Source organism: Adiantum capillus-veneris, chromosome 22 (genome assembly GCF_014529385.1).
Source record: "Adiantum capillus-veneris isolate H3 chromosome 22, ASM1452938v2, whole genome shotgun sequence".
In the NCBI taxonomy this organism is placed as follows: Eukaryota; Viridiplantae; Streptophyta; class Polypodiopsida; order Polypodiales; family Pteridaceae; genus Adiantum; species Adiantum capillus-veneris.
The window spans coordinates 16040132-16112220 of NC_140952.1; the positions used below are offsets into that span (position 1 = coordinate 16040132).

The following is a 72089-nucleotide window of genomic DNA, read 5'->3' on the forward strand; positions in this document are numbered from 1 at the left end:
CCCGTACAGTGGTGTTCTATCCCACGACTAGCCAAAAATGCATTAAATTCATGAGACATATACCCCCCCAAAGGGTACCATAGTACATTTAGAGACATTTTCAGCCATAACCAGAAATTGTTCAAAACACATGAACACTTTGGAATTAACTTTAAGCGGATACACCCATGGATGCCCGGAGTAATCATTAATGAAGTAATGAAGTACATGTAATTACCCAAGGATGGAGTTTGCATAAGTCCACAAACATCCCCATGCACAAGTTGCAACATGCATGTAGCCCTTATTGAACCATCTTAGGAAACTTTGAATGCTACATCTTACCCAAAATACAGCCTTCACAAACATTCTTAGAAGGTGCTTCAAGAGGCGTCAAAGAAGCAACTAGATTTCTACAAAGCAGCAAACTGGTAAAATTCAGATGTCCAAAACGTACATGCCAAAGTTTGGCATCTAAAATAGCCTTTGAATCCACAATTTCATTGGAAAATTTCTTTCCACACTTGTCACACAAAGTGAGCTTATATAGCCCACGACACAAAATGTCAGATGCAACAATTTCATCACCAAAATTCATGAGCTATAGATTTGTCATCTACAAGTTTGACAACAAGACTAAGTCTTACAAGTGAAAATATAGACAAAAGGTTCTTTTTTATCTTTGGTACATAAAGTGCATTAAAAAGTGTGAAAACACTGCCGTTCCCTTAATCGGATAAGAGGTATTGTTGGCACAAGTGATTGTATTCCCACGAGGGATAGCCTCGAGAGAGGCAAACAAATCACGATGTGAAAGTAATGTGCTCTATAACACCAATATCAAAGTACCAAACATGTGACTTTGCAGAAACTGACATACATGCATCACATGGACAAAAGGATTATAAGTATGTTGGAATTAGGGTTGCAGAGAAACTCACACAGCTTGCAGAAGTGAGAGGGTATTACTTAGTGTGAAATGGAAAGATAGATAGCCCTAGATTGATGGGGCGTGTATACAATGTAGGGGGGGGGGGGGGGGGGGGGGGGGGATTCTCCTAAAGAGGGGAAAAATGCCTCGGCGGTCCTAGTGTGTTCACACACATCACTACCACATGTATATGGTAACAAATCCCCCCTGGAGTGATGCGGTGAATGAGAGCTAGCACATGAGTGAAGGGAAGTGCCATGCGCTGAGGACATGATCAGTCCACAAAGGGGAGTAAGCCCAAATCTTTGTGGAAAGCTTCGAACTTCTCACGAGACAATGCCTTTGTCAAAAGATCTGCAAGGTTGTCCTGTGTTGGCACATAAGCCAAGTTGATCTCTCTTGCCGAGAGCCTCTCCCTGACATAGTGGTAATGCACCTCAATGTGCTTTGTGCAAGCATGAAAAACTGGGTTCCTCGCAACTGCCAATGTGCTCTGATTGTCAGTGTAGATAGTGTTGGCAGTGTCCTGTCCAACACCCAAATCAGCCATAAGGCGTCTGAGCCATATACACTCAACCGTAGCTGGAAGACTGCCTTGTACTCAGCCTCACAACTAGAAGTGGCCACAGTAGGTTGCTTCTTGCTCAACCATGATGTACATGAACTGCCAAGCATGAAACAAAAACCACTTGTGGACACTCGCGTGTCAAAACAACCAACCCAATTTGAGTCCGAAAAAGCATATAAGTTTGGCAGCAATGATTCCCCCTTGGGATAAAACAAGCCAAGATGTAAAGTGCCACTAAGGTAGCGGAAAATCCTCTTGACAACCTGCCAATGCTTAGACCCTGGACTATGCATAAATCTGCTAACATGTGGGACTGCAAACTGAATATCTGGCCTCGTATTGCATACATAAATGAGGCAGCCAACAACAGTTTGGTAAAGAGTGACATCAACAGGATTGCCAGCATGTAGACTCAACTTCAAACGTGTTTCCATGGAAGGCAATAGGTTTGCAATCCTCAAGTCCAAACTTACATAGCAATGTCTCTATGTAATTTTTCTGACACAAGGCAATACCACCATCATACTGCTTAAACTGTACGCCCAAATAATGATGCAACAGCCCCAAATCTTTCATCTTGAAAGTAACATTCAAATCAGCCTTAAATTCAGCAATATGTCTCTCATTTGGTCCAGTGATCAACAAAAACAACCACAATGAGAAGTACATTACCCTCGTGCTTTACATACAATGTGTTTTCTGTTGGACTGTTATGAAAGCCTCGTTTGACCAAATGAGTGTCAGCTTTCTCATACCAAGCGCGAGAAGATTGCTTCAACCCATACAAAGCCTTCTTACATCTGCACACTTCGTTCTCTTGTCCTTTCTTGACAAAACCGCGCAGCTGCCTTACATAAACTTTCTCAAATATGTTACCATTCAAGAAAGCAGTAACAAGGTCTGATTAATGTACATCCCAACCAAAATGAGCTGCCAATGCACATAGAAAACGAACAATAGTCATATGACAAGTGGGAGCAAAAGTTTCTTCATAATCTATGTCTTTTTGTTGCGCATAGCCTTTTGCAACAAGTCGAGCCTTATGGCGATCAACCTCACCATCCGGCTTGCATTTCAACTTGTAAACCCACTTTGTACCAATGGCCTTTTTGCCAGGAGGCAATCACATAAAGTTCATGTGTCATTTTCTATAAGTGCATCATATTTTGCAGCCATCCAATTTTTTGAATTCTGTGCTTCATCAAAAGAGAGAGGTTCCTCAACATCATGTAAGCTAGACACAGCCAAATCATAACAATCTGATGCATAAGATGCATGGCGAGAGCCTGAACGAGTACGACTAGACAAAAGTGCATCCAATTTACTGTCATGCAATGTATGCACCAGCCATTTTGGCATACCTCTAGCCTGCTCATTTTCAGCCCTTTCCTCATCAAGTACATCATGTACATTTGCATCAGTAATAGGCTGATCTATAACATTTTTGAAAACCCCCATAGGCTGTACACCCAGGGCGGTCACTTTTTAGAATGTGTATGATATCACGTGAGTTAACCGGAGAGGATTATTAAAATACCAAAATGTATAAAAATGTATACATACAGAGGGGGGTGGGGGTTTTTTAAATAGGCTCACAGTGTAAATATAATATGTATATTGGGGCATTATTAATTACCTCTTGAACGCACGTGATATAGGGGTCTTTTGATAAGTGACTTCCCCGGGGCTGTACATTTGCCTCATTGGAATTTACATTCGAACTTCCACCACTGAAAGGAGGCAACAAAGTATCATAAATGTCCTGTGAGCTTACATTACTGTCTCTAGTACATGACAGCAAGGGTTGAATAGAGTCTTCCACAAACACTACATCCCGTGAAACCAAAATACGCTTTGTTTGCGGATGATACAACTTGTAACCTTTGCTTTTTGCACTATAACCAACAAAAATACAATTGATAGCCTTATCATCCAATTCCTGCGCTGTGTTTGTGGCACCAAAGCATATGCCAAACAACCAAAAACATGCATGTGCTCAATAGAAGGCTTTCTATCATGCCATGGTTCATATGGAGGAATAGAATGCAAAGCTTTTGTAGGACACCTGTTAAGTACATAAATGGCACACATGATGGCCTCAAGCCAAAAAGAATGCGGCAAAGCTTGACTTTTGACCATTTGTCGTGCCATTTCCATAAGTGAACTGTTTTTTCTCTCAGCAACACCATTTTGCTGAGGTGTATAAGACACTGTATATTGGTGTTTTATCCCACGACTAGCCAGAAATGCATTAAATTCATGAGACATATACTCACCCCCTCGATAGGAACGGAGGATGCCCATAGTACATTTCGATACATTTTCAGCCATAGCCAGAAATTGTTTGAAGCACATAAAAACTTCGATCTTCGCTTTAAGCAGGAATACCCATGCATGCCTGGAATAATCATCAATGAAAGTCACGAAGTAAAGGTAATTGCCCAAGGATGGAGTTTGCATGGGCCCACAAACATCACTATGCACAAGCTGCAACCTGCATGTGGCCCTAACGGAACCATCCTTTGGAAATTTTGAACGCTGCATCTTACCCAAAATACAACCTTCACAAACATGTTTGACAAGTGCTTCAAGAGGCGGCAAAGAAGCAACCATATCAGATCTCTGCAAACACAACAAACTGGAAAAAATCAGATGCCCAAAACGTGCATGCCACAGTTTTGCATCTGAAATAGCCCTTGAATCTACAACTGCATTTGCAAAATTTTGTCCACACTTGTCATACAAAGTGAGCTTATAAAGCCCACGACACAAACGGCCAGATGCAACAATTTTATCACCAAAACTGAGATTATGAACTGTACATCTATCATCCACAAATTTGACTACAAGTCCAAGTCTACCAAGTGCAGATATAGACAAAAGATTCTTCTTGATCCCAGGTACATAAAGTGCATCAACAAGTGTGAAAGAACTGCCATTTCCAGCAGTAAGCACAATCTTTCCAATTCCCTGAACCGGATAAGAGGCATTGTTGGCACACCGGACTGAATTCCCATGAGGGACAAACTCAAGAGAGGTGAACAATTCATGTTGTGAGGTAATGTGCTTTGTAGCACCACTATTGAAATACCACACATGTGAATCTGCAGCAACTGGCATGCATGCATCATGAATAGCAGGATTGTAAGTGCACTCTGCACTAAAAGCCCATTCTGCATCAACATCAACATCATAGTCTCCTTTTACAGAAGACTCAACAATGGCTGCATTTGTAGTGGAACCAGCATTTGCAGTGGAACCACCCTCTTTCTTCTTAGCCTCTTTGGCCTTCAACTTAGGACACTACTTGATCAAGTGATCATTAGCTTTACAATAATGGCAACGCATCTTCTTTTTTCCCTTTTCACCAGAATTTCCAAACGAATTGCTGCCAGCAGAAGCATTAGGAACAGAAGTTTTGCCACTCACAGCAGAACCATAAGAAGTGGCTGCATTGCCGTTATCACCCTTTCTTTGAGAAGCAATAAAAGCCTATTCAAATGCACGCTGCCTAGTCCTGTTTTTCTGGAAAGTGACTCTTGCAACAACAATGTGCATAATGCATCAAACTTGACAACTTCATGATTTCCTTGGGTCATAAGTCTCCAAGTACTAGCAAAAGTCAGGTAAGAATCTGATAAGGCATCAAGGACAGTCTGCATAAGGGAACTATCTGAAATGACTTCACCTGCAAAAATAAGTTTCTCATTGATATCCTTGACACCAGCAAGGAAAGTGTCCATATCATCTTCCTCATTCGTAATCTTCGATTCGAGCTCTTTACGCAGCAAAGTAATTTTAGCCTCATTGCGGCTTGCATAAAGACCTGCTAGAATATCCCAAGCATGTTTTGCAGATTTTGCTGAACGAATGTGAGGAGTAATGGTGCGCTTCACAGACAACGCAATCAATGCATGATCCCGCGCATCCTTTACATCCCAGCAAGCTTGTTCTGCCATAGGCAAAACAACTCTAATAGCAACAAACCTTGCAGCAAGACCTGCAACATCCTCAACTTCGCCTACATCCTCAGAACCAAGACATACATCAATGCCCTGCACAATATTCCAGACTCCCTTTGACATAAGAACATGTTGCATCATGTAAGCCCACATAGGGTAATTGTCCCCATCCAATCTGTCCTCACCAGCAAACATCTTGAACACATCGTTGTTGTTGTCAACCATGGAAAATGTCTGCACCTGATGTGAAAACTGCCCGAAATGAGGAGAAACGACTAGCACGTGCTATATAGCACAACCCGCAGAAGACTGTATAGGACCTGTTATGCAAAAAACGGCACTGACAAAAATTCTGCACTAAATGACAAAATTGCTTGTGCAGACCTGCCTGTAGTGGAAACGAAGGCCGAAATGAGCCCGAATCAGAAATCTGTGTAGACTCAGTCGACTTGCGAACGCTCACCAAAGCTCACAAAAATCGGAGAAAGTGAGCAGGCGTGTGCTGGAGCTACTGGTGACTAAGCCCGGGAGGACGCAACCTACTCTGATATCAATTGTTTGAATTAGGGTTGCAGAGAAACACACACAGCTTGGAGAAGACAAAGGAAGCTCAAGGCACACAACTAAGAGTGTATTACTCAGTGTGCAGTGGAAAGATAGATAGCCCTATAGTGATGGGCGTATATACAATGCACGGGGGAAAAACCTCTTAAAGAGGGAAAAAATGCCTTGGCAGTCCTAGTGTGTTCACACACATCACTATCACATGTATATGGTAACAAAGTACACTTTGCACTAAATTCACACTCTGCATCTACATGAATATCATAATCTCCATTTACAAAAGATTTCACAATAGTTACACTGGTAGTATATCCAGCCTCTTTCTTCTTGGCTTCTTTTTGCCTTCAACTTAGGGCATTGCTTTATCAAGTGATCATTAGCCTTGCAATAATGGCAACATATCTTCTTCTTGCTTTTTTCACCAGAATTCCTAGACAAATTACTGCCAGTAATAGCACTAAACATAGGTGATCTGCTGCTCATAAGAGAACCATGAGAAGTGGTTGCATTGCTATTGCCACCTTTTCTTTGAGCAACAACAAAAGCCTGTTCAATTGCACGTTGTTTAGCCCCGTACTTGATAGCTTGAGGATTTACTACAATACATGGGGGTGAGGGGGACCTTCTAGTGAGGGAAAAAGTGTCTCGAGGGTCCTAAGTGTGTTCACAAACATCACTACCACATATATGGTAACATTGCATAGAAAGATGGAGCCATTGTTAGTAGTAAAGAAGTAGGGAATAATGATGTACAAGGAGTGAGGGGATTTGATGCTAACTTGGGAGTTGTGAGGAAGAGCTAATGTAGAGGAGGAGAACAACTTAGACAATTATTAAGGAGGAGAAATAAGTAGTACTTCCTAAGACATATTGAGCAATGAAGGCATCATTTGCACCTAGTGAAGAGCAATGACGATACAATAGACGCATTATCTAGAGCTAGTAGATGCATCATAAAAAGAATTAGCAAATTTGAAGGAGTAGCTGAATAGGAAGATTATGGAAGGCGAAAGGGCCTTCTGATATATTGAAGTCACATACAACTAGTCTACATTAGAGTTAATAACAAGATGATTATATGCTTGGTGAAAGCGGGAAGTGCAAGTGGAGTAGAATCGTAGAACAACAACAACAAAAAGGAATTAGTGAGTAAGGTTCATCAAGAAATGTGGGACTAGATCATAGGACACATGGATTTTTATTTCGTTTTAGTTTTGAAGGATAAGTTACCTATGACTATGAGCCTTGATTGAGCTTAGGACCCTTAATGTGCAAGTAATGTATCCTTTTTTTATGAATCTTTTTTTAGACAAGAAGAAAATTTTAAAGGAATGGATAGGTTTTGATCAAGGGATTGAACGAAGCAAGTTTGTAATTGCAATTCAACAACCGAGCGTATAAGAAGACAAGCAACATTGCAAAGGAAACAAAAAATGTAAGGAGTAAAGTTGAGCAAGAGAAGTAGAAACAACAAACCAAAGGACACCTAGATTGACTTTAGGACCTTCAATGTGCAACCAACCTATCCTTTTTTTAGTATGTTTGTTCTTAACACAAACAAAAGTTTTATAACAATGGAAATATTATATATCTTGGATCTGCAATCCAATTGCCATGTGTGCTAGGGGTTAGTCTTAGACTTTACATACATTGTAGTGGTGTATATATGAGAAATTACTTAGTTAGAGATGTATTCTACATGCTATGGAAGAGACAAATAGTTCTATTCATATGGTTAATTGTCGAGGGTCAACCTGCTAGAAGTCTATCAAGCTCTTGCTTAATGTGCACACAAATTCTTGTATCAAACTTAGGTAGAAATGAATTCATGTTTCTCCATATCTTGTTCATTATGTTTGCTATTCGTGTTGTGTACTTGTTAGTCTATGTGGCCAGGATGTTGATAGAGCATCTACACTTGTTGTGAAACAAATTGTCTTAGTTTTGTATGCAAATGCACATTCATATGCAAATGCATATGAATGTGGAGCCAAAGTAATGTCCAAACAAGTAATAAACAATAAAAGCAATCGTTACACACAACAGATTGGTAGAAGAGAATAGTGTACATATAGGAGGAGTCAAATAGGTTGCATACATTAGAGGTGGTAAGGATATTTGCAGGGTTATTATTGAGCTAGACATCTTTATGTGTAGGTTGTTTTAGAAACCACCTTTACCTTTGCATGCTTCACAAAAGGACCTACGAGAACCTTGAGCAAGGGGGGCAAAGTAAATGCGGTACATTATTATCGAGTTTACTTTGCTGAGATCTACTATGCTCAATTAGATCATCGTACATCCCATCTCCTCCCATGCCCGTGTGAGATATAGTTGTGTGAAGAATACCCACGATACTCCATGAGCGTGTATTAGTATTTATCTATAGGTGGTTTTGTATATGTGTGTGTGTGTGTGTGTGTGTGTGTGTGTGTGAGAGAGAGAGAGAGAGAGAGAGAGAGAGAGAGAGAGAGAGAGAGAGAGAGATGGATACCCACAATACTACCCACTACTGGGTCTACTTCAAATAAAATCATTACTTGACTAGATTCCACCCTTTATTCCCTCCACGCCCCACTCCCTCCCTTGAGCCTATCTTCTCACATACACCTCCTCGAGATGTGCAGCAGCCCCTCGCAATTCCCTCTCAGTGGGTGCATGAAAAGCAAAGGGTTGGTGCACTGGTTCAACACCAACGACATATAGCAAGAAGTGGAGAGAGAGAGAGAGAGAGAGAGAGAGAGAGAGAGAGAGAGAGAGAGAGAGAGAGAGAGAGAGAGAGAGAGAGAGAGAGAGAGAGAGAGAGAGAGAGAGAGAGAGAGAGAGAAGACTGGCATTCTCTCTCCTTGTGTTTTTCTATCAAAGAGCCTCATGGAGCTTGATTCAGACGCACTGCGGGAGCGCAGAGAGAGAGAGAGAGAGAGAGAGAGAGAGAGAGAGAGAGAGAGAGAGAGAGAGAGAGAGAGAGAGAGAGAGAGAGAGAGATAGATAGATTTTATTATCGTCCTCGGAGGTCAAATATGACCTATGGGACCAAAGTTACATGTGTATGGCTGATGAGTGACTCTCGATGCTCCAAAATTGTAGTGATGAGAGTCGCAATGGAGAGCCCACACTTTGGCTGGGAGAGGAAAGTGTGTAGGTTTAAGTTATGGCTGAAAATGTGAGAGAAGCAAGTTCGGATGTGATCAAAAGCTGAGCACTCTAGTAATGTGTGGTACTCAGACTCTCGAACTTGCAGTGAAAATAATGTGCACAATCGATTTGACTCTTCTCCATTGCCCCAACGCCCTATCTCGCATCGAAGGAAATGGGAGCTAAGCCGAATTGCTGCGATAGTGCGTATCGCGGACAAGGGAATAGGCTCAAGCATGTAAGTGTGAGTACGGTTTCCTCTCTCAACGAAGAACATGGTTTTGTAGTTGGGGGCAATATAGGTGGTGTAATGTATGAAGCGTGACCCACCGGATTTCTCCCAAGCCGTAATACATTGGCGTTGTAGAAAAGTTTCATTCACTTGAGAGTCAATTGAAGCATCATGTAGCAAGTGTAATGCATCCCATCTCCCAAACCACTTCTTTATGTCTTGCATCCATCCCGTGCTCAAGATCTTGCTTTTATGCGTCTTTTGAACTTTTTTGCTTGCTTCCCATGCAATTGTAGGAAGTCGATGTGAGGAGTTTTGACGCATCTTTATCATGTACTCCACAACCCTTTCCATGCCCATAACCTCAATTGGAAGAGATCCCGACTCAAGAAGTAGGAGCATATATGGTGTTTGTGTCTTAACTTGGAGAAAGTTTGTAAGAAAACGCTTTTGGACATTCTCAAACTCTTTCCAAGTAGACTTTGAGATGCTCCCGCCCCACACTTCAACTCCATAAAGAAGAACCGGTGTCACCAATGCATCAAAAAGATACTTCTTGAGAACCCAACACTTGATGTTTCCCGCATTACACATGTTCTCAAATGCATAATATACTCTCTTTCCCGCTTTCAAACGACGCATAGCACATTCATGCCACTTGTGATTGGATGGAACCTCAAGACCAAGGTACGTAAAGCTCTCAACAACTTCAAGTGTTTCGTTGTTGTACACAATGCATGGCTTCTCCTTATGGTTGGTTTTCACAAGCATAACCTTTGTTTTGGATTCATTTACAATCAGCCCACTATGCAAGCAAAAGTTCTCAAGGACAACCATAAGCTTTTGTGCATCTTCTAAAGTGTGTGCTAGAGAGAGAGAGAGAGAGAGAGACCCAAATTGGGAAAAGAGAAAAAAAAATGCATGGCAAAGGGAAAGAGAGGGGCATGCCCTGCACGTGGCCTGTCCCCTCTTCCCTCCCTCACCCTTCACTTTCCTATCTACCTCTCTCCCTTCCCTTTTCTAGCTCCACCCGATGAGCGAATTTTTTTATTTTCTAGGATTGGGTACCCCATATGTATGTTATGCGTATATGAGAGAGAGAGAGAGAGAGGGAGAGAGGGGAATACACACAATACTAGTATTATATGTTACGCATATGAGAGAGAGCGGGAGAGTGTGTGTGTGTGTCGTGACGTGCTAAAACCTTCAGCCAGGATTCTCGTCTCCAGAGGTAGAACGTCCCGCTAAGCGCGCTGTTTGCGATCTCCATTTTAGCGAGTGTCCACCTGCATGTTGCCATTGCTACAGGTAAGCACTCGATGCGAGTGAACTTTTCGCGATGATCAGCGAAAGCGGATCCTGATTGAACTAATGCTTTGACTTGGCCCCTGAGCACGTGTCAAGCAGGTCGAGCCAGGGCCGATCTAACGGGGGAATCAAAGGGGGTCGGAGCTGTTTGTGTTTTGGAGCTTGCATAATCAGGAACGAGGGCTACCCATTTGTCTTCTGACCGAGTGTATCAACTGCCATGGATGAAGAATATGATGTGATCGTGCTTGGAACTGGCCTAAAAGAGTGCATCCTCAGTGGTCTTCTGTCTGTCGATAGCCTTAAGGTAACGCAGGGATCATTCTCTTTATTTTTATTTTTTGTTTTGAGTACGCCTTGGAAGGCCCGGTCTCCACAGAAGGAAACAAGGACCATGAAGAAGGCTGCTGGGCACCAAAAACTTTTTTTTGAAAGGGGTATCTAGGCCACAATCTCTGCTAGTTGTATATTTGGAATAACTCCCTAGCATGCTGCCAAGGTTAGAATGAGCAGGACTCAAATATATTCTTTGCATTGTATGCATGGTGCTGCATAAAGTTAGGCATTAATCAAGCAGAGAAGCAGAGTTTGGATCTTTAGATTTGTTGAAAGGTGCCAATTACTTTTTTAGGTGCTACATATGGATAGAAATGACTATTATGGAGGAGAGTCAGCATCCTTAAGCCTTGTCCAGGTATGCTTCCTTAGGTTGAAGATTGCATGATTTTTTGAGATAGTTGTTTTATCGATGCTTGTTCAATGCATGCAGCTCTGGAAGAAGTTCAGGGGAAATGACACTCCCCCACCAAATTTGGGTTCAAGCAGGGATTACAACGTTGACATGGTTCCAAAGGTCAGGGTTTCATACTGTCAAAAGTCTTTGGTGAACTTTGGAAGCTTTGGTTCTGAAAGAATGTACGATTTAAGTTTAGAACTGAATGATTTAAGCGGCACACCTTCTTGCAACGCCAAAACAGTTCTGGCGAGTAATCCATTTAAAGAAATGTATTTATGCATTCATGTATATGCTCACATATACGTAATTGCAATTTTTCTATATGCAAATTTGCATTTGATGGTGGTTCTACTGCGATTCAGGGCAATGAAAATGAGATATGAACATCACTATCTTTTGAGTCTAGAGTTTCTAAAATATTATTAGTGAATTTAAGATTTTCAAACCATGAATATTCCCCACCAGCAGAAGAACCACATTAGTTTTCAAATTGCTTCAGCAGGTTATTATGCCTGCAAAACATACCAGAATTGGTTAGGGCCAAAACATGCAGGGTGAGTCACCAAAATAATGCAGCTAATCGTCAACGAGTGCTAGCTCAGTCGATAGAGCAAGAGCTTCTTGTGTCCAAGGTCTTGGGCTCAAACCCCCTTAACAATTCGTGTGACATGTGGCCTTTAGGGGCTGATCCTCAAGTCTATGATTGGTTGGCCAACCTTATCCGGCTTGTGAGGATTAGTGGTGCTAATCCTATTTTTAAGACTAAAACTTTATACTTAAGATCAAACTGAGACTCAAGAGACGAGAACACTGATGTTTGATTGATTGAATGCTTGATTGAAAACCGAGTACAATAGGCTTCTTATATAGGAAAACGAAGAGTCACAAATGACAAGACACGTCTCATTGTGAAGAGACATGACTGTAGACGTTAGACGTAAAGACACATTCTTTGGACGAAGAGCTGCAACCATTGGTCGAAGGGGTGTGACCAATTGTCGAAGGAGTGTGGCTTTCAGCGGAGAGGCATGTCTTTAGAGCGAAGAGTCGTGACCATCCAAGCGTAGGGGTCCTCCTTGGCATGTCACTTCTCGTATTTGCAACTAGGACAAGATGTAATTGTAACAGACTTGGGCACCCCAAGTCGGAAATCTGGCATGACACATGAGAGAATCACTTAAAATACTTCACAACTTTCTCACACTTTTAAAATTGAAGTTGGCACGGCCCGACGTACTTTCGTGCCCAGAGGTATTGGCCCCAAAATTGGTGTCCCTTTCGGTATTTATTTTAATTTTAATGCGTGATCAAAGTAACACCTCCCGTGGGACCTCTGTTCTCAGACTCTGTGTCCAGATGCTCTCTAGAGTGAGCTCCAAGGGTTTTATTTATTCTTACAAGGGATGCTTCAAAAGTAGAGCCCCCAAAGCAATTAGTTCAAAAGCAGTCAATCCCAAAAGCATCTGGTCCAAAAATTGCCCTAAAAAGCATTCATTGCAAATCATGGAAATCCATCCAGCCTGCCACGTGGCACATCCAACACAAAACGTGAAAATGCGCACTGCTGCCACGTAAGTATGTCAGGGCAATTTTCGGTCGTCCGTATAATTCTGCCACGTTGTCGGCTGGTCCGTCCGGGTAGTAATGCCACGTCATCATTTTGTGACATACCCCCCTCTTGAAAGAATTGTAATCGCTCTTGATTACGCTTGCAAAATTAGACATATGCCATAAACCAGTTCAGTAGACACTGACTCTTAAGTACCGACGCACTCGACGACACAAATGTAGCACTTTTACAAAGACGACATTCACATCACATTCAGATCATCACACAGAATCCATTCAGATCTAGGACCATGATTCTTGGTAACGTATTTAGCAATCGTATCTAGATCCATAGCGGACCTTGTCAGCACCATCAACGTAAAACGCGGAATTCTATACATCTGCCACGTCAGTAGTCCAACGCAAAATCCGAAAACTCCATACTACTGCCACGTCACTAGTTTGCTATGCAAGAATTCTTGGTGTGTGTGGGCTTGCTTTACTTTAGTATCTTTGGGTCACTTTGGCCCCATCGGACGGGGTTCCGTAAGTTGGTGAGAACTTTTGCTGCTTCTACTGCTTCTAGGGTTAAGGCCCCTCGACTCGGATATGCAGGTTGGCTCCGTTCTTCAATTGCTTGACACGTCAACAGTTTGTGACGGTTTCTATGTTGTGGGAGCGAGAACCAAGGAACATAAGAGAAGTGGTTTGTGTGATAATGATCTTGTGTCACATTTTATCATCTGTTGCACTTGATGTCTTTACCTACCCTCATTCTCTTTGCCCTTGCATTCTCTCATCTCCTCTCTTCGTTTGTGCTTGTATGCTTAGAGATCGTCATCTTTCCTCTTTTCCCACTCTCTTTTTTCTTTGCCATTGCATTCGCTTCTCTTTGCGTTCGTGCTTGTATGCTTAGGGATTATGGGCCATGGCTGAGTCTTCCTTGCATCTCTGGAGTTATGATAGAAACTCGGTGCGCAGATCTTTGTATTTATGTATGCTCGTGTGTGTATGAACGCGTGTTTGTGTGGGTGTGGGAGCATATATTAGTACCTAGTAGTTCTACACCTGCCGTTGGGCACTGATGATGCTAGTAGGGATGTCGTAATATTCAGTCAATACTATGCATGATGGAGCTGATGGTTATATTGTCATGTGGATGACTACCCTGAGTCTTTACCTTGCACTGTCCTTTAAAGGCGAGTCTAGGCTTATCCTGGATTCATCTAGGTATATCTTTCGGCTGTCTTCTTGTCACGTACACATCTAACCCTATGTGCATGTGGACAAGCTAACTCCTATTTATAGGGATTAGGACAACCTAGTAAGTGTTCTGGCACCCTTGTGAGCTTGTACGCAGGATGTGCATGTCCAGGCACTTCACAGATTAGTTGCATACTCTCTGATTGCACATGAGCATAGCGCAATGTCTGCTACATGTAGGTATTGGGGAGTGTTCCCATACAGGTGCATTAGTACTAAGCCTAGGTTTTTGTTTGAATGTGAATCACCTCTTATTAGTAGGTCTTCAACTTATTAATAAGTGACATTTTAGCTTCGTTTTACCAAGATCCTCGGGGATTAAGGGAGACTGCTCGACCCAGCCTTTTATGTCACAAGTTGATGACGTGGCAGAATTGTACGGACTAGATGACGAAGCATAGTAGTACGGATCTTCGCGTTTTAAGCGCTGACATGCCATGTGGTAGATACTTTACGCTATTACACATGTTTGGTTAAAAAAAATCAAAAGTTTGATGAAATTGTCAAAAAAACTTGAAATGAAAAACTCTCAAATGTTAAATCCCCATGCCATGTGTGCAAGAATAGTGGGGGTGTAAGAGATGTGTAAGAGTGGTCAAAGGATACACTGTTCCCCTCAAAAAGGAGGTGGAAAATTTTATGTTTTTTGGCCTTCCATAACTCCCACATATGATCTCCAATTTGAGTGGAGATCGTAGATCTGTAATCTACACGTCGAGCTCTTTCCATAGTTATGCTATATGATATGGTTTTACCGGCTAGATTTTAAATTCCATTTTGGGGGGAAACTTTGAATTCAAATAAACTAGACGTTTTGCCTGGCTGTACGGATTTTCGCAATTTCTGTTGGCTGCTTTGGGCCCATTGCTTTTGAGTTTGCAGCTTTTCATTTACTTGCTTTTGATTTTGAGGCCAAGGGCCTTGAAATAAGAACCCAAGGCCCCTCTTTCACTAAGTGTGTGTTGACGAGCATTTGAACAGAGAGGGCCCGTGGGAGTTGTACTTTGCTCACGCATTAATATAAAAATAATTACCGAAAGGGGCGCCAGATTTTGGGGCCAATACCTGTGGGCACGGAACTACGTCTGGGCGTTTCGACTCTAAATTTTAAAGTGTGATAAAGTTAAAAGTTGTGAAGTATTTAAGTGATTCTCTCGTGTATTGTGCCAGATTTCCGACTTGGGGTGCCCAAGTTTGTAACAGTGGTATTAGAGCTTCAGGTGTGTGCTTTTCTCAAAGCATATCGGTCCTCCAAAGTTTTTAGGAAGTTCAATCAAAGAATCTTCGTGTCCCAACCCCGGACTTATTAACCACTCCCACCCTTCATCGCGCATCGAGCGCGCTCCCGTCTTCATCCCTCTGTCTTATCTTACAGGGCATAAGCCATAAAGAAACCCAGATTACACATGGACTCAAGTGACGAATCTCGCAAGAATTAGACGAACCTACTCAACAATTTCAGATCGGGTGAAAGTCTAGGAAATTCAAATGGGCAATCGGAAGAAGAGTACGGGCCTCCATGGCCTACGGAGTATGAACGAATGGAGATGTAGCGTCAACAACAAGTTGATGCTTGTGCCAAGCAAATGCTCTACTATAGTATTTGAAGGATCCCAGTATGCGAAATTTTTGACCCGGCACTCGATTGATGAGATGCATTCCCGATGGTGTATGGCCATTGATTCACCATTAAAGTCCGCATTGAAGAAACCACATGTTACGTGGATGTGCTGTAAGGTGCAACGGAAGTGAATGTTGATAGTGCTCGGGATGAGTGCTCCGAACTGTGCTCAAGGGTTCCTTTTTACAACGGAAGGGAGAGCCTTCCGTTCTTAGAGAGAGAGTGCAAGTGCAATGATCACAAACAAAGTGAATGCTACTGTGAATGAAAGTGCCGAGAATGAGAGAGAGAGAAAGATACGACACTAGACGGTTCTCAAAGCCTCCTACAAGGGCCCCCCTCTCTATGACGAGAGAGGTCTATGCTATAGATTGCACAAATCTGGTACAATGGTCTAGATGCTGTGGACTTGATGATTACAATGTCAACGACGACGATGACGACGCCTTCGTCGTAGTCAAGTCCGGGATCTGCGACGATGGCGACGAAGGTGTCATTGTCAAGATAGGGATCTGCGATGACGATGACGAAGGTGTCGTCGTCAAGATAGAAATTGTGACGAAGATGACGACGATGGTGTTGATGACGACGACGTCAAGGTTGAAAACTAAAAACGGTAGATGATGGATCTCCTGTTGTGGCGGTAATGCGGGGCTGATCTACAACCACCATGTTGTGCAAGGGCTGAAAAGCAAAAACGCTAGGGCTGTTTTGGGCTGAAAACTGTCTACTGGCAGAACTGGCTGAATCTGCAAAAGTTAGGCTGTCTGCTGAATTCTGAAAACTCCAGGCTAATCCGGAGTCTTCTTCTTCTTGAGAAAACGCTAGGGCTCCTACTGAGGTGTTGCTTGACTGTTGGGTGCGTGCTTCCTTGTGTCTCTGCTTCTTCTGCTTCTACTGAGTGCCCACTGGATTTCTCTTGTAATTTCTTAGCGATTTGCCCTACTTACTTTTCCAACAAAAGTCACTTATTAATAAATAAGTGAAAAATGTGTACTTCTGCAAAAAGGGTTCAATGCTCTAAAAAATGCTCATGCTTGGGTATTGAATGTCGTGTTAATGATCCTACTATGTGCAATTAGAGGGTATGCAACTACTCTAGGTGCCTGGACATGCACGGCCTGCGCACAGGCTCACAAAGGTGCCAGAACACATCCTAGGCTAACCTGAACCCTAGATCTGAGATAGCTTGTCTTCATGCAGATAGGTAAGATGTGCACGTGACATCCCCTCCTTTTTAAAGTGAGGTACTGGTACCGAGCTGAATGGCGTCGGAGGAGTGCGTCGACAACTCTTGGAATCCTGCGAAGAACTCTTCGCAGGCTAGCTCTGATGCGCGGGTCGTGCGATACTTGAACTTCATGAAGGTTTGCAATGCTTGCTTCTTTGGGCCGCGCCGAAAGAGACACAAAATGACTTGTCGCGGCTCCAATGCTCCAACTACGTCTATGGTTGTGGGTCCACCTTCTTTAAGAATCTGCGTGTCACGTGACACATCCAACCCTATGTGTCCGTGGACAAGCTACAACATGACCAGGGTTCAGTTCAGTTCAGTCAGTCTAGATTAGGAAGTGATCTGGCACTTTTGTGAGTCTGTTCGCAGAACTGTGCATGTCCAGGCACTTAGATTAGATGCATATCCTCTGGTTGCACACAACATGACCATCAGATTCCAATCAAAACCCATCAGTAGCATTTTTACAGTGCATAGACCTATTTTCCCTATTTTTGACATTTTTCACTTATTATTTTTAAGTGACTTTAGTTGGGAACTAGGTAGGGCAAATTTACTAAGTTTGTATAAATAGGAACCTAGCGCTAGCACTTTCTAGCAGAAGAGGCAGCAGGAGCACTTGCTTAACAGGCACCTTCTCAGCAGGACCCCCCCCCCCCCCCCCCCCCCCAAGCATGGCCTAGCGTTTTTGCAACACAGCCTCAAAGCTAGCGTTTTTGCAAGGTAGATCAGCCTTGGCGTTTTTGCATTGCAAAGCAGCTTCGGCATTAGCAGACACAGCAGAACCACTTCACGACAGTAGATCAGCCCTAGTAGATTTCCCCCAGCAGGAGAATTCAGCCCTAGTGTTTTTGGAGCAGCAGGACATCCGACGTTTTGCAGTTCCATCGCGACAGAACCAGCCCATAGACCAGCGTTTTCAGTTTTCAGTAGTTAGTACCCGCAGAAGAAGTCCCGAACATCGCAGATCTCACCTTCCTGCAGCAGATCCTCGCCGCACGATCAGATCCCGCAAAGTTTGCAGATTCAGCCCGGAAAACACAGATTTCAGCATCTGCGTTTTCAGCGTGTCGTCGTCGTACCGTCGTCATCAACATCGTCACCGACATAGAGTCAGAATTCAGAAGATAAAGATTTGCAAATTTCAGCCATTAGCATTTTCAGATTCAGCCCGTCTCATCGTCGTCAACATCGTCGGCAAGTCCAAGCATTGTAGAGATTTGTGCAATCATAAGTAGACCGCTCTCGCCATAGAGAGTGGGGCCTTCGGACATCAAAACTTTACTATTCCCTGTTTTCTTAGTTGTTGCATGAAAAGTAAGCATTACATTGATGCAACCAAGAATGAAATAACATTAGCATCCATCTTACCGTCATACTTACTGAACGTCAACTACTCAGTGATTGGGTTGTTGGAATTTGCATCTCTACTTGTGCTACTCGATGAAGTGTCAATGTCCTTGATTGGCTCGGATTTCGATGTGAGTACTTATAGGACCAACTCTTGCATGCGTTGGTCTCTCTGCGTCTCACGTTGTAACTCCATAGCCGCTCGCCTTTCTTCAGCTGCCAAGCGCGCTTGCTCATGCTCACGCTCCATGGCTGCTCGTCTTTCTTCTAAGGCGGCACGTTGCACCTCCCGTTACAGCAGCATCTCTATTATCGACTTGACCAAAGCCTCCATAGGATTTGGTGCAATCCGTGGCATAGATGGCGATGGGGGAGGATGTGGGAACAATCCTTCTGGTGTAGAAACTTCTCCTTCTCCAACTCCACTCTCATCACCTTCACGCAAAGTATCCATTCCGCTTTGGGTGATGACCATACATTGAGATCTTGGGTAGTGGGGTTGTTGAGAAACTTGGGTTCTTGAGGTTCTTGGGGTCTTAGCTTGCAATCAGTGTTTGAGAAGGCTTTGCTCTTACTCGAGCTCGACTCTTCCCTGCGGGGGCACACCCCTTTGCGGCCTTGTGCTCACACCAAAGTTGCTTTTCCCCACCTCACGTCTATTGGTCGGCCGCTAAGTGCATGGTCCGCTCTCAATGAGTGAAAAGAGGAACAAGGGGAGGTTGGACAAGCCCTTCTTTCTTGGGTTACCTGCCACTCTTCAAAAACACGATTAGAAATTGACACGCCCAATTGGACTTGGGTTACGTGCGACCGCAACAAGCAAAAAATTCTGTGGTTCTTTCCTTGAGTGATACAGAACACTGGCAAAAAGCTCTGATACCAATGTAAGGTGCAGCAGAAGTGAATGTTGATAGTGCTCAAGATGAGTGCTCCTAACTGTGCTGAAGGGTTCCTTTTTACTTACGGAAGGAAGAGCCTTTTGTTTTTCTTAGAGAGAGAGTGCAAGTGCAATGATCACAAACAAAGTGAATGCTGTTGTGAATGAAAGTGCTGAGAATGAGAGAGAGAGAGAGAGAGAAAAAAAAAGATACGACACCAGACGGTTCTCAAACCCTCCTCCAAGGGCCCCTCTCTCTATGGCGAGTGTCACAAACTGCTGACGTGTCAAAGCCTTGAAGAATGGGGCCAACTTACAGATGCCGGCCGAGGGGCCTAAACCCTAAGAAGAACAAGTAACAGAAGAAGAAGTCCTACCAACTTATGGGGACCCCGTTCGATGGGGCCCCAAGTGACATAAAGGATTAAAATAAGCAGGACCCACACACACACACACAAATCCGGAAATTGTGTTGACATGATGACGTGGTAGAACTGTACGGATTTCTGCGTTTCACATTGACAATGCTGACGTGGCAGATTTTCGCAAAACGTGCTGACAGTGCTGACATGGGAGTTGTACGGAATTCCGTGATTTACGTTGGCAGCCTTTTGGCATTGCTTTTGGACCAGAAGCTTTTGAGTTTGAAGGCTTTTCATGTAAACTGCTTTTCATAGGCCAAGGGCCTTTAAATATGTGCTAAGGGCTCATTCTCTGGCATGCTTCCTGGAGAAGGTGCAGAGTCTCCAATATCGGCTTGTACTGTGTTGATGCAATATAAAGAAAAATCGAAAGAGGCGCCAAGGTTTGGGGCCAATACTCTTTGGGGTGGAATTTTGCCACTCCATGTCGCGTGTCTTCTCTCTCTCTCTCTCTCTCTCTCTCTCTCTCTCTCAGTTCAGTTGTTATTAAAGTGCTAAAAGTCTGTCTAGTCTATTCTTTTCTATTGGCATGTGGTGCCCGTCTTGTGACATCGAGAGAGGTCTATGCTATAGATTGCACAAATTTGGTACAATGGTCTAGATGCTGTGGACTTGATGATGACAATGTCGACGATGACGATGGAGACTATGATGATGACGATGAAGGTGTCGTCGTCAAGTCCAGGATCTTCGACGATGGCGACGAAGGTGTCGTCAAGATAGGGATCTGCGATGACGATGATGAAGGTGTCGTCGTCAAGATAGGGACTGTGATGACGATGACGATGTCGTCGACAACGATGGTGTTGATGACGATGGCGTCAAGGCTGAAAACTAAAAATGCTAGATGCTCTGCTATGGATCTACTACTGTGGCGGTAATGCGGGGCTGATCTGCAAACTGCCGTGTCGTGCAAGGGCTGAAAAGAAAAAATGCTGGCTGATCTGGCTGAAATGAAAAAATGCTTGGGCTGTTTTGGGCTTGAAACTGTCTACTGGCAGAATTGGCTGAATCTACAAACACTAGGCTGTCTGCTGAATTCTGAAAATGCTAGGCTGATCTGCTGAAATCTGGAAACGCCAGGCTGATCTGGGTCTTCTTCTTCCCGACTGCTGGGTGCTTGCCTCCTTGTGTCCCTGCTTCTTCTGCTTCTATTGAGTGCCTACTGGGTTTCTTTTATAATTCCTTGGCAATTTGCCCTACTTAGTTTTCCAACAAAAGTCACTTATTAATAAATAATTGAACACTGTGTACTTTGGCAAAAAGGGTTCAATGCATTAAAAAATGCTCATGCTTGGGTACTGAATGTCATGCTAATGATCTTGCTATGTGCAATCAGAGGGTATGCAACTATTCTAAGTGCTTGGACATGCACGACGTGCGCACAAGCTTACAAAGGTGCGAGAACACTTCCTAGGATAACGTGAACCCTAGACCTGAGATAGCTTGTCCACATGGACATAGGGTTAGATGTGCATGTGACTTGTACATTGACGATGAACTTGATGATGTGATCAAACGATGAGTCAAACCAAATATTGAAGACCACAAAGCCTCCAACCAGACACAGCAAGGGAACATATTACCCCGGTTATTTGGGTCGACAATCTTCTTTTGCAAATGCACGAAAAGCCAAGAAGCGTGTGCGCTTCGAGGGTGTGTCCAGTTCGTCCTCATCCTCTTCAGACAGTTTCGACAATTGCTCCTCTTCCGATTCTAGCGATGAGGACGGAAAGGGCAAGAAACAACAGAAGAACCAAAGACATGGAACGACCAAGAAGAAGGCCAAGAAAGGTAGATCACACCGCAGATCTCAGAAATTTTTTGACATGAGGAGGATTCTTCTCTTTTGAGAGTTCGGACTCTGATGACCAGACGTTTTATTCTAAGAGGAAGCACTTTTATAGAGCCAATCAATACGACTTTCTCGAAGATAAGAGCAAGAAGACCAAACGATTCAAGGAAGGCAGACAAGTTTCAAAAATTTTGTCCTTCGTGTGCAAAATGGGAGGAACCTTTTTGCCACCCTCAACAATCTCAAAAGGTGCCTTGCCTGTTGACAAATGCACCGTATTGTTGTACGCTGTAAGGTGCAGCGGAATGAATGTTGTATTTTCTCAAGATTAGTGATCTTTATTGCTCAAGGTTCCTTTTAGTTCTTAGGGAAAGAGAGAGCTTTCCATCTGTAGAGTGCTGTGGTCACGAACAAAGTGAGTGGATATTGTGCGTGCAAGTGAATGAGACTGAGAGAAGGAGAGAGAAGAGATACGACACCGAGAGGTTGTAAAACCCTCCTCCGAAGGCCCCACTCTCGTCGGCGAGAGCGGTCTAACTTGATTGCACAAAGGTGTACAATGCGAATGCAATGGACTGATGCAATGGGACTATGCCGATGACGACGACGGTGGTGACGACGACGACTTGATGGCTGAAATCTGAGATCTTCTAATCGCTGAATTCGGGGACTGTTTCGGTGGCTGAAAATGACTGTTTTGGCTGCGTTTTCTTGGCTAAACTTGGGGGGACTTCTGCAACTGAATGGGGGCTGATCTGCTACTGTTCCATATGCTGAAAATCTGCGTTTTTAGGCTGCAAACCAAAAACGCTGACCTGCTGTCCTAGCGTTAGTGATTTGTTGAGCTTCTGCCGTCGAATGGCTGGAAACAGGAAACGCTAGGGCTGCTATGCATCTGCTGATGAAATCGCTACAAAGTTGATGTCTGCTCTGCTGAATGCAATGAAAAAAAACGCTGAATTGACCAGCAGATCCAACGTTAGTAAATGGCTGCAAAAACGCTGAGCTTGCTGAACAAAAACGCTAAGGCCTGAGGTGATTCTGTCGCGGGAAAACACCGAGGGCAGCTGATCTGCAAGGGACTAACGCCAGAAGGGGGAAGACTTCAGGCAATGCTGATGCTCTGTGAAAACGCCAAGGAAGTGGGAGGTATGGCGATGGGGGGTCATGAGGGGGGGGTACTGCTGAGAAGTTGCCTGTTGAGCGGGAAGCTCCTGCTGCCTCTTCTGCTAGAAAGTGCTAACTTGGGTTTGCTTATATATTAACTTAGCAAAATTGCCCTACCTACTTTTGTTGGAAAGTCACTTAAGAATAATAAGTGAAAATCTCAATAAATAGGAAAATAGGCTAAATGCACTGGAAAATTCCCCTAACGGATGCTAATAGATTCTGATGGGAATTCCGATGATCATGCTGTGTGCAACCGGAGGATATTCATCTATGCTAAGTGACTGGGCATGCACGGTCTACGAATAGACTCACAAAAGTGCCAGATCACTACTAATCTAGACTTGACTGAACTGACTGAACCTTGCTGTGGTGTAGCTTGTCCATGGACACATAGGGTTGGGATGTGTCACGTGACATCCGCTCCTTTTTCAAAGTGAGGTACTGGTACCGAACTGTATGGCGTCGAGGGAGATCGCCAACTGCATCCGGAATCCTAGAAGGGACTCTTCGCCGGCCCACTCTGTTGTGTGGGTCGAGCGATACTTGAACTTCATAAAGGTTTGCAACGCTTGCTTCTTTGGGCCGCACCGAAAGCGACTCAAAGTCTTCTGAATCTCCTTTCTTGCTTTAACTTCGTGTAGAGTCGTACTTCTTCCATCTTCAAGAATCTCCATGGCTGAAAATTCTTGAAACCATCTCCAACACAAAACCATGAACATACCCATTCCATGTAAAGTGAAGGAAAAAAATCGTGTCTTCTCTAAAGACTGTATGCAATGTAGATGAACATAGAGATGGAGTGACAACCCGTTCATCAAACACATGCAAACAATGCGGTCGAATCTTTTCTGTTTGATCGAAACCAATCAACTGTGGCAAATCACAATGGAAATGCCCATGCTTGGTGCTCATACAATCATGTGCTCGTTCAGAAACTGTGTCATGCCAAGGAAGAGACATGGAATGTGAAATCCTGAAATACAAACTTTTCAAGTTTTCATGAACAATCCGCATACATTCGTGCTCATCCATGAGAGAAACGTGCTCAACATACAATATGTCATGCCTAATAAAAGGGATCACATACCGATGCTGACTAAAATACAGGAAACCTTCGCGAATGAAACACTTGAACAATGCGTGCGTATCAATCATGCGAACACATAATACTTCCTGTGATGGTTCCTTGGACCAAGGCTCGAGAGCCAAGATCGGTTCTTCGTGATTGATCAAATCTGCAACAAGGTTAGCTTCGCTAGAAAAAGCATCCACTAACACCTCATCCTTGTGAACAATCACATTTGCTTCATGCAAATCATCATGCTGGTCTTTATCATCCAAATCATCATGCAAATCATTATCCTTCAAATCATCATGCTTCTCATAGTCATGCAAATCCTGTGTGTCATGCTGTGGAGAAAAAGAGACCGAGAGAGTCTCCTTATCTCGTATCCTTTCATCCTTGTCCTGCATATTAGCAATGAGAGATGGAGAAGGAGAAGTATCCACTCCATGAAGCCATTTCATGCCTGAAATCATATTACATCCTGAGAGAGGAGAAACAACAAATCTTCTAGTGAAGGCAGTCTGTTGAATTGCAAACAACACATCAAGGCACTCCTTCGTGATGAGAGCGTCCATACGAGGACGAAAGCCAAAGACCTCGATAGGAGATCTCGAACTAACTGCAAGGCGGGCTCTCTCAATAAGAGAGAGGCTGATCACATCATGCATACTACCTGAGTCAAACAATATGACAAAACGGTGCCCCGACGTACTACCATAACATTTAATGAGAGAATCATCAATGGGAGGGTCCTGAGAAACTTTGGGCACAATCGTGTTATTATTCATTGCATTGATTGATGTAGTTGGTGTTGTGGGTTCTTTAGATTCATTCGATTCAAGCTTAGGACATGTTCTTTTTATGTTACCCTTAACGTGACAATGAAAACAACGATCTTCTTTAGAATACGTGCTTTGCTCTTCCGAAGTGATGTATCCTCCTACAATTCCTTGTGTTACCTTTTCATCTGGAGTAAGCTTAGATTTAGCAGTTGTGTTAACCTTACCCTTAGATTCATTGGAAGAATTTTTTGATGAGATACTGTTGGTAGATTGGTTAGAAGAGTTATATTCTTACCATTCTTACCGTTCTTACCGTTCAGAGAAGTCTGCGAGGTACTTGTGGAAGTCTTGTTTTCCTTAGGCTTTCCCTTGTTATGCTTCATCTCCTGTGCGAGAGCAATCGCTACCGCCTTGTTGAGATCGATTGGATCAAGTACTTCGACATCGTACTTGATATACTCGTCCAATCCAAAGAGAAAAGCCTCTTTGTGCTCTTCATCCAACATGCGTAGTTGGGTACCTAGCTGCAAAACACGATTAGAAAAAGACATGACCGGCATACCATTTTGCTTGAGAGCGCGCCAATCGTCCTTCAATCGTGCGAGGTACTGAGGTGGCATAAACCGTGCCTTGAGCTTGTCTTGGAAATCAGCCCAACTAAAAGAGGGGCGTGAAATCGTCGGCTGCCTCTAGGTGCGCGGCTAGCTGTGCCTCTTGCCATGCGTGGTACCAATTGATGGCATCACCGGCAAGGTACATAGCTACCGTCAAAACTTTGCTATTTCCTGTCTTCTTAGTTGTCGCAAAATAAGCATTAAATTGATGCAACCAAGAATGAATACCTGTAGCATCCATCTTACCGTCATACTTAGTGAAAGTCAACTTTTTTGTAACTGGATGGTTGGAATTCGCATCATGGCTTGCGCCACTTGACGAACTCCCACGATCTTTGGGTGCTTCGGTCTTCGAGGCTAGGATTTTGGCAATAAATTCTTGATTGCGAAGCTCCCTTTGAGCTTCACGCTCGGCGTCCTTTTCTGCTTTTCGTGCATCTCGTTCATCGTGCTCCCGTTCGAGAGCAAGTCGATTCTCTTCTTGTTTTGCGGCAAGAACAATGCGCTCACGTTCCCGAGCAAGTTGATTTTCTTCTTGTTGTGCGGCCAATCTTGCGTTTCTTTCATCGCGCTCGCGATCCTTGGCTTCTTGTGCACGGTCCTTCGCTGCTTGTTCTTCTACTTTGCTTGCGAGTTGTGCCAATGCAATTCGATTCGTTTCTTGTTGTTGTGCCATCATGTCCAACATCGATTTGACCATCATCTCCATAGGAGTGAGGACAACTCGTGGCGTAGATGGCGAAGGGGGAGGGTTGGAAAAATCATCTCCGGGTGGGGACGAGTCTTCGTCGCCTCTCTCATGCTCATCACCTATATGCGAAGTATCCATTCCGCTTCGGGTGACGACCATGCACTATGATCTTGGGGTCTTAAGTTCGCGAGGAACTTGGGTTCTTGAGGTTCTTGTGGTCCTTGATTCGTGAGAATCTTGGGTTCTTGAGGTTCTTGAGTCTTGAGGGTCTTTGGTTCTTGGGGTTCTTGAGGTTTTCTTTCGCTTGCAAATCGCGTTGGAGAAGGATCTTCTCTTCACCCGAGTTCTACCCTTTTCTACGGGCGCACCCCTTGGCGGCCTTGCGCTCACACCAAGGCTGCTTTTTCCCACCTCACGTCGATTGGCCGGCCTCTAAGTGCACGGTCCGCTCTCAATGAGTGAAAAGAGACACAAGGGGAGGCTGGACAAGCCCTTCTTTCTTGGGATTCCTGTCACTCTTCAACAAAACACGATTAGGAATCGCCACGCCTAAGCGAACTTGGGTTCGTGCGATCGCAACAAGCAAAAAAATTCTTGTGGTTCTTTCCTTGAGTAATGCAGAACACTTTCAAAGCTCTGATACCAATGTAAGGTGCAGCGGAGTGAATGTTGTATTTTCTCAAGATTAGTGATCTTTATTGCTCAAGGTTCCTTTTAGTTCTTAGGGAAAGAGAGAGCTTTCCGTCTGTAGAGTGTTGTGGTCACGAACAAAGTGAGTGGATATTGTGCGTGCAAGTGAATGAGACTGAGAGAAGGAGAGAGAAGAGATACGACACCGAGAGGTTGTAAAACCCTCCTTAACGTTTTGCGTGATTTGAATTTTGCCAAAACGTTAAGTTTGACACGCAAAAGGCGCCAAGGTTATAACAGCCACTGCCTATTCCAAATCAACCATGGGACAGCATTGCTATGGATTTTATCTTTGATCTTCCAAGAACGCCGACAGGGAATGATTATATATGGACCATTATTTGCAGGTTCACCAAGCAAGCCCATTTTATTCGTGTCACGAAGAAGATAAAATCCGACCAAATGGCACGGTTGTTTATGTACAATGTGTTCAAGTACGATGGTATCCCACAGTCTATTGCCAGTGATCGTGATCCTCGTATGACAAGCCTATTTTAGAGAGGCTTGTTTGAAAACATGGGCACTACGCTCAAGTTTCCTCCTCATTTTATCCACAAATTGATGGACACTCAAACGAGGCTAATCTTTTGTCTTGGATTTGCTGGAGTGTTATGTGTCAAATAATAAGGGCAAGTGGGAACAGCATCTACCCAATGCTTGAGTATGCGTATGTCACGTGACACATCCCAACCCTATGTGTCCGTGGACAAGCTACACCACAACAGGGTTCAGTCAGTTCAGTCAAGTCTAGATTAGCACTGATCTGGCACTTTTGTGAGTCTATTCCTAGACCGTGCATGCCCAATCACTTAGCATAGATGCATATCCTCCGGTTGCAAACCACATGATCATCGGAATTCCCATCAGAATCTATTAGCATCCGTTAGGGGAATTTTCCAGTGCATTTAGCCTATTTTCCTATTTATTGGGATTTTCACTTATTATTTTTAAGTGACTTTCCAACAAAAGTAGGTAGGGCAATTTTGCTAAGTTAATATATAAGCAAACCCAAGTTAGCACTTTCTGGCAGAAGAGGCAGCAGGAGCTTCCCGCTCAACAGGCAACTTCTCAGCAGTACCCCCCCTCATGACCCCCCATCGCCATACCTCCCACTTCCTTGGCGTTTTCACAAAGCATCAGCATTGCCTGAAGTCTTCCCCCTTCTGGCGTTAGTCCCTTGCAGATCAGCTGCCCTCGGTGTTTTCCCGCGACACAATCACCTCAGGCCTTAGCGTTTTTGTTCAGCAAGCTCAGCGTTTTTGCAGCCATTTACTAACGCTGGATCTGCTGGTCAATTCAGCGTTTTTTTTCATTACATTCAGCAGAGCAGACATCAACTTTGTAGCGATTTCATCAGCAGATGCATAGCAGCCCTAGCGTTTCCTGTTTCCAGCCATTCGACAACAGAAGCTCAGCAAATCACTAACGCTAGGACAGCAGGTCAGCGTTTTTGGTTTGCAGCCTAAAAACGCAGATTTTCAGCATATGGAACAGTAGCAGATCAGCCCCCATTTAGTTGCAGAAGTCCCCCCAAGTTTAGCCAAGAAAACGCAGCCAAAACAGTCATTTTCAGCCACCGAAACAGTCCCCGAATTCAGTGATTAGAAGATCTCAGATTTCAGCAATCAAGTCGTCGTCGTCACCACCGTCGTCGTCATCGGCATAGTCCCATTGCATCAGTCCATTGCATACGCATTGTACACCTTTGTGCAATCAAAGAATAGACCACTCTCGCCGACGAGAGTGGGGCCTTCGGAGGAGGGTTTTATAACCTCTCGGGTGTCGTATCTCTTCTCTCTCCTTCTCTCAGTCTCATTCACTTGCACGCACAATATCCACTCACTTTGTTCATGATCATAGCACTCTCCATAAGACGGAAGGCTCTCTCCTTCCCTAAGAACTAAAAGGAACCTTGAGCAATTAAGATCACTAATCTTGAGAAAATACAACATTCATTCCGTTGCACCTTACACCGGGTCCCTGTGCTGGGACCCGTCGACCCTCTCAATAAAGGTCACTTAGCTCAAGTTCTGGCACGTGATGAGGCAAGTGGTGGACTGGTTACCGCAAGAGGTGCTGCAATTTGAGTTGTCCGATACTGAGTTCAAGCCTTGTTGGCAAGACGCGCTTCTTGCACCCCTCATTGTCTCCCTACTCAGGGTCGTTTTTGTTACACAGGGATTTTTGTTTTGCGTCGTGCATCTTGCGTGCTTCACCCTTCACGATGTGGCTTCTGTCTCTGATAGCCTTTGCGCTCAGCTCCTGAATGCACACTCCCACGCTGAAAATAGTGCAACAGAGTGGCGGCAGTTCGTTGCCTCTCTTAGGTGGCTCTATATTGGGGGTTTTACCCTAACAAGTAGTGCTTTCAACTAGCAAGCACATGAATCACGGCCAGTAGCTCTTTCTCATAGATTTACATAGTCTTTTCTGGCCCTTGCAAGATTCTTCTTTCATAAGCTACTACCCGACCATCTTGCATTAACACTGCCCCACTACTATTGCCACACTCATCACAATGGACCACAAATGACTTCCTGAGGTCTGGTAAGACAATTATTGGATCCGAAGTCATCTTATCCTTTAAGAAATTAAAAGTTGAAATCTCTTTTTGTGTCCACTTGAAGGTGACCTCTTTCTTTTGCAAAGCATGTAGGGGTGAAGCAATCTTGACAAAGTTCTTGATAAACCTTCTGTATAAGAGCATAAGCCCAAGAAGCTACGGATTTCATGCACAATTTTTAAATCTGGCCTTGGCCTAATTGCTTCAACCTTGGCAAGATCCATTTGGACACCATCCTTTGACACTGTGGTAAAAAAAGTGAATCTCTTCCAAGAATAACTCACTTTTCTTAGGATTAACAAGCAACCTGTGACCGTGTAGCTCTTCGAAGACAATGGTCAAGTGACGCCTATGCTCCTCATTCTTTGAATAGACTATCATGTCATCAAAGAATGTGCCGACAAACTTTTGATGTGGACGGAAAATCCGATCCATCATCCTATTGAACGTAGCAGGAGCATTTGTAAGACCGAACAACATCACTAAGAACTCATTTAGACCAAATGTCGTCCTAAACGCAGTCTCGTAGTCTTGTGCACATCCTCTGGCCTTATATGAATTTGATGGTACCCACTCTTAAGGTCTATCTTGCTTGGGATAGGGGGAGTGTGAGGATTAGTGGTGCTAATCAAGACTTAAAACTTCATACTTAAGATGAAACTGAGACTCAAGAGACTGAATGTGTGTTTGATTGATTGAACGAATACTTGAAAACTGAGTACAATAGGCTCCTTATATAGGAGACGAAGAGACACAAATGAAAAGACACGTCTCATGGTGAAGAGACGCGACTTTAGATGTAAAGACACATCCTTTCGACGAAGAGCTGCAACCATTGGACGAAGAGTCGCATCCGTAGAGCGAAGAGGTGTGACCAATCGTCGAAGGAGTGTGGCTTTTGGCGAAGAGACACGTCTATTGGGCGAAGGGGTGTGACCATCCAAGCGTAGGGGTTCTCCTTGGCATGGCACTTCGTGTATCTGCAACTAGGAGTAGGTGTAATACTGTTAACATAGTCACAATCGTGACATTCCTTCCCATTTAAAATGAGAGCCCGTGTCAAAGAAACGACTTCTGATGTTGATAGAACTCTGAAGAAGCATTGAATCTTTGAAAATCTTCAATCTTTGAGTTATCAGAAACCTTTGTCTTGAACCTTTGCTTCTTGCGAAACCTTTTTGCTTTGACTGCTAAATCGCATGTCATTGCATTTTTCAATTTTTTTTGAGTAGAATCTTGCTTAATCAGGTTAACTGAAACAAGAGATTGATCTTCAAAATTCTTCATGCGATGTAAGATTCCTGGTTCAAAATCTTCCAATAACTGCGAAACATTTGGTAAAAAGGAAATCTTCTCAAGACATTCTTAGATGGGATAACTTGAACTTTAGTAATCACTGGAGAGGATCCACATAGGCGCTCCACATAGGCAATTGCAGCATCCAAGGTGGTAGGGTTGTATTTGTGCACATCGTCTCTCAGGTTGGGTTCGAGTCCGTCGATAAAGCTGTGAAGTTTATTAGAGGGACAAGGGTCTCTATCTCCAGAGTTAGCCTTTGGACCTTCGTGATGTACACGGCCAAGGAACCTGTCTGGCTCAAGCGGCGAAGAGAGGACTGGGAATGAAAATCCCCATTGGCAGGTTCGAACGCCTTGCGAATAGCACGCCGGAATTTATCCCAAGAAGGTGCATGTTTACCATCAGCAACTCGTCGTTGCCACCAAAGAAATGCTGTGTCCTTGAGCAGAGAACTAGCAAGTGCAACTTTTTTACTCTCGACTAAGTCCGTGTTGGACAAGTAGACCTCTATTTTGAATAGCCATTGGTCCAGCACGCGCTTGTCACGGTGACCATTGTACGGTTCCGACAATTTAACATCAAGCTTCTTCTTCTGTGCAGCATTAAAAATTTTATAAAGTAATTGAAGTTCACGATTGTCTACCTCTTTAGTTGGATTTGGTTCGTTTGGTTCGTCCACTGAAGCTTCGGAAGAAGGTTTGGAAGATGCTGCATGTGTAGTCCGAGAAGCAGCAAGACGACTTCGAGAAGTGTTTTGCGTTTGCATTTGATCCAAACGGCTGTGAAGTGATGCGAGGCTTGTGGAAAGTGTGGCCATCAGCTCTTTGATGAGAGTAAGGGCATCTTCAGGTTGACCACCTACATCCTGAGAATTTGGCATGGTTACGTCTCAAAGGGAATAACGAACAGGTGCAAATTCTGGGCTCAAGTTATGGGACTGGTACTCCGGGAGCGAAAATTATGTTTAGAACAGGTTCCGGCTCTGGGATTGGGTAATGATCTCGGGTTCTGTTCTCGAAGAAATTTTGCCGGAATATGGAAGTTGTCTTTGGCTATGACTGCAAAAGTCTTGCGCGCGCAAAATGCACACAAGGCTAGCGCGGGAGAGTGGAAGAGAGGGTGACGCCGACTGTAAACGGATGTTGGAGTTCATTTTGTTCTGGTGGTTTTTTTTTTGTGGTTAAGTTATTTTATTTGGGGGTTTATATGATCAAGTGAGTGAGTTCACATGGGTAAATTTTGGGTAAATTTTAAAAAATTGGGTAAATTTTGGGCTAGGCTAGCCAAGTTTGGGGCGGGCGGGCAAGTTAAAACATTTTTAATGTTTTATACTTAAGTGCAGCCAACGTAATAAACCAGCACCGTAAGAATTCAGCCCATCGTAAGAACTCAGCCAACGAGTAAAAAAAAAAACCGTCAAACTCTGCCATATCGTTGTCGGTCGGGGAAATTTTGCTGATGCTTGGTGTGCTACCGCTTGAGAAGAGGTGTGGCGAAGGGGCACAACACTCCGAGTACTTACTGTGCACAACTCTCTGGGTACACGCAGTGCGCAACTTGCCGGGTACGCCACACACTTACATCTTTGTTCTGTCTTTACTTATAGAATAAGAACATAAAAAATTCAAGTTACCTCATGCTCGTATGCACATGTGTACCACCTTTCTTCTGCTTACATGCAACTCCGAGAAGGGGATAGAGTGTAGCGGCGAGGGTGAGAGGCTCACAACCTTCGGGTTCTGGGAATTTTTTTTTCCTCTGATACCACTGTGAGGATTAGTGGTGCTAATATTATAAATAAGACTTAAAACTTCATACTGAAGATCAAACTGAGACTCAAGAGATTGAATGTGTGTTTGATTGATTGAACGAATACTTGAAAACTGAGCTCCTTATATAGGAGACGAAGAGACACAAATGAAAAGACACGTCTCATGGTGAAGAGACGCGACTTTAGACGTAAAGACACATCCTTTTGGCGAAGAGCTACAACCATTGGACGAAGAGTCGCACCCGTAGAGCGAAGGGGTGTGACTAGTCGTCGAAGGAGTGTGGCTTTTGGCGAAGAGACGTCTTTTGGGCGAAGGAGTGTGACCATCCAAGCGTAGTGTCAAAAATGGGTGACGTGGCATGGCCTTGGACACTCACAGAGTGGGGCAACAGACGTGAACACACACCCAGATACGCAGCCGTGTTGACGTGGCAGATTTTCGCAATTCACGCTGAAAGTGCTGACGTGGCAGTACCGTACTGTCACGTGACACATCCAACCCTATGTGTCTGTGGACAAGCTACAGCATGACCAGGGTTCAGTTCAATCAAGTCAGTCTAGAATAGGAAGTGATCTAACACTTTTGTGAGTCTGTTTTGTAGACCGTGCATGACCAGTCACGCAGAGTAGGTGCAAATCCTCTGGTTGCATACATCATGATCATCAGGTTACAATCAGAACCCATCAGTAGCATTTTTACAGTGCATAGACCTATTTTCCCTATTTTTGACATTTTTCACTTAATATTTTTAAGTGACTTTTGTTGGAACCTAGGCAGGGCAATTTTGCTAAGTTTGTATATAAGCAAACCTACCGCTAGCACTTTCTGGCAGAAGAGGCAGCAAGAGCACTCGCTCAACAGGCAACTCCTCAGCCAAGAACCCTAGCGTTTTTGCTCCACGGCAGATGGGCTAGCGTTTTTGGACAAAACCTCAGATCAGCCAGCGTTTTGCTTTGACAACAGCCTGGCGACAGTAAGAAGCAACTACTCCCGAGCGCTAGCAGATTCTCCACAGCAAGACCATTTTCAGCCCTAGCATTTTTGCATGTGCAAGACACTTTGGCGTTTTTGCAGATCTTCGCGAGGGAATCCCCACAAGCATCAGCGTTTTCAGTTTTCAGCAGTTAGACTCCACAGTAGAACCCCGAACCTTGTAGATCTCACCTTCCCGCAACAGTTTCTCGCCGCACGGTCAGATTCCGCAAGGTTTACAGATTCAGCCAGGAAAACGCAGATTTCAGCATCTGCGTTTTCAGCGCGTTGTCATTGCATCGTCGTCATCGCCGTCGTCATCAACATAGAGTCAGAATTCAGTAGATAAAGATTTGCAGATTCCAGCCATTAGCATTTTCAGATTTCAGCCCGTCTCGTCGTCGTCATCATCGTCGTCAACATCGTCGGCAAGTCCGAGCATTGTAGAGATTTGTGCAATCAATAGTAGACCGCTCTCGCCATAGAGAGTGGGGCCTTCGGAGGAGGTTTTCACAACATTCTGGTGTCATATTCTCTTCTCTCTCTATCTCTCAGTCTCATGCACTTCCATTCACAGTGTCCATTCACTTTGTTTGTGTCCATTGCACTCTCTCACTAAAGGAGCGGAAGGCTCTCCCTTCCGTAAGTAAAAGCAATCCTTGAGCACAGTTCGGAGCACTCATCTTGAGCAAAGTTCAACATTCATTCCGCTGTACCTTACACGTACGGAAATCCCACTTTTTGCTGAGTTGATGACATGGCAAAGCGTACGGAATTGCAGATTTTACACTGGCTGAAAAATTGGCAGCTTTTGGGAATAAGTTGCTTTATTTTTGGAGGCTTTTCACTTACTGCTTTTGGGGCTCTGCTTTTGGGCATCCCTTGTAACTTGTAAATAAGTGGGCAGGGCCCTCACTTCTCAGAGCATCTGGACGCAAAGTCTGAGAGTGAGCACCCTCCCACTCTCTTGTATTTTGAACACAGATTAATATAAAAAGAAATACCAAAAGGGGCGCCAGTCTTTGGGGCCAATACCTCTTGGCACGGAACTACGCTGGGTAGAGTGAATTGTGAACTGTTTGAAGTGAATCTCTGCTGTGTCGCGGTAGAATCTTGACTTGCAGAGTGTCCAAGTTCGTTACAGTGGTATTGTCACGTGACACATCCAACCCTATGTGTCCGTGGACAAGCTACAGCATGACCAGGGTTCAGTTCAGTCAAGCCAATCTAGAATAAGAAGTGATCTGGCACTTTTGTGAGTCTGTTCGCAGACTGTGCATGTCCAGACACTTAGATTAGATGCATATCCTCAGGTTGCACACAGCATGACCATCAGATTCCAGTCAGATCCCATCAGTAGCATTTTTACAGTGCATAGACCTATTTTTGACATTTTTCACTGATTATTTTTAAGTGACTTTTGTTGGAAAGTAGGTAGGGCAAATTGAGTAAGTTTGTATAAATAGAAACCTAGCGCTAGCACTTTCTGGCAGAAGAGGCAGCAGGAGCATTGCTCAACAGGCAACTTCTTAGCAAGACCCCCCCCCCCCCCCCCCCCCCCCCCCCCTCATCAGCAAGGCTAGTGTTTTTGCTTTTGCAAGGACCTAGTGTTTTCATCTACAGGCAGCTTGGCGATTGTTGCACAGCAGATCAGCCCCGGCAGCAGCAAGACCAATCAAGAAGCCTAGCGTTTTGCACTTGCAGGACAACCGGCAGCAGCAGGACCATTTTCAGCCCCAGCGTTTTTGCATCAGCATAGCGTTTTGCAGTTTCACCGCGACGGAACATCAAGAAGCATCAGCGTTTTCAGTTTTCAGCCCTTAGACATTGTAGAACAAGTCTCAAACCTCGCGGATCTCACCTTCTCGCAGCAGATCCTCGCCGCACAGTCAGATCCAGCGCAGTTTACAGTTTCAGCCCGGAAAACGCAGGTTTCAGCATCTGCGTTTTCAGCGCGTTGTCGTTGCATCATCGCCATCGACATCGTCACCGACAGAGTCAGAATTCAACAGATAGAAGATTTGCAGATTTCAGCCCTTAGAGTTTCCAGATTTTAGCCGTCTCGTCGTCATCCTCATCGTCGTCGACATCGTCGGCAAGTCCAAGCATTGTAGAGATTTGTGCAATCATAAGTAGACCGCTCTCGCCATAGAGTGGGGCCTTTGGAGGAGGGTTTTCCAACGTCTCTGGTGTCGTATTCTCTTCTCTATTCTGAGTCTCATGCACTTCCATTCACAGTGTCCATTCACTTTGTTTGTGCCCATTGCACTCTCTCACTAAAGGAACGGAAGGCTCTCCCTTCCATAAGTAAAAGGAACCTTGAGCACAGTTCGGAGCACTCATCTTGAGCAAAGTTTAACATTCATTCCGCTGCACCTTACATTGGTATCAGAGCTTTGACAATGTTCTGTATCACTCGAGGAAAGAACCACATGATTTTTTTTGCTTGTTGAGGTCGCACGAACCCAAGTTCACTTGGGCGTGTCGATTTCTAGTCGTGTTTTTGAAGAGTGACAGGAAACCCAAGAAAGAAGGGCTTGTTCAGCCTGCCCTTGTACCTCTTTTCAGTCATTGAGAGCGGACCGTGCACTTAGCGGCCGGCCAATCGACCGCCAAGGGGTGCGCCCGCGGAAAAGAGTAGAACTCGGGTGAAGAGAATGATCCTTCTCTAACACAGATTGCAAGCGAAAGAAGAACCTCAAGAACTCAAGAACCCAAGAACCTCAAGACCCCCAAGAACCCAAGACCCACAAGAACCCAAGGTCCTCGTGAACTTAAGAACCCAAGACCACAAGAACCCACGACTTCAGTGGATGGTCATCACTCGAAGCGGAATGGATACTTCGCTTGGAGGTGATGAGCATGAGAGAGGCAAAGAAGAATTTTCCCCATCAGGAGGTTTTTTCGACCCTCCCCCTTCCCCATCTACGCCAAGGATTGCACTAACTCCTATGCATGAGTTGCCGCAGTTGTTTCTGGACAGGAAGTTAGAACACGAAGAAAGAAGGGCAGCCATAGATCGTGACTACGAAGAAACAGTGGCAACCATAGATTGTAAGTACTGCTTGGAAGCCAAAGTAAGAAAAGCAGAAAGAGAAGGAGAAAGAAAAGTAGAAAGAAAGGCCGACTTGGAGCGTGAGTGTGGCAAGCGCGCTTGGCGGCCGAACAGAGCGCCCGACACATGAAAGAGATGTTGCGACTTTTTTCTATTGTGCAGGCGCAGTGTGCATAGAATTAGGAAAAGGAGACTCTCTCAGTCTCTTCTTCTCCAAAGCATGACACACACGATTTGCATGATGATAAGCATGATGAATCGAGTGATAATGATGAGCATGATGATTTGCATGATAATGACAAGCATGATGATTTGCATGATCAAGATGTGATTTCTCACAAGCATGATGATTTGCATGAAGATGACGTGATTGTTCATCAGGATGATGGTTTAGTTGATGCTTTCTCTAGTGAAGCTAACGTCATTGCAGATTCGATCGATCACAAAGAATTGATCTTGGCTCTCGAGTCGAGGTCCACAGAACCCCACAAGAAGATTTGATCAAACACGAAGAACCGATCTTGGCTCTCGAGCCTAGGTCCAAAGAACCCTCACAGGAAGTATTATGTGTTCGCATGATTAGTCAGCCCGCATTGTATGAGTGTTTTATTCGTGATTGTATCGTGTATTTTAGTCAGCGTCTTTATGTGATCCCTTTTCCTAGGTATGACATATTGTTCATTGAGCACGTTTCACTCGTGAATGAGCACGGATGTATGCGGATTATTCATGAAAAGCTGAAAAGTATGCATTCAAGGACGTCACATTCCATGTCTCTTTCTTGGCATGACACAATTGTAGAAAGAGCACATGAAAGTATGAGCACCAAGCATGGGCATTTCCGTTGTGAATTGCCACAGTTCATTTGTAAGGTGCAGTGGAATGAATGTTTGCGCTTTGCTCAAGATGAGTGCTCCGAACTGTGCTCAAGGGTTCCTTTTTGTTCTTAGGGAAGGGAGAGCCTTCCGTTCTTAATGGAAGGTGCTATGATCACAACAAAGTGAATGGACACTGTGCGTGCAAGTGAATGAGACTGAGAGATAGAGAGAGAAGAGAGATACAACACAAGAGACGATGTAAAACCCTCCTCCGAAGGCCCCACTCTCGTCGGCGAGAGTGGTCTACTTATGATTGCACAATCTGGTACAAATGGTATGCATGAGACTAATGCAAGTCTAGGCTATGTCGACGATGACGACGGTGATGACGAAGTCGACCTAAGGGCTGAAATCTGCAATCTTTCTATTGCTGTCCAAAAACGCTATGGTTGAAATCTGCAAATCTTCTATCTGCTGAATTCTGACTCTATGTCGATGATGATGTCGATGGCAACGATGCGACGACGACGTGCTGAAAACGCAGATGCTGAAATCTGCGATTTCGGGCTGAAATTGTAAACCTTGCGGAAACTGACCATGCGGCGAGGAACTGCTGTGGGAAGGTGAGATCTGCGAAGTTCGGGACTTGATCTGCGATGTCTAACTGCTAAAACTGAAAATGCTAATGGTACTTGACTTCCCGTCGCGATGAATCTGCAAAACGCTAGGGTGTGTAGCAGAGTACAAAAACGCTAGGGCTGAAAATCTGTCCTTCTGTCGCCATGGCTCTGCAAATGCAAAAACGCTAGGCTGATCTGAGGTGCTGCTGTTGCTGGGATCTGCAAAGGCAAAACGTTGGCTGATCTGAGGTGAAAACGCTAGGTGATGCTGGATCTGCAAAATGCTAGGTCTCCTGGGGGGGTCTGCTGAGAAGTCGCCTGTTGAGCATGGAGCTCCTGCTGCCTCTTCTGCCATTTAGTGCTAACTTTGGTTTGCTTATATATTTTCTTACCCAAATTGCCCTACCTACTTTTGTTGGAAAGTCACTTAAATTAATAAGTGAAAAATGTCAAAAATAGGAAAAATAGGCTAAAATCATTGGAAAATTTCCTTGAAGGATTCTGATGGGAATGCTTATGATCATGTCGTGTGCAACCAAAGGATATGCATCTACACTAAGTGATTGGGCATGCACGGTCTACGAATAGACTCACAAAAGTGCCAGATCACTTCTAATCTAGACTGACTTAACTGAACTGAACCCTTGTCATGTTGTAGCTTGTCCACGGATACATAGGGTTGGATGTGTCACGTGACATCATTGATTTAGATCATAAAGACAAGATTTGATCTCATTGTTTGCATGTAGGTGGTGAACGGTTTGGCATTCCGTCTATTTGTTCATCTACATTGCATGCACAGTCTTTGAGGAAGATTATATTTTTTCCAGTCACTTTACATGGAATAGGTATGTTCATGTTTTTGTGTTGGAAGTGGTTTCAAGAATTTTCAGTCGCGGCGATTCTTGAAGAAAGAGAGTGACTCTAGACGAAGTTAAAGCATCGAAGGAGCCATAGAAGACTTTGTGTCGCTTTCGGCGCGGCCCAAAGAAGCAAGCGTTGCAGACCTTTATGAAGTTCAAGTATCGCACGACCCACACATCAGAGTGGGCCGGCGAAGAGTCCCTTCCAAGATTCCTGATGTTATTGGCGATCTTCATCGACACCATACAGTTCGGTACCAGTACCTCACTTTGAAAAGGAGGGGATGTTACGTGACACATCCAACCCTATGTGTCTATGGACAAGCTACAGCATGACTAGGGTTCAGTTCAGTCAAGTCAGTCTAGAATAGGAAGTGATCTGGCACTTTTGTGAGTCTGTTCGCAGACCGTGCATGTCCAGACACTTAGATTAGATGCATATCCTTTGGTTGCACACAGCATGACCATCAGATTCCTGTCAGATCCCATCAGTAGCATTTTTACAGTGCATAGACTTTTTTTCCCTATTTTTGACATTTTTCACTTATTATATTTAAGTGACTTTTGTTGGAAAGTAGGTAGGGAAAATTGAGTAAGTTTGTATAAATAGAAACCTAGCACTAGCACTTTCTGGCAGAAGAGGCAGCAGGAGTACCGCTCAACAGGCAACTTCTCAGCAAGACCCCCCTCCCCATCAGCAAGGCTAACGTTTTTGCTTCTGCAAGGACCTAGCGTTTTCATCTGCAGGTAGCCTGGCGATTGTTGCACAGCAGATCAGCCCTGGCAACAGCAAGACCAATCAAGAAGCCTAGCGTTTTGCACTTGCAGGACAACCGGCAGCAGTAGGACCATTTTCAGCCCTAGCGATAGCGTTTTGCAGTTTCACCGCGACGGAACACCAAGAAGCATCAACGTTTTCAGTTTTCAGCCCTTAGACATTGCAAAACAAGTCCCGAACCTCGCAGATCTCACCTTCCTGCACAACAGATCCTCGCCACACGGCCAGATCCACCACAGTTTACAGTTTCAGCCCGGAAAACGCAGATTTCAGCATCTGCGTTTTCAACGCGTCGTCGTCGCATCGTCGCCATCGACATCGTCACCGACAGAGTCAGAATTCAACAGATAGAAGATTTGCAGATTTTAACTAGTTTCCAGATTTCAGCCGTCTCGTTGTCGTCCTCATCGTCGTCGACATCGTCGGCAAGTCCAAGCATTATAGAGATCTGTGCAATCATAAGTAGACCGCTCTCGCCATAGAGAGTGGGGCCTTCGGAGGAGGGTTTTCCAACGTATCTGGTGTCGTATTCTCTTCTCTATCTCTCAGTCTCATGCACTTCCATTTACAGTGTCCATTCACTTTGTTTGTGTCCATTGCACTCTCTCACTAAAGGAATGGAAGGCTCTCCCTTCCATAAGTAAAAGGAACCTTGAGCACAGTTCGGAGCACTCATCTTGAGCAAAGTTTAACATTCATTCTGTTGCACCTTACATTGGTATCAGAACGGCTATCATCAGATCCGAATTGCGCCAGGAGATGTCTACATGAGAGCTTTTCGGACGACCTCCGGTTTATTCAAGTTTTTGGTGATGCCTTTTGGCCTTACCAATGCTCCAGCGACCTTTAACCGAATGATGGACAAGATTTTCAGAGAGTACATATCTTTTGTGGGCACTTTCTTTGATGACATTATTGTCTTCTCCAAGGATGAGGCATAACATAAAGAACATCTACTACAGGTCTTTCAGGCATTGCGGGATCACAAGTTGGTGATCAATGCAAAGAAGAGTGAATTTTTTTCTACCAGAGATACACTTTTTGGGACACATCGTCTCAACAGCAGGAGTGCAGATGGACCTGGCCAAGATTGAGACTATTCGCGATTGGCCCGATTTGAAGAATGTCCATGAAGTTAGAAGCTTCTTGGGCTTATGTTCTTACTACCGGTGGTTCATTAGAAAGTTTGTAGAGGTTGCTTCCCCTTTGCATATCTTGACACAGAAAGGAGTCCCTTTCTTGTGGGGACCCACAGAGGTGACTACCTTTCAGACATTGAAAGAGAAACTGACTACATGACCAGTTTTGACTCTGTCGGATTTGCAAAAGTCATTCAAGTATATTGTGATGCTTGTGGTCGTAGTCTGGGTGTGGTTTTAATGCAAGAAGGCCATGTCATTGCCTATGAGAGCCGATTGTTTTCAAGGCCAGAATTGAAAGCACAAATTTATGAGAAAGAGCTTTTGGCGGCTACCCATGCTCTTACTTAGTGACGACATTACCTACTCGGACCGATTTTACGGTCTTTACAGATCACCAGAGTTTATGCTACTTCTTGTCACAGAAGCAACTTTCGGGAAATCAGATGTGGGGGGCAAACATCTTGTCGGAGTTTCACTTCCAGATTGTCCATGTGCAGGGATAGAAGAACTTGGTGGTAGATGCTTTTCCCGGAAGCCGTTGGTTCTGGCTATTTCCGTGATACACTATAGAAGCTTCGAGGATATGGTCGATCAGTATGCCACAAATGCAGATTTTGCAGATGTATTCAATCGAATACAAATATTCCATTCGGGATGGCTACTTGATGAAGAAAACGATGTTGTGCGTTACACAGCCGTTGAGGGAAAAGATTTTAACCGAATGCCATTGTCCACCATTTACGGGTCACCGCGTATCTGCAACTAGGAGTAGATGTAATACTGTTGCATGTGGGGTTCCCCGACGAGGGGGTAGATAATCTCCCCAAAGATTAGTCTGCAACCTTCCTTGAACCAAGGGCAGAAATCCTAACATGGTCAAGACTCGTAGCGGTATCTAGACCTCCACCAATCATGAAGGCGAGAAAATTCCACCTACGGATCCTTCCATTAGCCCACGATTGTGACTATCCAATGTTAGGTGCAACGGATTGAAATGGTGAAGATCTAGGTTTTACACTTCCACAAATCCTTCTCTTTCCTTGCATTAGTAATTCCTTTTAGCTTCAATGGTGGTTCCTTTTCCCTGAAGAGAGGGAATGAGAGAGTGCGGTAGTTATGTGTAGAGGGAGAGAGAAAGAGAGAGAGGAGGAGAATGACACCCGATGGGGTCCCAACCAACCCTCTCAAGGCCCCCCCACACCGTTGCCGATGTAGTGTTTGCTGTAGATTGCGTAATTGGAATGTACAGACATGCAATATCTCAAGTGCAGACTCTACTGACTCGAATGGTGACTGTCGCCGCCTGTAACTCCTCAAGACGAGGCACCTCGAGGGCTGATTTGATGCACCTTTGGATCCTTATCGACGTGGGATTGCAGATGGCCACCAAGGGGCTGATTTGCACTCCTGATGTGAGAGGAATGAAGGGCTGAAAACGCAGATCTTGACGATGCCGACGATGGACAACAATGGAGCACTCGATGCCGGCGAGGGAATGGCCGAGGGGAGGCTCGATGGGCTGCTAAAGTATCTGACCGCAACGGGAATGTAGGGAAGACAGACCCAAGCCGTTCTGACGGGGAGATGGGCTGAAATCTGAAAACACTGGACTGATCTGCAGGGATGGGCAGCACCAGGGCTGATTTGACTGATCTGCCAAAGTACTGGACCGCAACAGGGAGAAGGGCTGAAATCTGAAAACGCTGGACTGATCTGTAGGGATGGCAGTGCTAGGGGATCTGACGATGAAACCCAAAAATGCTGCTGGCTGGCTGAAAACGCTAGGTGCTTGAGTGCAAAACACAAGGCTGAGCTCTGTAATTGACTAGCGCTAGGCCAAATCTGATGAAATTTTTGGCTTCTGGCCTTCTTTACATGGCTGAGAATTGGCTTATTATTTTCCTTAGACTTAGGTAGGGATATCCGTCCACTACACCCATCAAATAAATCATTAAAATGATTCTTTAAAAAGTTAGGCCAAGGGGGTTAGATTGGGTGAAATTGTCGCACGTTTGCCCACCTGGGAATCCGATCGATGCGGGGAATGGCTCATTGGATTCCTTTAACCTAGAACTACATGCACGTCATGCTAGATGCCCACCGCAGTGTAATAACATCTGTCAAAACGTGTGTACAAACCATTTATGCAAGAGGGTTCCAAAATTGGAAAACCTAATCTAATGGACTCGTCCGGACATGCAGGTCAAACAGGCTCACAAAATTGCCGGTACTAATCCTCCTAGGATTCTAGACACTGCTATCTAGGAAGAAGGGGAAAATTGGCTCTGGAAGTCGATGAAGCATGTCCAAGTGGCACACATAGCCACGAGCGTATGACAACTGATATATTTTATAGTGGTTTTACCATGCCTACTTAATAGAATATTTTTTTAATAAAACATTCAAAGAAAATCCTGTCCAATTAGTGGGCTTTCACATGAGTTGCATAATACAAGGGCTTTTTTTTTGGGAAAAGAAGTGGGGCTTGGTACCCTTTTGTGTTATGTAATCAAAATTACAAGCCTGAAAGAATTACATCAGCCCGTAGGCATACAAGGCTAACGGATTTGATAGTGAGAAAACGCTTGAGATATTCAATGATTACAAAGCATAAGGGAAAAACTACTAGTGATGCAAAGTTACAAAAGATGGGTGATACAACAATACAAGGGCTTCTATGATGGGGGAACCATTTTTTTTCTTTAAATATCTAGCGCATTGCAGTTTTAAATGATAGTCCCTTTTCTAAGGGTGGTTGAGTAAGTATCGCTTGAGATGATCTGAAAGTATGTGTTTGCAGTTTATGATGGCTAATGGAGCCCTTGTCCGTGTTCTGATACACACTGATGTCACCAAATATTTGATGTTCAAGGCTGTCGATGGAAGCTATGTTTTTAACAAGGGGAAGGTAAGAGTCGAGCATATTATGTGCGAATTATGTTTTAAAATTATTCTTTGTTTTTAAATTATCCTTCGAGCAACTAAAGCAGAAACCTTGGGAAATGTAATTGTTAAATGAAGTGAACTCTTGAATGTGGCAGATTCACAAAGTTCCAGCAACTGATGTTGAAGCTTTGAAATCTCCTCTGATGGGACTCTTTGAAAAGCGCCGTGCAAGGAAGTTTTTCATTTATGTGCAAGATTATGATGAGAGCAATCCTAAGACTCATGAGGGCTTAGATCTCACAAGAGTCACTCCAAGAGAGATCTTTGAGTACTTCTATTGCCTTGCACCACAATCTGTTTTGTCAGCAAAGGAATCTGTAACATGTGGTCATGGTTGTTTTTTTGTTGTGGAATGCTGTCTGCTATGACATTTATTGCTTGAATTTGTCATTCATGCTTTCGTGAACAGGAAATATGGATTGGATGAAAATACTGTAGATTTCATTGGGCATGCTTTAGCTTTGTACCGGGATGATTCTTACCTTGACCAACCTGCTCTTGAGTTTGTCAAGAAAGTCAAGGTATAATCTATTAAATTTTTGTAAAGAGCCTAGAAGCGAAAGTCAGGATTACAAGTAGTCTTTGTCTTTGACCAGCTGTATTCGGAGTCTTTGGCCCGTTTTCAAGGGGGTTCTCCTTACATTTACCCGTTGTATGGGCTTGGTGAACTGCCACAAGTGAGCATCTACACTTGAACTTTAGTGGCCTTGGCCGTTGGTTGTCCATCTAATCACTGAAGGCTTGTGCAAATTTGCAGGCTTTTGCAAGGTTGAGCGCAGTTTATGGTGGCACCTATATGCTATCAAAACCAGGGTGCAAGGTAGCTGTTGACATGAAAGCAAATTTTTATGATGCCCCTAGCCTGCATTGTTTTTTGATAACCTGTTTGTGGCATACCCCTTGACATTAGTAGCACTTTTTGTTCATGCCTCAAGCCTGCATGACATTCCTCTTGTGATTAGGTGGAGTTTGATGAAGAAGGGAAAGTGTGCGGTGTCACATCAGAGGGTGAGACTGCAAAGACAAAAAAAGTTGTTTGTGATCCGTCCTACCTTCTGAACAAGGTTAGTGCTTATTTCGGTTGAATGTCTTGATCATTAAGAAACGGCATCAACCAGTGAACAAATTAATTATTTTGGATGTGCCATGTCTTCTTTGATGTTTAATTGATTTTTCTCCATTTTCCAGGTTAGGAAGGTCGGGAAAGTTGCACGTGCAATCTGCATCATGAGCCATCCAATCCCGAACACTGGCGATTCACAGTCAGTCCAAATTATACTGCCACAGAAGCAGTTGGGACGGAAGTCAGACATGTAATCAACCTGCGGTAGTAAGTCCTCCCCCTTAGTGAGTCATAATTTATATCTCACATTGGTTACACCTGTTAGGTACGTCTTCTGCTGCTCATATTCTCACAATGTGGCGCCGAAGGGAAAGTTCATCGCCTTTGTTTCAGCTGATGCTGAAACAGATAATCCGAAGGAGGAATTGCAGCCTGGCATCGGCCTCCTCGGACCTGTGGATGAGGTCTTCTTTGACACATATGATAAATATGAACCAGTGAATGAGCCTTCACTAGACAACTGCTTTATATCCAGGGTAAGACATCTAGGTGCTTGCATTTATGTAGTTCTGCAGTTTTGAAAGGTCAATCCTTTGAAACGAGATACTTTTATGAAACAGAGCTATGATGCAACGACACATTTTGAAACGACTGTGCAAGATGTGTTGACAATGTACACAGCTATCACAGGGAAGGTAAAATATCGTTCTCTCCTGTTTAATATTCGGTACTTTTTCAATCACTGAATAGGGCACTTTGGATTTATAAAGCATCATAGTGATAGTGATGGTCCGATGGAACACTTTTTATGTGTTCATGGACCTCATGATTAAGGTGGACGATATTGCACGATTGTGATGCAATTTTTATGTACGCAATGAGCCTTGAAGATTTAGGTAGACTTTAGTTCATTCTCTTCCTGCTTTTGGTCGGTTTTTAGTCAGCTCCTCCTTTTGAGGATTTAGTGGCTCATTGATGGGTGCGCTAGTTCTACGACCCCTCGCTAGTTTGTTTCTTCTTAGAGGAATGAGAAGAATCTGCATCAAGAGGAATCTCCGCTGGAGGGTCGAGCTCTTGTTGAACTCTTGCTTGTTGTGACTACCGGAAGGGGATTACCTCTTCTGCTTTGGAGGAAGATGGTGAGCCTAATACTTGCACCAGATCCAAGGTAGCGTTGGGTGAATTATCCTCCTCAGGTTCTAGTGGACAATTTTGGCTTAAATGAGTGACATATCTTTTCCATATGTTTGAATGCTTAATCATAAATGTGTGCGTACTTCACAAATGATTAGTGCGTTGTTGCAACTCTTTAGGGATAATCATAATGTTTACTTCAAGCTACTTCACAAACAGTTAGTGGGGGTTTTGTATCAGGTTCTGGATTTGAGTGTCGATTTAGCTGCTGCAAGCGCAGCAGAGGAGTGATGTTTTGGAGCTCTCTGCCTACACCTAATCCAACTTTAGTTCTTGAATTCGAGTGAGATCCAAGTTCTGGGCAAGATGTGGATCTATTTAACTGGTCGATTTGTAATGCAAGTTTTGGTTTTGACGCAAATCATTTGCTTTCGAAGTCCTATATCAAATCAATGGCTTGCCTAAGCTCATCATTAATTCTTTGGGTTCTGCTGCATCATCATCTCTTGAACTGTATTGGCTTTTACTTTCTTTCAAATTGACTGAAGGAGTATGGTTAAGCTGTGGCATGAGTCGTGACAATTCTTTGCTTATGTAGGCTGTTTTCTGGTAAAATATGTTTTGTATAGCACACGAGCACATGGAAGAGTTCTTTTAAAAATAAAAATCATTGAGCACGGTAAGGTAATAGGGAGAAACTTAATACATAATCAATGTATTTACAACTACATTACACCCTCAAGGGGCCACTAAGGTCTAACCAACTGAGCTATGCTTCTTGGATAGAAGAGTTTAGCCATCCTGCAAACAGAACACATTGAAGGAGATTTTGGCCTTCTTGTAAAAATTCAAGCTAGTTGTAATCAATTCAAAGAAGTCGAGGTTGGTTGGTATCCTTATGAAATAGTTAACAAGAACAACAGGGGCTCATACTCAACCAATTACTCACGAGTAGGTTGATGTTGGTCCGAAAAGCACTTGTCCTTTATTGAGCTTTTGTTATCCAGATGTGATCATTTGATGCTTTTTATTATCTCCATAGGGGCTTTAGTTAATCGATTACTCATTGGTACGTTGATGTTGGTCCGAAAAGCACATGTCCTCTATCGAGCTCTTGTTATCTAGATGTGATAATTTATACGATTTTGTATTACGTCAATGCATAGGATGGGTTAGGACCAAGGTTCTTGTAGAAGTGCTACTTGGTACCCACACGTTGTGTAAACAAATCCAAATACCATTGATTCTTATGATGTCTTGCTTGATAAGCCGCATACATTAGACAAAGTCTTAGGCGAAGGGATTGGAAATGCACGAATTGGTACTAGTGAATTTTGTTAAATCAAGTTTAATTATGTTGTGATATTGGGGTAACCTTTCATGCACCATCTGCAAATGTCCCAAGAATGGGATTATTACTACATATACCTTAGACAACTTGGATCAATCAGAGGAATAGATTTGATTGTTCCTACTGAAGTACTAGTTATGAGCAGCACTCCTAGTGGATACATGAACATCGCCTAAATTTTAATGGAACTTATTTTTATACTCATCACCTTAAGGGGTTATAATTGCCCATGTCTATCTCTACGCTCTCTCCTATAGCCAGGCTTAAAAACATGGGTCCTAGCTCAATCCAATTACAATTATTGCATTAGGGAAGGCTCTTTGATTGGTCATTTAGAATAGCACAAAACTAGGTGTGCAAAATACCATAAGGCTCGGCTTGTTGCAAAGGGTTATGCACACCAAAAAGGCATAGATTATGAAGAGACTTTTGCTCCCACTTGTCGTATGACTACTGGGCGTTTTCTATGTGCATTGGCAGCTCATTTTCGTTGGAATGTACATCAATCAGACATTGATACTGCTTTCTTGAATGGTGACATATTTGAGGAAGTTTATGTAACGCAGCCTCGTCGTTTTGTCAAGAAAGGACAAGAGGACAAAGTGTGCAGATGTAAGAAGGTTTTGTATGGGTTGAAGCAATCTCCTCGTGCTTGGTATGAGAAAGCTGACACTCATTTGGTCAAATGAGGCTTTCGTAACAGTCCAACAGAAAGCACATTGTATGTAAAGCGCGAGGGTGATGTACTTCTCAGTGTGGTTCTTTATGAGAGACATATTGCTGAATTTAAGGCTGATTTAACTGCTACTTTCAAGATGATTGCCTTGTGTCAGAAAAGTTACATAGACATTGCTATGTAAGTTTGGACTTGAGGATTGCAAACCTATTGCCACTCTTATGGAAACAGATTTAAAATTGAGTCTTCATGATGCTGGTGATCTTGTAGATGTCACTCTTTATCAAACTTCTATTGGATGCCTCATTTATGTATGCAACACGAGGCCGGATATTTAGTTTGCAGTCTCACAGGTCAACAGATTTATGCGTAGCCCAGGGTCTAAGCATTGGCAGGTTGTCAAGAGGATTTTCTACCTTAGTGGCACTTTATATCTTGGCTTGTTTTATCCCAAGGGGGGATCATTGTTGCCAAACTTACATGATTTTTCGGACTCAGATTGGGCTGGTTGTTTTGACACGCAAGTGTCCACAAGTGGTTTTTGTTTTATGCTTGGCAGTTTATGTATATCATGGTTGAGCAAGAAGCAACCTACTGTGGCCACTTCTAGTTGTGCGGTTGAGTACAGGACAGTCTTCACAACTACGGTTGAGTGTGTATGGCTCAGACGCCTTATGGCTGATTTGGGTGTTGGACAAGACACTGCCAACACTATCTACACTGACAATCAGAGCGCATTGGCAGTTTTGAGGAACCCAGTTTTTCATGCTTGCACAAAGCACATTGAGATGCATAACCACTATGTCAGGGAGAGGCTCTCAACAAGAGAGATTAGCTTGGCTTATGTGCCAAAACAGGACAACCTTGTAGATCTTTTACAAAGGCATTGTCTCGTGAGAAGCTCGAAGCTTTCCACAAATATTTGGGCTTACTCCCCTTTGTGGATTGATCATGTCCTCAGGGCATGGCACTTCCCTTTACTTAAGTGCCAGCTCTTGTTCACCGCATCACTCCAACGGGGATTTGTTACCATATACATGTGGTAGTGATGTGTGTGAACACACTAGGACCGCCGGGGTATTTTCCCCCTCTTTAGGAGGTTTCCCCCCCGTGCATTGTATATACGTCCCTCACTCTAGAGCTATATATCTTTCCATTGCACACTAAATAATACACTCTCTATTGTGTGCATTAAGCTTCCTTCGTCTTCTCCAAGCTCTGTGTGTTTTCCTGCAACCCTAATTCCAACACTTTTTAACATATCCAAACAAATAATAACTTTGAATGAGAAAAACCATGATTGCTAGTACCATTGTAGTTGACTTCAATAGCTAGGGTTACGTGCGATCTGATATTAACTTGTAATAGTTGTGAAGAAGGTTGATGGGGAACGTCACTTCCTTGTGCGCTATCTATTTGAATATAGCTGACATATGGCCCTAACTTTTGGAAGAAGCCATATGCAAACCCAAATATTGGTTGATTCTAGTTTAGATAAAAACTTTGATACTACTATTGATTTATTGGCGATGCATTGTGGATGCAGCCTTGTGAGGGATCTCGTGTGGTTAGCAGCCTCATGGTTTATGGCAGCAAGTCAAGGTGGTTGACAGATTTAGCAAGTTTCTAATTTGGTTTGACTGGTCTAAACTATTTCTAGGTTTGATAAGGAATATTTCTTCCTCTAGCCTTAAAGGATTCTTCGCCCTACCACCCTATTATATAAGCCCTCGGTTGTCTACATTTAGAATCTCCTGCCCACATCTATCAGCCGGCCCTTGGCCTTAGTCCCTGAGCCCCCCATGGGTTTGCCCTTGCCTTACTTCATTCTCAAATACTAGTAGGAATTTTTTTCTCAAAAACACTAATGATTTCCATAGTGACATGTGTTAAGTATGGAGCTTGATTTACCCTTGTAATTTTCTGTGGTAAAAGCGCACATTTGTAAGGCCCCCATTATGAGGAGAAGCCATCGTGCGTGAAGGAAAATCACTCACCGGAAACCAAAATTTTCACGGACAAGAATCAGGGACAACTTTAGAGGCCTCGTGGGCGGAGGCCCTCGAGACTTTCTTTTCGCCGGAATATTCTTTTTCGTCGGAATATTATGGCCGGCCGGCGACCGGAAAGTAGTCGGAAAACAACCGGTCGGTTGGCCGTTAGTCAATGGCCGATGACTGGTGGTCGGAAGTCAATGGCCGGTGGCCGGTGGCCGAATTCAAAAGCGGACTTGTCTTCTCAAGGGCGGCCGCACATGGACGGATTGGAGGGTCCGATTTGGACTTATTCGCACAAGGGTGGCTACACATGGATGTCTCTCATAAGAGAGGGCAACCCTTTTGGCCTATAAAAGGAGGCCATTTCTACACACATTTCATAGTGTGGAATTGATGCAACAAGGTGAGTATGAGGTGGTGAGAGTGAAGCAAGGCGGGAGCTCCATTAAGGGTATAATCCCTTTGTAAACTACTTCTTGTTTTGAAGTACTAAGCCATTGAGTGGCTGCTTTCCCGTGGATGTAGCCCACATTGGGTGAACCACGTATATCGTGTGTACTCTCTCTCTCTCTCTCTCTACTCTATAATCTTGTGTATATAAATCTGTCTCTCTCCATTAAGTAATCTACTCAATTATCTATTTAGCTACGTCTTATTTCCTAACAACTGGTATCAGAGCAAGGTTTGCTCGTAGCTAAATTATCTCAAGGAAAGGATTCCTTGAATTGCGTGGGAGTTATGGCGGAGGAAGGGAAGCTCAATATTGAAAAGTTCAACGGCAAAAACTACCAACATTGGAAGATGCAGATTGAAGACTATCTCTACCAGAAGGACCTCTATTTGCCACTAGGCGGTCTTGCGAAGAAGCCCGCAACAACGGCAGCTGAAGCATGGATTGTCCTTGATCGAAAGGAACTGGGAACAATCCGGTTAAGCTTGGCGTCAACGGTGGCCTTCAATGTTTCGGAGATGAAGACCATGGAGGACTTGATGAAGTCACTTGACGACTTCTACGAGAAACCATCGGCATCCAATAAGGTATTTCTTATGAAGCGCTTGTTCAATCTAAAGATGACAGAGAATGGTTCAGTTGCAGAACACCTAAATGACTTTAGCACAAACATAAGTCAACTTCGATCAGTGAAAATCAATTTCGATGACGAAGTGCGAGCTCTCCTTATACTATCATCTCTACTGGATAGTTGGGAGAGCCTTGTGATGGCTGTAAGTAATTCTATCTCTGGCACAAATACTCTTAAGTTTGATGATGTTGTGGGTGTTCTCCTAAGCGAGGAAATGCGAAGGAGAAGCACAGGAGAATCATCAAGTGCTGCACTATCAGTGAAAACAAGAGAAAGGCTTAAGGAGAGGTTCAAAAACCAAAAGGGTCGTGATCGCTCAAGGCGGAGCAAGTCACGCACAAAGTCAGTTCTTGAATGTTGGAACTGCGGCAAGAAGGGCCACGTCAAGAAGGATTGCTGGTCCAAGAAGAAGAAGGAGACAGAGTCTCAAGACAACAAGCCAACATCGGAGGCCAATGTGGCAGGTAAAGTAGAGCAAGATGCTCTAATTCTCTCATTAGACAATGTGTCTAATTCCTCGATAGTAGATTCTGGGGCTTCATTCCATGCGACACCACAGAAGCAACATTTCCAAGACTACATCAAAGGTAATTTTGGGTATGTATACTTGGGAGATGATGAAGCTTGTGAGATTGTCAGCAAAGGTACAGTTTCTGTCAAAACTGCTAACGGAAATGAATGGAAGCTTAAAGATGTTAGGCATGTTCCTTCTCTTCGCAAAAATTTGATCTCTACAGGACAATTGGACGATGAAGGTCACAACATTGCATTCGGAAACAAACGGTGGAAGATCTCAAGGGGATCTTTGGTGGTTGCCAAGGGTGAAAAAGTCGGTACACTTTACTTGTGTACTGTTAGCGCGCAACCTTCAGGTTGTGCAGCAACTACAGAAGTTGACAGTGCGGTGTGGCACTACCGACTTGGGTATATGAGTGCCAAAGGAATGCAAATCCTTCAAACAAAGAAGCTTCTACCATGTTTGAAAGAAGTGGACTTAGAGTTCTGTGAAGATTGTGTTTATGGTAAACAAAAGAGGGTAAAATTTCAAAAATCAGGAAATGAAAGAAAAAATAAAAAACTTGAGTTGGTTCATTCTGATGTTTGGGGTCCTGCAAGTACACCATCACTTGGTGGCTCATTGTACTATGTAATATTCATAGACGATGCAACTAGAAAAACATGGGTTTATGTCATGAAGAATAAATCCGATGTATTTTCCATATTTCAAAGGTGGAAAGTCTTTGTGGAGAATGAAACAGGTACCAAGGTTAAATGCCTCAGATCCGACAATGTAGGCGAATATTGCAGCCAAGCTTTTGAAAGCTTTTGTGCTAGCAATGGAATTCGGAGGCAAAGGACAACCCCAAGGACACCTCAGCAAAATGGGATTTCGGAAAGGATGAACAGGACAATCATGGAACGAGCACGAAGCATGCGGCTACATGCAGGCCTACCGCTTGAGCTTTGGGCGGAAGCTGTAAGTACGTCTGTGTACTTAATCAATCGGTCACCCACAACGGCATTGGATGGGGGAGTTCTAGAAGAGGCATGGACACGTAAACCGGTGAATTATGCATTTCTCAAAGTTTTTGGGTGTGAGGCTTTCATGCACATAGATAGAAGCCTAAGATCAAAGTTAGATGCAAAGTCCAAAAAGTGTTTCTTCATTGGCTATGGAGAAGGAGACTTTGGGTATCGCCTATGGAATCCTGAAGATGGTAAAATCTTAAGGAGTAGGGATGTAATTTTTAACGAACAAAATATGTACAAAGATTACTTGGAAAGAAAACAAACAAAAGAAACAGGTGATGAGTACATGGAGCTTGAGGACGGTGAAGACTCAAGGACTACAAACGGTGACAATGTGCAACAACGTCAACCAAATGAGGAGCCTCAACCTATTCCCCGAAGATCTACAAGAGCAAGTAGACCTCCAGAAAGGTTTGTTCCTTCCTTCAACCATCTCTTGATCTCAGATTCTGGAGAGTCGGAATCATATGAAGAAGCTATGCAACATGAATCCAAAGAAGAATGGACGAAGAGCATGCAAGTGGAGATGGACTCACTACATCGCAACCAAACATGGGAGTTGGTTGAGTTGCCTAAAGGTAAGCGGGCACTTCAAAACAAATGGGTGTAGAAGCTAAAGGAAGAAGAAGGTGGGAAGAAAAGGTACAAGTCTAAGCTTGTGGTAAAAGGTTTTTCTCAAAAGAAAGGTATTGACTTTAATGAAATATTTTCTCCTGTTGTAAAAATGAACTCAATTAGGCTTGTCTTAAGCCTTGTGGCTGCTCATGATCTAAATCTCGAGCAAATGGATGTAAATACGGCATTCCCTCACGGTGACTTAGAGGAGGAAATCTACATGCTTCAACCAAAGGGGTATGAAGTAAAAGGTAAGGAGAAAATGGTTTGCAGATTAAAGAAGAGCTTGTATGGTTTAAAGCAAGCATCAAGACAATGGTACTTGAAGTTTGATCGATGGATGTTGGATCATGGATTCACAAGATGCAACTCGGATCACTGCGTCTACACGGAGAACTTGGGAGATGGGAAATTCATCATCCTAATGTTGTATGTTGATGACATGTTGATTGCAAGTGCTAACATGCAGGACATCAAAGACCTAAAAGAGGAGCTGTCCAAATCTTTTTCAATGAAAGATTTAGGTGCTGCAAAGAGGATACTTGGTATGAAAATAGCAAGGGACAGGACGAAGAAGACAATAAAGCTATCTCAAGAAGATTACATCAAGAAGGTACTAGAAAGGTTTGCAATGCAAAATGCAAAACCAGTTTCTACACCTTTGGCTGGTCATTTTAAACTAACGAAGGATATGTGTCCAAAGACACAAGAGGAGATAGCCTATATGTCTAAACTTCCATATGCTGCAACGGTAGGTTCTCTAATGTATGCTATGGTCTGGACAAGGCCAGACATTGCACATGCAATGGGAGTTGTGAGTAGGTTCATGGACAACCCAAGTAAAGAGCATTGGCAAGCTGTGAAGTGGATACTTAGGTATCTAAAAGGGACAACAACAAATGCTTTGTATTTTGGAGGAACTGATATTTTTCTAGAAGGGTATGTTGATGCAGATATGGCAGGTGACAAAGATACTCGAAGGAGCACTACTGGCTATGTGTTCACGGTTGGAGGCACAGCAGTAAGCTGGGCTTCAAAGCTGCAGAAGGTGGTTTCACTTTCTACCACGGAAGCAGAGTATGTAGCAATGACGGAGGCAAGCAAAGAAATTATGTGGCTTCACAGATTCTTAGAAGAGCTTGGATTCAAACAAGACAATTGTGTCTTGTACAGTGATAGCCAAAGCGCTATCCATCTTGCGAAGAACTCAACCTTTCATTCAAGGACAAAGCACATTGAGGTGAGATATCACTTCATACGCACTCTTTTGGAAGAGAGACAACTAAAGCTAGGAAAGGTGCATACAAGTGAAAATCCTGCAGACATGTTTACAAAGGTGGTCAACAAGGAGAAGTTGAGCTTTTGCTCATCTTCAATCGGCATTCAAGGATAAGAAGCGAGAATGGAAAGCAGTCACAGGTTTGGTTTGGAGATCAGTCTCCAAGTGGGATATTGGTTTGGAGATCAGTCTCCAAGTGGGAGATTGTTAAGTATGGAGCCTGATTTACCCTTGTAATTTTCTGTGGTAAAAGCACACATTTGTAAAGCCCCCATTATGAGGAGAAGCCATCGTGCGTGAAGGAAAATCACTCACCGGAAACCAAAATTTTCACGGACAAGAATTAGGGGAAACTTTAAACGCCTCGGGGGCGAACGTCCCCGAGACTTTTTTTCGCAGGAATATTCTTTTTCGCCGGAATATTATGGCCGGCCGGCGGCTGGAAAGTAGTCGGAAAACAACCGGTCGGTTGGCCGGTAGTCAATGGCCGATGGCCGGTGGTCGGAAGTCAATGGCCGGTGGCCGAATTCAAAAGCGTACTTGTCTTCTCAAGGGCGGCCACACATGGGCGGATTGGAGGGTCCGATTTGGACTTATTCGCACAAGGACGGCTACACATGGCTGTTTCTCATAAGAGAGGGCAGCCCTTTTGGCCTATAAAAGGAGGCCATTTCTACACACGTTTCATAGTGTGAAGTTGATGCAACAAGGTGAGTATAAGGTGGTGAGAGTGAAGCAAGGCGGGAGCTCCATTAAGGGTATAATCCCTTTGTAAACTACTTCTTGTTTTGAAGTACTAAAGCCATTGAGTGGCTGCTTTCCCGTGGACGTAGCCCACATTGGGTGAACCACGTATATCGTGTGTACTCTCTCTCTCTCTCTCTACTCTATAATCTCGTGTATAAATCTGTCTCTCTCCATTAAGTAATCTACTCAATTATCTATTTAGCTACGTCTTATTTCCTAACAACATCGTGCATGGATCTAACTATTCGTTTGACTGGAACACGGTTCAATAGGAGGTTCAATGATTTCAAGAAGAGCATCTTGATTTTTCGCATTGTTGTCCCATTGCAACCCTCTTGCGTAACCGGCCCATATCCACCAACATAGCATATAGACTCCATTTAGAACTCCATTTAGAACTCACTTGAGTATGCTAAACGAGTTATTACAAGTAAGATGTATCTAATAGTATACCTGTGTATTTTCCATGAAAGTAACTCATCAACAAAGTATAAGTCCTTGACTTAATATCATTCTTCATTAGTAAATAAACAACTCCACCATAACCGATGTTCAAGGTTGAGAACCCGATTTAGACATGAAGAGGCTAAACTTAGTCTCGCAACATGTTTTGCCTCATGGTAAGCAAACTCAAACTAGAGAGATAACCTTTCCATTTGGATTGCTTGGTGCTAACGTATGCGCTTAGCATATCATTGAGCACAAGATTAATACTTGTAAACTGCCTATCCTCTCAAGATAATTAAGAGTACCAAGGCGTGTTTCCCCACCGTTCACAGATAGTCCTTGAAAATGACTGGTAAACATGGATCACAATTCCTTGCATTATTGCCGATTAATGAATAATTTTAGGAACAACCATCTTGGTTAACTATAGTGAGCTGATCTACATGTTAAGTATGGAGCCTGATTTACCCTTGTAATTTTCTGTGGTAAAAGCGCACATTTGTAAGGCCCCCATTATGAGGAGAAGCCATCGTGCGTGAAGGAAAATCACTCACCGGAAACCAAAATTTTCACGGACAAGAATCAGGGGCAACTTTAGAGGCCTCGGGGGCGGAGGCCCCCGAGACTTTTTTCGCCCCAATATTCCTTTTTCGCCGGAATATTATGGCCGGATGGCGGCCGGAAAGTGGTCGAAAAACAACCGGTCGGTTGGCCGGTAGTCAATGGCCGGTGGCCGTTGGTCAGAAGTCAATGGCGGGTGGCCGAATTCAATGGCCGGTGGCCGAATTCAAAAGCGGACTTGTCTTCTCAAGGGCGGCCACACATGGGCGGATTGGAGGGTCCGATTTGGACTTATTCGCACAAGGGCGGCTACACATGGCTGTCTCTCATAAGAGAGGGCAGCCCTTTTGGCCTATAAAAGGAGGCCATTTCTACACACATTTCATAGTGTGAAGTTGATGCAACAAGGTGAGTGTGAGGTGGTGAGAGTGAAGCAAGGCGGGAGCTCTATCAAGGGTTTAATCCCTTTGTAAACTACTTCTTCTTTTGAATTGCTAAAGCCATTGAGTGGCTGCTTTCCCGTGGACGTAGCCCACATTGGGTGAACTGCGTATATCGTGTGTACTCTCTCTCTCTCTCTCTACTCTATAATCTCTTGTGTGTGAAATCTATCTCTCTCCATTAAGTAATCTACTCAAAAATCTATTTAGCTACGTCTTATTTTCTAACAACTGGTATCAGAGCAAGGTTTGCTCGTAGCTAAATTATCTCAAGGAAAGGATTCCTTGAATTGAGTGGGAGTTATGGCGGAGGAAGGGAAGCTCAAGATTGAGAAGTTCAACGGAAAAAACTACCAACATTGGAAGATGCAGATTGAAGACTATCTCTACCAGAAGGACCTCTATTTGCCACTAGGCGGTCTTGCGAAGAAGCCTGCAATAATGGCAGATGAACCATGGATTGTCCTTGATCGAAAGGCACTGGGAAAAATCCGGTTAAGCTTGGCGTCAACGGTGGCTTTCAATGTTTCGGAGATGAAGACCACGGAGGACTTGATGAAGTCACTTGACGACTTCTACGAGAAACCATCGGCATCCAATAAGGTATTTCTTATGAAGCACTTGTTCAATCTAAAGATGACAAAGAATGGTTCAGTTGCAGAACACCTAAATGACTTTAACACAAACATAAGTCAACTTTGATCAGTGAAAATCAATTTCGATGACGAAGTGCGAGCTCTCCTTATACTATCATCTCTACCGGATAGTTGGGAGAGCCTTGTGATGGCTGTAAGTAATTCTATCTCTGGCACAAATACTCTTAAGTTTGATGATGTTGTGGGTGTTCTCCTAAGCGAGGAAATGCGAAGGAGAAGCACAGGAGAATCATCAAGTGCTGCACTATCAGTGAAAACAAGAGGAAGGCCTAAGGAGAGGTTCAAAAACCAAAAGGGTCGTGATCGCTCAAGGCGGAGCAAGTCACGCACAAAGTCAGTTCTTGAATGTTGGAACTGCGGCAAGAAGGGCCACGTCAAGAAGGATTGCTGGTCCAAGAAGAAGAAGGAGACAGAGTCTCAAGACAACAAGCCAACATCGGAGGCCAGTGTGGCAGTTAAAGTAGACCAAGATGCTCTAATTCTCTCATTAGACAATGTGTCTAATTCCTCGATAGTAGATTCCGGGGCTTCATTCCATGCGACACCACATAAGCAACATTTCCAAGACTACACCAAAGGTAATTTTGGGTATGTATACTTGGGAGATGATGAAGCTTGTGAGATTGTCGGCAAAGGTACAGTTTCTGTCAAAACTGCTAACGGAAATGAATGGAAGCTTAAAGATGTTAGGCATGTTCTCTTCGCAAAAATTTGATCTCTACAGGACAATTGGACGATGAAGGTCACAACATTGCATTCGGAAACAAACGATGGAAGATCTCAAAGGGATCCTTGGTGGTTGTCAAGGGAGAAAAAGTCGGTACACTTTACTTCTGTACTGTTAGCGTGCAACCTTTAGCTTGTGCAGCAACTACAGAAGTTGACAGTGCGGTGAGGCACTACCGACTTGGGCATATGAGTGCCGAAGGAATGCAAATCCTTCAAACAAAGAAGCTTCTACCATGTTTGAAAGAAGTGGACTTAGAATTCTGTGAAGATTGTGTTTATGGTAAACAAAAGAGGGTAAAATTTCAAAAATCAGGAAATGAAAGAAAAAATAAAAAACTTGAGTTGGTTCATTCTGATGTTTGGGGTCCTGCAAGTACACCATCACTTGGTGGCTCATTGTACTATGTAACATTCATAGACGATGCAACTAGAAAAACATGGGTTTATGTCATGAAGAATAAATCCGATGTATTTTCCATATTTCAAAGGTGGAAAGCCTTTGTGGAGAATGAAACAGGTACCAAGGTTAAATGCCTCAGATCCGACAATGGAGGCCAATATTGCAGCCAAGCTTTTGAAAGATTTTGTGCTAGCAATGGCATTCGGAGGCAAAGGACAACCCCAAGGACACCTTAGCAAAATGGGATTTTGGAAAGGATGAACAGGACAATCATGGAACGAGCACGAAGCATGCGGCTACATGCAGGCCTACCGCTTGAGCTTTGGGCGGAAGCTGTAAGTACGTCTGTGTACTTAATCAATCGGTCACCCACAACGGCATTGGATGGGGGAGTTCTAGAAGAGGCATGGACACGTAAACCGGTGAATTATGCATTTCTCAAAGTTTTTGGGTGTGAGGCTTTCATGCACATAGATAGAAGCCTAAGATCAAAGTTAGATGCAAAGTCCAAAAAGTGTTTCTTCATTGGCTATGGAGAAGGAGACTTTGGGTATCGCCTATGGAATCCTGAAGATGGTAAAATCTTAAGGAGTAGGGATGTAATTTTTAACGAACAAAATATGTACAAAGATTACTTGGAAAGAAAACATACAAAAGAAACAGGTGATGAGTACATGGAGCTTGAGGACGGTGAAGACTCAAGGACTGCAAACGGTGACAATGTGCAACAACGTCAACCAAATGAGGAGCCTCAACCTATTCCCCGAAGATCTACAAGAGCAAGTAGACCTCCAGAAAGGTTTGTTCCTTCCTTCAACCATCTCTTGATCTCAGATTCTGGAGAGTCGGAATCATATGAAGAAGCTATGCAACATGAATCCAAAGAAGAATGGATGAAGAGCATGCAAGTGGAGATGGACTCACTACATCGCAACCAAACATGGGAGTTGGTTGAGTTGCCTAAAGGTAAGCGGGCACTTCAAAACAAATGGGTGTAGAAGCTAAAGGAAGAAGAAGGTGGGAAGAAAAGGTACAAGTCTAGGCTTGTGGTAAAAGGTTTTTCTCAAAAGAAAGGTATTGACTTTAATGAAATATTTTCTCCTGTTGTAAAAATGAACTCAATTAGGCTTGTCTTAAGCCTTGTGGCTGCTCATGATCTAAATCTCGAGCAAATGGATGTAAATACGGCATTCCCTCACGGTGACTTAGAGGAGGAAATCTACATGCTTCAACCAAAGGGGTATGAAGTAAAAGGTAAGGAGAAAATGGTTTGCAGATTAAAGAAGAGCTTGTATGGTTTAAAGCAAGCATCAAGACAATGGTACTTGAAGTTTGATCGATGGATGTTGGATCATGGATTCACAAGATGCAACTCGGATCACTGCGTCTACACGGAGAACTTGGGAGATGGGAAATTCATCATCCTAATGTTGTATGTTGATGACATGTTGATTGCAAGTGCTAACATGCAGGACATCAAAGACCTAAAAGAGGAGCTGTCCAAATCTTTTTCAATGAAAGATTTAGGTGCTGCAAAGAGGATACTTGGTATGAAAATAGCAAGGGACAGAACGAAGAAGACAATAAAGCTATCTCAAGAAGATTACATCAAGAAGGTACTAGAAAGGTTTGCAATGCAAAATGCAAAACCAGTTTCTACACCTTTGGCTGGTCATTTTAAACTAACGAAGGATATGTGTCCAAAGACACAAGAGGAGATAGCCTATATGTCTAAACTTCCATATGCTGCAACGGTAGGTTCTCTAATGTATGCTATGGTCTGGACAAGGCCAGACATTGCACATGCAATGGGAGTTGTGAGTAGGTTCATGGACAACCCAAGTAAAGAGCATTGGCAAGCTGTGAAGTGGATACTTAGGTATCTAAAAGGGACAACAACAAATGCTTTGTATTTTGGAGGAACTGATATTTTTCTAGAAGGGTATGTTGATGCAGATATGGCAGGTGACAAAGATACTCGAAGGAGCACTACTGGCTATGTGTTCACGGTTGGAGGCACAGCAGTAAGCTGGGCTTCAAAGCTGCAGAAAGTGGTTTCACTTTCTACCACGGAAGCAGAGTATGTAGCAATGACGGAGGCAAGCAAAGAAATTATGTGGCTTCACAGATTCTTAGAAGAGCTTGGATTCAAACAAGACAATTGTGTCTTGTACAGTGATAGCCAAAGCGCTATCCATCTTGCGAAGAACTCAGCCTTTCATTCAAGGACAAAGCACATTGAGGTGAGATATCACTTCATACGCACTCTTTTGGAAGAGGGACAACTAAAGCTAGGAAAGGTGCATACAAGTGAAAATCCTGCAGACATGTTTACAAAGGTGGTCAACAAGGAGAAGTTGAGCTTTTGCTCATCTTCAATCGGCATTCAAGGTTAAGAAGCCAGAATGGAAAGCAGTCACAGGTTTGGTTTGGAGACTAGTCTCCAAGTGGGAGATTGTTAAGTATGGAGCCTGATTTACCCTTGTAATTTTCTGTGGTAAAAGCGCACATTTGTAAGGCCCCCATTATGAGGAGAAGCCATCATGCGTGAAGGAAAATCACTCACCGGAAACCAAAATTTTCATGGACAAGAATCAGGGGCAACTTTAGAGGCCTCGGGGGCGGAGGCCCCCGATACTTTTTTTCGCCGGAATATTATGGCCGGATGGCGGCCGGAAAGTGGTCGAAAAACAACCGGTCGGTTGGCCGGTGGCCGGTAGTCAATGGCCGGTGGCCGTTGGTCGGAAGTCAATGGCGGGTGGCCGGTGGCCGAATTCAAAAGCGGACTTGTCTTCTCAAGGGCGGCCACACATGGGCGGATTGGAGGGTCCGATTTGGACTTATTCGCACAAGGGCGGCTACACATGGCTGTCTCTCATAAGAGAGGGCAGCCCTTTTGGCCTATAAAAGGAAGCCATTTCTACACACATTTCATAGTGTGAAGTTGATGCAACAAGGTGAGTGTGAGGTGGTGAGAGTGAAGCAAGGCGGGAGCTCTATCAAGGGTTTAATCCTTTTGTAAACTACTTCTTCTTTTGAAGTGCTAAAGCCATTGAGTAGCTGCTTTCCCGTGGACGTAGCCCACATTGGGTGAACCGCGTATATCGTGTGTACTCTCTCTCTCTCTACTCTATAATCTCTTGTGTGTGAAATCTATCTCTCTCCATTAAGTAATCTACTCAAAAATCTATTTAGCTACGTCTTATTTTCTAACACTACAAGCACCCAAACCAACCATGACCTCTATTGGTGATTGATAGATCTACAATGAATCTTGTAGAGATCTCATAGAGAGATTGCACATATAGTGTGAAATGCTTTAGAAGCTACTAATGTGATGAATGTGCATGCCGCTCCAAATCAGCCTTTGCTAAACACTAAGACCCATAACACCTAGTGTACATGCATTTAGCAAAACATAGATCCAAACTTACATATCCATTACCGTACTTGCCAATGCTTTTGACTAATGTTATGCTCATGGCTCCCTAACAAAGAACTAAATACGTTCCATGTAAAAAATGTGCTAACGTGTTTGGACCATAATAAAATGTGAAAATCCATCACATCTAGGTACCAAATCAAATAGTTCATTAAGAGAACATAACTTTGCTGCATGTGTAAACAACCATCTGCTAAAGTTGTTTAATGGTACTTGTAACCTTACAAGTCTGACTAGGTATCCGATAAATTTTTTCCATTGAAATTGTTCTTGATACTACGCGCTCAAAATGGTCTAATAAACGGATTTGACCAACATCTGGGGACTTTGTCGTGACACATAATTGAAATAACGGACGCTAGTGTCAGTCCCATAGACTCATATTCTCCACATGTGAAATATGTATCAGATAAGAATGTCTGAAAAAATAACATCCTACAAGTATGAGATGCAATGGCTAAACTGAACTCCATGAGTTCCGAGACTAGGTTGCTCCTCTTGTGACAACATGTGCCAAGCAAAACTCTACCATGTAGGTCCTTAACTTCACAATGCAAAAATGTGTACAGGACACTAAATTCCAAAATTCTTTGCTCCTACATGACCTTGTCATGTCTCGCAAAGTGGATGAAAGCATTGAAGCTTATACATCCTACTCGGAATAATCAATCAAAGTATATTTGAAAATGAAAATAAACAACTCAGATGAGTACCTAGAGGTTGACCATAGTATTCACTTACTCGTAGTCAAATGCACATGACCAAATCTCTTACCTGAAAAAGCCTAGTAACACAAATTCAAAGATTAGTGAAAATCAAGTAGTATTGCACTGATAACCTTGGGTGTTTCCCATGCAATCCAAACCCAAATCATGTCTAGTAGTGATTGGAATCAACTTCAGAAGTTAAACTTGTCCACTACCTTTTGGTAGATTGCGGACTTCTTTCTTTGAAAAGTACAACTGTGATGAGATCAAAATGTGACCCTCAATACCTATGAAGTGATTGTATATTAGATGGGTTATACCCCTACAATTACCACGTCGAGAGACATGTTAGGTTTAATGGCCATGTGGCCGACCGCCCATCACTAACTACTACTAACCCTAAGTGTACACCTATACACGTGTGAACCACTAACACTAAGTACAATGTGTATTGTGCCTTAGTGCATAAGATAGAGAAGAAAGAAAGGGGGCAAACAATACATGTTTGTTCTCCCCCTCCAACCTGTGTGTGTGTGTGGCTATGGATTGTGTGTGAGTGTCTGTGTGTGTATTCCTCTTCCTCTTCCGCTGTGCTCCTGACTCCTCTCCTTCATCTGGTATCAGAGTGGTTTTATTCCCAAAATCGCTTCCACGCACACGCGCACTTTCAAGAGTGCAAATAGGGTTCCAATTTTGGCATCGGAAAATTCAGCTTTCCAACACTGTTTCTAGCAGGTGTCCTGCGGTTTTAACCCCCTTTCGGAGCCATTCGAGCCATTAGAAACCTCATTCAAGCTATGGTTCATGAGCTGAATTTTTCAGCCCTCTTTTGGTAGTTTGTGCTAAAGAGATTCCATAGCCATTATAGGTACCATTTTTGCAGTCTCTTCCATCTATGAGAGCCCACAGCTCATTCGAGAGTGTGTCGCCTCTTTCGGAGTGGCCTCATACACACACATACAGTGGGAGTTTGACGGCATTGTCTTCTTCGACTACAAATACAGGTAGAGATACAAGTACATGTACATAGAGCGGCTTGGTTAGCTTTCTTTGTGCTTCTCAGCCTCGATCTCGGCTTCGGCTACAACATCTGCATCAACTCACAAGCTACAGGTTTCAGTGCTTGCGATACTCTCGTTCCAGTGGGAGCAGTTGTTTATGTATACATGCATATGTTGACACTTTTGATAGTGTTTGAGCTCTTTTTAGAGCGGTTTGACTCTCCGTAGGGATGTTTATTTGTATGCACATGCTTTTGACGCCTATTTGAGCGTCCTGACAGACTTGTACGTCTTTGTGGATACTACCATTGTACGCTTTTGTGGAGCCATCTTTTGGCTAGTACAATAGTCCCAGTCATTTCTGAGACTTGGTCCGAAAGATAGCCATTTTTGAGACTTGGCTATACGTTTTGCTGCATAACCTACCTTGTTGAGGGTCAATAGAGTGAGGTTTTCATTGAGCTTGGGTATTCTCAAATGTGGAGATACCTTTGGTGATATAGGTAGCTGGAGCATCCCTTACGAGGCCTCGCCATAGGACGTGTATAGAGTGATATAGGATCTTTGGAGGCCAAATTAGCAGTCTATGGTCAGTTTGACAGTTTATGCGTCTCAGTTGGTCTCTATACAGTGTGCTTTTGAGAGGCACTGCCCTCTTTTATGCTTTGTGAGTGACATACTTGGTCATTTTGTATCGTATTTTGGTTGACATAGTCCCAAATACAAAGAAGACTCTGCCAAAATTTTCCCAGAATCTTTTGGTAGTTTTGTCACCATGTCTACTAGCAAAGACAATGACATTTGTGACATAAAGAAGTTTGATGGCACTATTTTTCAGCTTTGAAAGAACCAAATGCATGATGCGCGTGTCCAAAAGAAGCAAAAGTTGCCTATGGCCTATACGGCTAGAACTGAAGATATGCACATGACTTAGTTTCAATGGGAGGAGCTTGATGAGCTATGCAGGTCTACAATTAGACTGCACCTTGGTGAGTCGGTGTACTTTTCAGTGTTAAAATGCGAGACTGCTCATGCTTTATAGCAGAAATTATGCGACACTTACGAAAAGGATGTGGCAAGCAATAAGGTTTTCTTGATGCAAAATTTTTTCAACCTTCGTATGAAGGAGTCAGCTAGCGTTGTCAGCCATATCAATGATTTTGATTCTCTTTTTGCCCAGATTTGTGCACAACGCATGACCATTGATGATGAGATGAAAGCGATATTTTTGCTTTGTTCGTTGCCACCCTCTTGGGGTATCTTTTGTAGAGCTATTAGAAACTCTTCTCCTAATGGTACGCTAAAGTATGATGATGTTACTAGTGCGCTTTTGTCAGAGGAGATACGGCAGATGACCATGAGTAGCTTGCATCATGGTGAAGCTCATTATGTGCAAAGGGATGATAAGCAACGTAAGGGCCATTCTTCTCAACATGAGTCCAAGAAAGAGGACAATAGAGATGCATCAAAGGGTAGATCAAAGTCTCATGGTGGCCACAATGTTCAATGCCATTATTGTGATAAGTTTGGTCACATAAAGAAGGATTGTTATGCTTGGAAGCGTGACAAGGAGAAGGGCAAAGGTAAAAGCAAAGATCATGATGATATAGAGAGAAACCAAAGAGTTCGGTTAAGATTGAAGAACTGAACATAGTTCAGGATGACAGTGATGCGCAAGACATTAATATGTTGATTGAAAGTAATGATTTATTTTATGATGCACAAGAAACTCTATCTTTGCAGAGTTCTATGCTAGTTGAACTCCTTGTTAGTGGTGGTATCCCATACATGGATTCTTGATTCTGGTGCTTCGTTGCATGTCACACCTCAAAGGTATTGGTTTACTACATATGAGAAAACCATTGGCTCTGTTACACTTGGTGACAATTACTCTTATGACATTGTTGGCGTCGGTGATATTGCCATGGTTATGGAAAATGGGGTGAAGTTTATCATCCATAATGTGCGTCATGTTCCAGCCTTGACACACAATCTGATTTCGGTTGGACGTCTTGATGACTTGGGTTACAAAGTCACTTTTCATCAGCAGTCTTGGCGTGTTGCAAAGGGTCATCTTATTATAGCCCATAATTCTAAAGTTGGTTCACTTTATCCTCTTTATGTATCTGATAAAACAATGTTCTTTCTGTAACCGAGCTGCCAACCGTTGCTATGTGGCATAGCCGGTTAGGACATATGTCAAAGAAGGGAATGGAGACACTCTCTCGTTTGGGCTACTTACCGTCTTTGTAATTTTTTGATTTTCCCTTTGTGAGCACTATCAATATGGAAAGCAAACACGAACACATCGTACACATTCTTTTGACAAAGAAAGAAAACCCTTACAGCTTGTGCATAGTGATTTATGTGGGACTATGCCTTCTAAATACAATGGTGGTGCGTCCTATTATGTTACATTCATTGACGATGCAACACGACATGTTTGGGTCTACGCCATGAAGTCTAAAGATGAAACCTTTTCTTGCTTCAAGAAGTTCTTACCTAGTGTTGAAACTCAGTCTGAACATAAGTTGAAAGCTTTGCACTCAGAGAATGGTGGAGAGTATGTCTCCAAAGAGTTTACAGACTTCTGTTCAAGTAGGTGAATTAAGCGTGAGTTTACAGCTCCTTATACCCCTGCACAAAATGGTGTTGCGAAATGAATGAATAGGACCATCCAAGAGCGGATTATGTCTATGCTATCACATGCTAATTTAATGTAAGCGTTTTGGGCTGAAGCATTATACACAGCCATGTACTTGATCAATAGATCACCACAAGTTTCGTGTACCTTTGGAGTCGGGACATAAATTTTCTTATGAAAAACTTCGCACATTTGGATGTGAAGCTTATGCACATGTACCCAAGAAGTTGCGTGCTAAGTTAGATCCTAAGTCCAAGAAATACATCTTCATTGGCTATGGTGTAGATGGTCAATTTGGCTGTTGTTTATGGGATCCGAAAAGTCGATCAGTGATCCGTAGAAGTGATGTTGTCTTTAATGAGACTAAGATGCATAGACAGCCAGTGAAAGAGGTTGAATTCCAAAAAATGACATTTTTAGATGTATCGACTCCTGTCTAGACAGCTCCCGAGCCACTTACTACACAGGCTAGTACGAGTTTTGATAAGCTGTGGAGATCTCAAAGAGTCTCACATCCGCCCGAACGTTTTGTTCCAGGTGTGGATTTTGTTTTGCTAACAGATAGTGGTGAGCCTTCAAAGAGGCTATGCTAGCCAATGATAAGGTTCAATGGGAACATGCTATGAAGAGGGAGATGTCCAGTATTTTTAAGAAATAAGACGTAGCTAAATAGATTTTTGAGTAGATTACTTAATGGAGAGAGATAGATTTCACACACAAGAGATTATAGAGTAGAGAGAGAGAGAGAGTACACACGATATACGTGGTTCACCCAATGTGGGCTACGTCCACGGAAAAGCAGCCACTCAATGGCTTTAGCACTTCAAAAGAAGAAGTAGTTTACAAAGGGATTAAACCCTTGATAGAGCTCCCACCTTGCTTCACTCTCACCACCTCACACTCACCTTGTTGCATTAACTTCACACTATGAAATGTGTGTAGAAATGGCCTCCTTTTATAGGCCAAAAGGGCTGCCCTCTCTTATGAGAGGCAGCCATGTGTAGCCGCCCTTGTGCGAATAAGTCCAAATCGGACCCTCCAATCCGCCCATGTGTGGCCGCCCTTGAGAAGACAAGTCCGCTTTTGAATTCGGCCACCGGCCACCGGCCATTGACTACCGGCCATCGGCTAACCGACCGGTTGTTTTCCGACCACTTTTTGGCCGCCGTCCGGCCATAATATTCCGGCGAAAAGGAATATTCTGACGAAAAAATGTCTCAGAGGCCTCCGCCCCCGAGGCCTCTAAAGTTGCCCTTGATTCTTGTCCGTGAAAATTTTGGTTTCCGGTGAGTGATTTTCCTTCACGCACGATGGCTTTTCCTCATAATGGGGGCCTTACAAATATGCGCTTTTACCACAGAAGATTACAAGGTAAATCAGGCTCCATACTTAACAAGTATTGCAAAGAACAAAACATGGGAACTTGTTCAGTTGCCAAAAGGTAGAAAAGCATTGCCTTTTTAATGGGTTTACAAGAAGAAGATTGACAATTACAAAGCTCGTTTAGTGGCCAAAGGTTTCAAGAAAGAATATGGTGTTGATTTCCAGGAAATATTTTCTCCAGTGGTCAAGATGACCACACTGAGAATGTTGCTTGCTTTGGTTGCCACTGAAGATATGGAGCTTGATCAAATGGATTTCATTACAGCTTTCTTACATGGTGACTTCGAGGAAGAGATTTATATGCAGCAACCTGAAGAGTTTGTGCTAAAGGGCAAGGAACATTTGATATATAAGCTTTTGAAAAGTCTTTATGGCTTGAAGCAATCATCCAGACAATGGTATAAAAAATGATGCATTTATGCGTTCTCTAGGCTATAAGCGCAGTAATGAGGATCCATGTATTTACATGAAAAGACAACCCAATGGACAACTTATTATGCTTATCCTTTATGTAAATGATATGCTTATTGCTGGTCATTCCAAGAAGGACATTGCTGACTTGAAAAGCAAGCTGAAAAGTCAATTTGACATGAAAGATTTGTGTGAAGCCAATCACATTTTGGGTATGTGCATTACTCGTGACAGTAAGAAGGGGTTGTTGTACCTTTCTCAAAAAGAGTATGTGCACAAGGTTCTCGATCGTTTCAACATGCAGAAGGGGAAGGCTTTGAGTACCCTGTTGCTAACATATTTGAAACTAGCAAGAACGATTGTCCCAAATCTGATGAGGAAAAAGCTGCAATGGCTAAGGTACCTTATGCTTCAGCTTGTGGGAGTCTCATGTATGCCATGGTGGCTACAAGACGTGACATTGCACATGTAGTGGGAGTTGTCAACAGATTTATGTATAACCTTGGTAAAAAGAATTGGGATGCCTTCAAGTCGATTCTCAGATACTTGAATGGAATTGTAGATAGACAATTATGCTATGGTCATGGAGAGTCATCCATTCAGGGATTTGTAGATAGTGATTATGCAGATTGTGTTGACACTCATAAATCAACAATAGGCTGAATTTACACATTTGCTGGTTTTGCTATTTCTTGGAGATCGATTTTTCAAGACTGTACATCCATTTCTACCACAGAGGCAGAGTATGTTGCATTGAATGAGGCATGCAAAGAAGCTATTTGGCTTGCTCACCTAGTAAAAGATCTTGGATTGAAGCAGTAACACCAGTTCATTGTGATAGTCATAGTGCTATTGCCTTGGCTAAAAATCAAGTGTTTCATTCGAGAACGAAACACATTGATGTGCATTATCACTTCAGTAGTGAATGCTTGGCAAACAAGAGCCTTAATTTAGTGAAGATTCCTACATCAGAGAACACAACAGATGCACTCACCAAAAGTCTCTCCAATCAAATCATCAGTTTTAACACTGTTGTGAGTTGATGGGCATTGGGTGAAGAGTGGTTCTCTTCCATTCTTATGGTCTCCCACATTGACCATCAAGTGGGAGAATGTTAGGTTTAATGGCCATGTGGCCGACCGCCCATCATTAATTGCTAGTAACCCTAAGTGTACAGCTATACACTTGTGTGAGCCACTAACACTAAGTACAATGTGTAGTATGCCTTAGTGAATAAGATAGAGAAGAAAGAAAGGGGGCACACAGTATGTGTTGGCTCTCCCCCTCCAACCTGTGTGTGGCTATGGTGTGTGTGTGTGTGTGCGCGCGCGTATTCCTCTTCCTCTTCCGCTGTGCTCCCGACTCCTCTCCTTCAAGACACATCCAATGCTGCAACTAAGTATAGATCGTCTCAAAGTTGGAATCTTATTTACAACAATTGGATCTTGAAAAAATCATATCTCTTCATGAACAGAAGAGAAACATTATCAACACCCCAAAAAAAGGTAGTCATAGTAAAGTTTCTTGGGTGTCAAACCGAGAGATCACCTACTTTGAGGCCCTCTTAGTCTATTCATGTCATCCAGTGAATTGTTTGCTTGATAGCAAGGTCATGCCTACTTACTATCCACAGAAAACATAATTTGTATTGCCAACAGCTTGTGCACAAAAATTGCACACCCATTGTAGTCATATACAATGATCACAAGCAAATAAACCTATCTCAACTCTTAATGAAACAGCCGAAGCGTAAACCATGCTTTAGTGGAGTGGGTCCACAATACTGGCATGCCATGCATGCATATCAGAAAAATAGTGTGATAAGCCCTTGGCTTCAATGGCGGTCTCCACAATGTGAACAAATGCCATACGTGCCTTGCACAATGTGTATGGGCATGGATACATCATAGTTGGTCATTGCAAACCATAAATGTGAGCTTATATCCTCTTATTTCCAAACCTGTGTGCCATTATCCTTGATCCTAAATCAATGGATAATATTGTATCACGGAATAGAAGCCTTGCTTTTCAATAAGTCTGTCAAAGCACTTTGCTTTTTAAAACAGAGAAATAGTTTTCAAATGAAATGTGAAAGACAAAAATACAAGTAGAACTTAAAATTTTCTAACTTTGTTGCCCCTCTGAGAGCAGTTGCCTTCGATAGAATGTGACTCGTAGTAGCTATGTATGCTGAGAAATTTAAAGGTGTCGTATGTATTTTGTATGGCATCGCGGCTTGGTTTATACCGACCTTTAATAAAAGCAGGTAGACATATTGCCAAAAATTTCCAAGTTCTATGCTATTAGCATATTCCAAACTTTGAAAGTTTCTAGGAAAAATGTCCCAAATTGAAGCCTGCCTTTACATAAGTTCATCGAGGAGATGAGATAGAACTGAGCATAATCGTTCTTAGCTAACAAGTACTCATGTCAAAGCAAAAAAGCATCGATCTTGTCGAGTTTTCATAGAGAATCAACCTTATCAAATCTTACATTTTATTGAGAATCATGAGATTGCCCAATATTGAAAGAGATAGCTCATGAAGCTTAGCTATCAAATGTCATCAAACTGTTAAAGTTTGCTTGACCGAAGCAATATTTGCTTTGTCAAGTTGGCATTGTAGACAATCCTACAAAATAGAATAAATTCAAAATTGAAACTTATATTTAAGGTACTTTCCAATTTTTGTAACCATCGCCCCTAGCATCAGAAGTCAAAGCATCCTGTGGCACGATTGTGCTTTCAATATACTTTGTGTACTTATTTTTCTTGCGCTATTGACAAGTTGTAATTACTTTGGAGTGAATGTGCATCAAACACATATACATAGATATAGAGTTGTGCTCCTAGAAGCCTTGCTTTACCATAAATATTTTAAGAAATTTATGTGCTCGTAGCTATGTATTAAGTTCAGAAATTCACCTATCATGCAATTTGTAGGAGAAATTGTACGTAGTTCAAAGGGCCATGCCCGCAAAGGAACATGTATACCATATCCTATTGATGTAGATAAATGTGAATGACATATCTATCATATGGATGTAGCAGTCAAACCCTTTGAGAATCAAAGCAGAAAGCAAGATTTGCAATTTCTAGATTATATATGCTATATCTATCTGTCTATTGTATTTTATACAAAGAGCTGAGCAAATAGATACCTACTTAAATGGCATGTAGAAGATGATTGGAAACGTATGAACGACATTTGTTAGAGTCCTATGAGTTCAGTACATTCAAATGGAGAAAATCTTTAGATCCTACCGCAAATTCACTGGAGTGTTCTTTGATGATATCATCATCTACTCCAAGTATTTGGAGGAACATAAGCAACATCTCTAAGTGATTTTTCAAGCATTGAGAGAGAACAAGCTTTTTCTCAGCAAAAAGAAAAGCGAATTTTTTTCTTCAAGAGATTCAATACCTAGGTCATATTATCTCTCAAGATGGTATCCGTATGGATCCATTGAAATTAGAGGTAATAAAAGCATGGCCTAACCCAAGGAATCTACGTGATCTAAGAAGCTTTATTAGTATGTGTGCATACTATAGATGCTTCGTAGATTTTTTTTTTCAAATAGCAAGACCACTATATGTAATATTTAATGGCCTAGGAACTTGTGTGTAGCGGAAAATAGCATGAACATAGTGAGCATTTCATCAGAATAGATTCCTAATGAGAATAACAAGAGTGCTTGGGTGGAGAGAGCAACAAAAAGCATAACACCTAGTTAGATATCATGAACAATACTTCAAAAGAGAGAGTAATTAAGCTATTGACAAGATTTGAGGACAGGATTTACAAGGAGTCGGTCCCCCCTCCAAAAGGCTTTGTATTATGGTTTCTCCCATCAAGAGAGACATTTTACAATAAAATTCTTTGTGTTCCTTCAATACTAGCTAGTGCAATGAAGATGGAAACTTCAAGCACTAAGAAAACACTTATTAAACACAACATCAATTCCCTCACGGTCTCAAACCCAAGACCTCGCACACCTTCGAGGATGGTGAGAGCTAGCGGGGTATGAGAGTAGATTGAGAGGAAGAAGGAGTAGTCTTACGAGAAAGATGTACATCTCCTCACATAATCACTCATATTAGCATAGCTTAGCTTAGTAAGTAGCATGGTAGAGGAGATGGGCATGCATTGAAGCTTGTCTCTTGGTTGGATTTGCATCACAAAGCCAAGAGTTTTTGGTGTAGGCCTCCCTTCTCACAAGCTTGGAGTAGGCGATAAGCTTTCTATTAAAGCTTGAGAAGGAGAGAGAGAGTCTTCTTACTCCATAGATCGACTAGTGTGAGTGTGTATGCCATAATTCCTTGAGAAAATCAGCCCCTTCTCTCTCTTGGTCAACCCCTCCTGCTATTTGCTCATGCTCACACCCTATTGGACCTCTCCAGGCTTAGCCAATGGAATTTCAAGAGCATAA

The 72089-nt window shown here is 43.2% G+C and overlaps 1 protein-coding gene across 2 annotated transcripts; it reads left to right on the forward strand.

Annotated features, from left to right (window-relative positions):
• Positions 1-10538: 10538 nt before the first annotated feature.
• On the forward strand, positions 10539-46040 carry LOC147428961 (guanosine nucleotide diphosphate dissociation inhibitor 1-like). Of its 2 annotated transcripts, none has more exons than XM_086494929.1 (14): positions 10539-10679; positions 10776-10986; positions 11311-11373; positions 11449-11532; positions 43221-43328; positions 43462-43634; positions 43776-43887; positions 43963-44043; positions 44124-44186; positions 44329-44430; positions 44555-44679; positions 44755-44965; positions 45050-45124; positions 45804-46040. In XM_086494929.1, the coding sequence occupies exons 2-14, from the start codon at positions 10900-10902 to the stop codon at positions 45852-45854; spliced, it is 1335 nt and encodes a 444-aa protein (XP_086351055.1). In that variant the 5' UTR covers positions 10539-10679; positions 10776-10899; the 3' UTR covers positions 45855-46040. The 2 variants fall into 2 exon arrangements, with proteins under 2 accessions (XP_086351055.1, XP_086351054.1); XM_086494928.1 differs by having other exon boundaries at positions 10540-10679; positions 10779-10986.
• The last annotated feature ends 26049 nt before the right edge of the window (positions 46041-72089 follow it).

What these genes read in the sequence shown, in the direction of transcription:
- LOC147428961 (XM_086494929.1), top strand. Translation starts at nt 10,900, where the DNA reads ATGGATGAAGAATATGATGTGATCGTGCTTGGAACTGGCCTAAAAGAG. An exon ending in TGTCTGTCGATAGCCTTAAG is followed by an intron (nt 10,987 to 11,310) that starts GTAACGCAGGGA and finishes TTACTTTTTTAG; the next exon opens with GTGCTACATATGGATAGAAA. An exon ending in CATCCTTAAGCCTTGTCCAG is followed by an intron (nt 11,374 to 11,448) that starts GTATGCTTCCTT and finishes CAATGCATGCAG; the next exon opens with CTCTGGAAGAAGTTCAGGGG.